The sequence below is a fragment of the Pan troglodytes genome, chromosome 18 (assembly GCF_028858775.2).
Source record: "Pan troglodytes isolate AG18354 chromosome 18, NHGRI_mPanTro3-v2.0_pri, whole genome shotgun sequence".
In the NCBI taxonomy this organism is placed as follows: domain Eukaryota; kingdom Metazoa; phylum Chordata; class Mammalia; order Primates; family Hominidae; genus Pan; species Pan troglodytes.
In genome coordinates this window covers 32,504,466-32,573,983 of record NC_072416.2, presented here as the reverse complement: position 1 = coordinate 32,573,983, position 69,518 = coordinate 32,504,466, and the positions used below count along the sequence as shown (strand labels likewise).

At 50.7% G+C, this 69,518-nt stretch overlaps 2 protein-coding genes and 1 non-coding gene across 6 annotated transcripts; 2 read left to right on the top strand and 1 right to left on the bottom strand.

The window, feature by feature from the left end:
- Positions 1-2,431: 2,431 nt before the first annotated feature.
- On the bottom strand, positions 2,432-2,525 carry TRNAV-UAC (transfer RNA valine (anticodon UAC)). The gene is made up of 2 exons: positions 2,488-2,525; positions 2,432-2,467 (listed from the first exon to the last, which is right to left on the bottom strand). It is a non-coding gene; the product is annotated as a tRNA-Val (tRNA).
- Positions 2,526-30,955: 28,430 nt separating this feature from the next.
- Positions 30,956-33,630, top strand: SPN (sialophorin). 2 transcript variants are annotated; one of them, XM_016928777.3, is made up of 2 exons: positions 30,956-31,127; positions 31,742-33,630. In XM_016928777.3, exon 2 carries the CDS (start codon positions 31,776-31,778, stop codon positions 33,030-33,032), a length of 1,257 nt encoding a protein of 418 aa, XP_016784266.1. In that variant the 5' UTR covers positions 30,956-31,127; positions 31,742-31,775; the 3' UTR covers positions 33,033-33,630. The 2 variants fall into 2 exon arrangements, with proteins under 2 accessions (XP_016784266.1, XP_009428867.1); XM_009430592.4 differs by lacking the exon at positions 30,956-31,127 and adding an exon at positions 31,284-31,363.
- On the top strand, positions 31,300-65,703 carry QPRT (quinolinate phosphoribosyltransferase). Of its 3 annotated transcripts, XM_063796968.1 has the most exons (6): positions 31,300-31,363; positions 38,867-38,915; positions 47,222-47,312; positions 62,751-63,286; positions 65,061-65,192; positions 65,264-65,703. In XM_063796968.1, the coding sequence occupies exons 2-6, from the start codon at positions 38,889-38,891 to the stop codon at positions 65,480-65,482; spliced, it is 1,005 nt and encodes a 334-aa protein (XP_063653038.1). In that variant the 5' UTR covers positions 31,300-31,363; positions 38,867-38,888; the 3' UTR covers positions 65,483-65,703. The 3 variants fall into 3 exon arrangements, with proteins under 3 accessions (XP_063653038.1, XP_016784269.1, XP_016784271.1); XM_016928780.4 differs by lacking the exon at positions 31,300-31,363 and having other exon boundaries at positions 38,502-38,915; XM_016928782.4 differs by lacking the exons at positions 31,300-31,363; positions 38,867-38,915; positions 62,751-63,286 and having other exon boundaries at positions 47,163-47,312.
- Positions 65,704-69,518: the final 3,815 nt, after the last annotated feature.

The window sequence follows — 69,518 nt, the reverse complement described above, 5'->3', positions numbered from 1 at the left end:
TATCCTCCTGTCTCTGCCTCCCTGAGAGCTGGGATTACAGGCGCCCGCCACCACACCCAGTTAATTTTTTTTGTATTTTTACTAGAGACGGGTTTTCACTATGTTACCCAGGATGGTCTCGATTTCCTGACCTCATGATCTGCCTGCCTCCATCTCCAAAAGTGTTGGTATTACAGGCGTGAGCCACCGTGCCTGGCTTATTTTATTTTATTTTTGAGACGAAGTCTCACTCTTGTCCCCCAGACTGGAGTGCAATGGCGCGATCTCAGCTCACTGCAACCTCCGCCTCCCGGGTTCAAGAGATTCTCTCCTGCCTTAGCCTCCTTAGTAGCTGGGATTACAAGCGCGTGCCACCATGCCTGACTAATTTTTGTATTTTTAGTAGAGATGGGTTTTCACCATGTTGGTCAGGATGGTCTTGAACTCCTGACCTCATGATCCGCCTACCTCAGCCTCCCAAAGTGCTGGGATTACAGATGTGAGCCACCGCGCCTGGCTATTTTTATTTTTATTTTTGAGACGGAGTCACACTCTGTTACCCAGGCTGGTGTGAAGTGGCACTATCTCAGTTCACTGCAGCCTCTGCCTCTCACTTCAAGCAGTTCTCCTGCCTTAGCCTCCCGAGTAGCTGGAATTACAGGCATGTGCCACCACGCCCAGCTAATTTTTTTTTTTTTTTTGAGACGGAGTCTTGCTCTGTCGCCCAGGCTGGAGTGCAGTGGCATGATCTCGGCTCACTGTAAGCTCCGCCTCCTGGGTTCATGCCATTCTCCTGCTTCAGCCTCCTGAGTAGCTGGGACTACAGGCGCCCGCCACCACACCCGGCTAATTTTTTGTATTTTTAGTAGAGACAGGGTTTCACCACGTTAGCCAGGGTGGTCTCGATCTCATGACCTAGTGATCCGCCCACCTCAGCCTCCCAAAGTGCTGGGATTACAGGTGTGAGTCACCGCATCTGGCCATGAATGTGTTAACAGCTGCTCAGTCTTTGTCTTGCTATATGCAACATCTGGGGATGGTCAAAGACTTTCCACTGCTTACTTTTTCCCCCTTGCGTTTGAACTGGATTCTAATGCCCCCCAAAGGTGGTTGTTGTCATTGCTTTGTGTTTGTTTTATAATTTGCCATGGTGTGTGGCCACTGGTGTCTCTGCCTTATTTTAAAAAATTCTTGTTTTTGTTTTCAAGTTTGAATTCCTAGGAATACCCCTGTGTCTGTGTAGCCTTAGGTCAGCCAGATAGAGGCTGGGCTCAGTCACTTTGAGCCAAGGAGAGTTTTGTCCTCTGCCTGTGGATCTGGGTGTGGGTGGGAGAACACAAAGTTCAGGCTGTTTTTCAGTCTGCCAGGCCTGGCCCTTTGGGATCTTTTCTGTGCTTGCAGCCTTAGGATCAGCCTAGAGCATATGGGTAGCTTGGGCTCTCTGCTTTCTGCTGCAAATGGAACTAATATGTGTGCCCCAATTGCAAATACATCAGGTTCCTACTCGCTTGCCACTAAGATTTTCACTTGCACTGACATTGCTGGGCATGGGTATCGTCCGCTTCTCCCAATCAAATGAGCTCCCTTCGGCAGTAAAGCTGCCAGACCTTAAGGTGTGCCCACCGTGGCAGAACCTCTGCAGCTACCCAGCTGGGAATGGGGAGAGGGGGAGCCGTCCTGGCAAGAATACCACAGACCCCCACTGTTCTCACTCAGAGGTGAGCAGTTTTCAAGCATATATATATGCCTCTCAGATTGCTATAGGTCTTTCTTTGTTTTTCTAAAACGTAATTACTTTTGTGTGTGTGTGTGTGTGTGTGTGTGTGTGTGTGTGTGGAGACAGGGTCTCACTATGTTGCCCAGGCTAGTCTCAAACTCCTGGCCTCAAGCGATCCTCCTGCCTTGGCCTCCCAAACTGCTGGGATTACAGGCGTGCACCCCACGCCTGGCCTAAAGGCTTTCTTTTCACCTTTGTTAGTCATGACCAGAATTGCCCCTAGTCTGGTTAATTTGGCCCCAAAAACTGAGCAGCCTGCTTCCGAGTCCTCTACAGGATGCCTCTATGCTTGGTGGTCTTTTTTTTTTTTTTTTTTTTTTTTGAGACAGAGTCTCACTCTGTTGCCCAGGCTGGAGTACAGTGGCATGATCTCAGCTCACTGCAACCTCTGCCTCCTGTGTTCAAGCGATTCTCCTGCCTCAGTCTCTCGAGTAGCTGGGACTACAGGTGTGTACCACCACACCTGGCTAGTTTTTTTTTTTTTTTTTTTTTGTATTTTTAGTAGAGACAGGGTTTTGCCACATTGGACAGGCTGGTCTCGAACTCCTGACCTTGTGATCACCTGCCTTGGCCTCCCAAAGTGTTGGGATTACAGGTGTGAGCCACCATGCCCGGCCAAGAGAAGGGAAAAATGCATTACCATGAAATGTCTGAAATCGCAATGGGAAGAAAACATGCTCCAGGTGAGGGTCGAACTCACAACCTTGGCATCACCCGGACATATACTGCTGTGTAAGTACCAAGCGCTAACCGATTGAGCCACTGGAGCACGTGGTGGTCTTTCCACTCTGGTTGGTGAACCCCATGCTAGCCTTGCCCAGTCTGATCCCTGGGATTGTCCTGCCTGCTCTTTTCCGGTGGTCATTCTGCGGACTCCCACACGGGCCGCTCAGTGCTTAGCTGGACTGTGGCCCCTCTGCAGATGGCTGGAGCTCTCCATGCATTCCTTAGTACTCTGCCTTGTGAACCCCACCTGCCTTGGCCTCTCTGAAATCCGGACTCTATCTCTTCCACTTGGGGAGACTGCTGGACCCTGTGAGTCCCTTTCCTGTGATACTGCCTGGAAATTCTCTCCAGACAGGAAACCGGGCAGTCCTAGGATTCATCTCCATGGTTTCTCATTTCTCAGTGCTCACTGCCCTGTGCTGCTGGTGTGCAGTGTCTGAAAGGCTAAGATTTTGGGTGGGTTTTTACTTGTTTAAGATAGGTAGGTATATCTGGCCGGTGTTACTTCTGTCTGGTTGGAAGACCCCACTTGGACTTTTGTTTTTGTTTTTGTTTTTGTTTTGAGATGGAGTCTCGCTCTGTCACCCAGGCTGGAGTGCAGTGGCACAATCTCGGCTCACTGCAACCTCTGCGTCCCAGGTTCAAGTGATTCTCCTGCCTCAGCCTTCCGAGTAGCTGGGATTACAGGCGTGTGCCACCATGCCCAGCTAATTTTTGTATTTTTGGTAGAGATGGAGTTTCACCACACTGGCCAGGCTGGTCTCAAACTCCTGACCTCGTAATCTGCCTGCCTTGGCCTCCCAAAGTGCTGGGATTACAAGCGTGAGCCACCATGCCCAGTCTTTTTTTTTTTTTTAATTAGAGACAGGGTCTCCCTGTTTTGCCCAGGCTGGTCTTGAACTCCTGGGCCCAAACAAGCCTCCTAAAGCATTGGGATTACAGGCATGAGCCCCCGCACCTGGTCTTAGACTTTTCTTTCTTTCTTTCTTTCTTTTTTGAGACGGAGTCTTGCTCTGTTGCTCAGGCTGGAGTGCAATGGCGTGATCTCAGCTTACTACATCCTCTGCCTCCCGGGTTCAAGCAATTCTCCAGCCTCAGCCTCCTGAATAGCTGGGACCACAGGTGCCCATCACCATGCTCAGATGCTCGGCTTTTTTTTTTTTTTTTTTTTTTTTTGAGGCAAAGTGTAGCTCTGTCGCCCAGGCTGGAGTGCAGTGACACAATCTTGGCTCACTGCAACCTCAGCCTCCCAGGTTCAAGTGATTCTCCTGCCTCAGCCTCCTGAGTAGCTGGGATTATAGGCACCCACCATCATGCCCGGTTAATTTTTGTATTTTTAGTAGAGACGGGGTTTTGCCATGTTGGCCAAGCTGGTCTTGAACTCCTGACCTCAAGTGATCCGCCTGCCTCGGCCTCCCAAAGTGCTGGGATTACAGGTGTGAGTCACCGTGCCTGGCCTAATTTTTGTATTTTTAGTAGAGACAGGGTTTCGCCGTGTTGACCAGGCGGGTCTCAAACTCCTGACCTCACGTGATCCACCCACCTCAGCCTCCCAAAGTGCTGGGATTACAGGTGTAAGCCATCGAGCCCAGCCTAGACTTTTCGAGTACACGATGCTGTGTCCCATCCCAGCCCAACCCTGCCTGGTGCCCCAGCATCCCTGGCAGCAGAGAAGGTTCAAGGAGAAGCTTCTGATTTTCCACAAATCTCACTAAAGTTCTTCAGGGAGGTCAGCAGGGGGCACCATTCTCTGTGCTCATGCACTCGTGTGCAATGCGGACTAGCAGCAGGTGTGAGGAAGGGCAGGGATGGAGCCTGGCTTTGAATACCACAGCCATGGGCTTTCTGTGACCCTGCTGCCACCAACTAGTCTGGTATCCACGAGGAGGCAGGACATATGATACCTACCTGGGTCCCCTGGAATGTCTATCTTCTGAGGCTTTGGTCTGATTGTTCCTGAAGTTGCCTTTGGTATAATAACAACATCTAACACTTAGTAAACATGAAAAATGTGCACTAGGCCAGGTTTCGTATATACTAGTCCTTGGGATGTGATTGTCATGCAGGTGTAGATCCTTTAGCAGCTGGAATGTGGGGCCTTCTGGGGTTTCCTGAAGGAGTGGCCAGGGTAACCAGGGTGGGAGGGTTTGGGGGAGTTCCTTGGGCCACTGGCTAATTACCAAGAGGCACAGAAGGATTTCAATATTTTAGCAACTGGGAGGCTGGGCACAGTGGCTCATGCCTGTAATCCCAGCACTTTGGGAGGCCAAGGCAGGAGGATCACTTGAGTCCAGAAGTTCGAGACCAGCCTAGGCAACGTAGTGAGACCCCCGTCTATTCAAAAAATTTCAGAAAGTGGCACATGCTGTAGTCCCAGCTGCTCTGGAGGCTGAAGCAGGAGAATCAGTTGAGCCCAGGAGTTCAAGGCTGAAGTGTAGTGGTGATTGCACTACTTTACTTCAGCCTTGGCAATGTGGTAAGACCTTGTCTCTAAAAATAAGTAAATAAATAAATACCTTCTTGGAACAGTTGTATTGAGGCTTTTTTTTTTTTTCCTTTTCAGCAAGTGCCTTTTTGAAAGTATTTATTTTGGCTGGGCGCGGTGGCTCATGCCTGTAATACTAGCACTTTGAGAGGCTGAGGCGGGCGGATCACGAGGTCAGGAGATCAAGACCAGCCTGGCTAACGTGGTGAAACCCCGTTTCTACTAAAAATACAAAAAATTAGCCAGGCGTGGTGGTGCACGCCTGTAATCTCAGCTACTCGGGAGGCTGAGGCAGGAGAATCACTTGAACTCGGGAGGCGGAGCTTGCAATGAGCCGAGATCACGCCACTGCACTCCAGCCCGGGCAACAGTGCGAGATTCCATCTCAATAAAACAAACAAACAAACAAACAAAAATTTCTCAGTTTTAGGCCAGGCACGGTGGCTCACACCTGTAATCCTAGCACTTTTGGAGGCCGAGGTGGGCAGATTGATTGAGCCCAGGAGTTAAAGACCAGCCTGGGCAACATAGCGAGACCTTGTCTCTAGAAATTTAAAAAAAAAAAAAATTAATCAGGTGAGGTGGTGTGTGCCTGTGGTCCCAGCTACTCAGGAGGCTGAGGTGGGAGGATTGCTTGAGCCCAGGAGGTTGAGGCTACAGTGAGCCGTGATTTCGCCACTGCATTCCAGCCTAGGCAACAGAGTGAGACCATCTTTTTGTTTTTCTTTTCTTTTCTTTTTTTTGAGATGGAGTCTCACTCTGTTGCCCAGGCTGGAATGCAGTGGCATGATCTCGGCTCGCTGCAACTTCCACCTCCTGGGTTCAAGCAATTCTCCTGCCTCAGCCTCTCGAGTAGCTGGGATTATAGGTGCCTGCCAACATGCCGGGTAATTTTTTGTATTTTTAGTAGAGATGGGGTTTCACCATGTTGACCAGGCTGGTCTTGAACTCCTGACCTCAAGTGATCCACCCACCTCTGCCTCCCAAAGTGCTGGGATTATAGGCGTGAACCACTGTGACCAGTCTTTTTCTGGACATTTTATATAAGTAGACATGATCCTTTGTGACTGGATTCTTTTTTTTTTTTTTTTCTTGAAATGGAGTCTCTGTCACCCAGGCTGGAGTGCAGTGGTGCGATCTCGGCTCACTGCAACCTCTGCCTCCCAGGTTCAAGCAATTCTCCTGCCTCAGCCTCCTGAGTAGCAGGGATTACAGGCGTGTACCACCACACCCATCTAATTTTTGTATTTTTAGTAGAGACAGGTTTTCACCATGTTGGCCAGGCTGGTCTCGAACTCCTGACCTCAAATGCTCCACCCGCCTTGGCCTCCCAAAGTGCTGGGATTACAGGCGTGAGCCACTGTGCCTGGCAAAGTCTACTCTTACCCAAAAAAAAAAAAAAAAAAGGCCAGGCGCAGTGGCTCACGCCTGTAATCCCAGCACTTTGGGAGGCCAAGGCGGGCAGATCACGAGGTCAGGAGATCGAGACCATCCTGGCTAACACGGTGAAACCCCGTCTCTACTAAAAAATACAAAAAATTAGCCAGGCATGGTGGTGGGCGCCTGTAATCCCAGCTACTCGGGAGGCTGAGGCAGGAGAATGCCTTGAACCCGGGAGGCAGAGCTTGCAGTGAGCCGAGATCATACCACCGCACTCCAGCCTGGGCGACAGAGCAAGACTCCGTCTTGAGAGAAAAAAAGAAAGAGGCCAGGCGCGGTGGCTCACGCTTGTAATCCCAGAACTTTGGGAGGCTGAGGCGGGTGGATCACAAGGTCAGGACATCAAGACCAGCCTGGCCAACATGGTAAAACCCCATCTCTACTAAAAATACAAAAAATTAGCCAGATGTGGTGGCACGTGCCTGTAATCCTAGCTACTCAGGAGGCTGAGGCAGGAGAATTGCTTGAACCTAGGAGGTGGAGGTTGCAGTGAGCCAAGATTGCATCACTACTCTCCAGCCTGGGCAACATAGTGAGACACTGTCTCAAAAATAAATAAATAAGGCCGGGCGCAGTGGCTCACACCTGTAATCCCAGCACTTTGGGAGGCCGAGGTGGGCGGATCACCTGAGGTCAGGAGTTCGAGATCAGCCTGGCCAACATGACGAAACCCCGTCTCTACTAAAAATAAAAAATTAGCTGGGTGTGGTGGCATGCACTTGTAGTCCCAGCTACTTGGGAGGCTGAGGCAGGAGAATTGCTTGAACATAGGAAGCGAAGGTTGCACTGAGCCAAGATCGTGCCACTGCACTCCACCCTGGGCAACAGAGTGAGACTCTGTCTCAAAAAATAATAATAATAAATAATAAAGAAATAAAATAAAGTCTACTCTTACTCTTAAAAAAAAAAAAAAGAAAAAAGGCCAGGCATGGAGGCTCACGCCTGTAATCCCAGCACTTTGGGAGGCCAGGGCGGGCATATCACGAGGTCAGGAGATCGAGACCATCCTGGCCAACATGGTGAAACCCTGTCTCACCGGGTGCGGTGGCTCACGCCTGTAATCCCAGCACTTTGGGAGGCCGAGGCGGGTGGATCATGAGGTCAGGAGTTCGAGACCAGCCTGGCCAAGATGGTGAAACCCCGTCTCTACTAAAAATACAAAAGTTAGCCGGGCGTGGTGGCACACACCTGTAGTCCCAGCTACTTGGGAGGCTGAGGCAGGAGAATCGCTTGAACCTGGGAGGCAGAGGTTGCGGTGAGCCGAGATTGTGCCATTGCACTCCAGCCTGGGTGACAAGAGTGAAACTCCGTCTGAAAAAAAAAAAAAAAAGAAAGAAACCCTGTCTCTACTAAAAATACAAAAATTAGCTGGGCATGGTGGCATGTGCCTGTAATCCCAGCTACTCAGGAGGCTGAGGCAGGAGAATCGCTTGAACCAGGGGAGTTGGAGGCTGCGGTGAGCCGAGATCGCGCCACTGCACTCCAGCCTGGCGAAAGAGCGAGACTCCATCTCAAAAAAAAAAAAAAAAAAAAAAAGAGGCCAAGCGCAGTGGCTCAGGCCTGTAATCCCAGCACTTTGGGAGGCCAAGGCGGGCGGATCACGAGGTCAGGAGATTGAGACCATCCTGGCCAACATGGTGAAACCCCGTCTCTACTAAAAATGCCAAAATTAGCTGGGCATGGTGGTACGTGCCTGTAATCCCAGCTACTCGGGAGGCTGAGGCAGGAAAATCGCTTGAACCAGGGAGTCAGAGGTTGCAGTGGGCCAAGATTGCTTCATTGCACTCCATCCTGGCAACAGAGTGAGACTCTGTCTCAAAAAAAGAGGAAATCTTCCTGCCTCAGCTCCTGAGTAGCTGGGATTACAGATGTAAGCTACCACATCTGGCTCCAATTTAAGTATCCACATGTGGCTAGTGGTTATCTATTGGAATACACAGTTCTGGAGGCTTTAATATAGGGACTCCTTATGGAGAAATGGGTATGGTTAAAGGAGGCTATAAGGAATGCTGAAGCCCTAAGAGACTAGCAACTATTGGAGCCCGTTACTGCTTCTAGGACTGATGGGGTAACAGGCAGAAACTGTGTTACCGAAACTCATTAAAACCTGGGGATGTAGAAGAAGGGGCCACCTGACAGGTGCTGCAGATGTGGGTGGGGAGATGAAGCCACTGCCAGAGATGTGAGGCACAGCAGGAAGGGAGCAGAATAGAAATGTCCTGACTGTCCTCCCCCTTGGAGCTCCAGCCAGTCCTCCCTTTAGCTAAACTCAAGTGAAATCCAGGCCGGGTGCGGTGGCTCACCCCTGTAATCCCAGCACTTTGGGAGGCCCAGGCGGGAGTTCGAGACCAGCCTGGCCAACATGGCAAAACCCTGTCTCTATTTAAAAATACAAAAAAATTAGTTGGGCGTGGTGGAGGGCACCTGTAATCCCAGCTATTTGAGAGGCTGAGACAGAAGAATTGCTTGAACCGGGGAGGCGGAGGTTGCAGTGAGCCAAGATCCTGCCACTGCACTCCAGCCTGGGCAACAGAGCGTGACTCCATCTCAAAACAAAACAAAACAAAAAACAGAGGGTGGGGGAGCCTCCAGGGCAGAGGGTAGGGCTGAGAATAGGTCTGGGAGTGAGGGTAGATGATGACCAGCCCAGAGCCACAAACCCCAAAACATCACCTCTGAACCCCAGGGCTCTGAGGAACCCTGTCTGAAACCACTTCCTAGGTGGGACACATCCAACTGAACGGAAACAGAACTGAACAGATACGAGGGTGGGGGGACCCCTGGAGGTCCCTTCTGAGGGATCTTTGCTTAGTTCTGTTCTGTTCCTTTCTTTTTTCTTTTCTTCTTTCCTTTTCCTTTCCTTTTCTTTCTTTCTCTTTCTCTCTCTCTTCCTTTCCTCTTTCTTTCCTTTTTTTTTTTTTTTTTTTAACCGAGTCTCGCTCTGTCACCCAGGCTGGAGAGTACAGTGGCATGATCTCGGCTCGCTGCAACCTCCGCCTACTGGGTTCAAATGATTGTCCTGTCTCAGCCTCCCAAGTAGCTGGGATTACGGGTGCCTGCCACCAAGTCCAGCTAATTTTTGTATTTTTAGTAGAGACAGGATTTTGCCAAGTTGGCAAGGCTGGTCTCGAACTCCTGACCTCAGGTGATCCGCTCACCTTGGCCTCCCAAAGTGCTGGGATTATAGGCGTGAGCCACCTCGCCTGGCCTTTACTGAGTTCTTAAAGGCTGAGACGGGAAAAGAAAAACAGTAAACTCTGTGCCAAGCTTTGTCGTGAGCTGGGTAATTTCACTATTTTCTTGTTTAACTTTATGACTGTCCTGGAGAGGGCAGCATCATTACCTTTAATTTAGAGCTGGGACAGGGACAGTCTGTGACACTTATCTTGATATTGAGGAATGGAGTCAGTCCTCCAATGGAGGGAGGCCGATTGAGGTGTGATACTGAGTGCCCCATCAGTTGTTCAAGGGCTGGGGCAGATCTAATATTGTGTCTGTACTGGCTGATACTTAGGTGGCCAGGGCCCCAGCTTTGGAAACCTGTGATGGCTGCTACCACCTCTGGCTTTGCTAGGCGCACACATCTGCCCAGACTCAATGTATTGCAAACCCATGCAACCTCCAGGCCCACACTGAGAATCAAGAATTGTGGACTCTTGATTCTCCAAATCTTCTCAAAAGCCCAGCTGCTGGCTGGGTACAGTGGCTCACATCTGTAATCCCAGCACTTTGGGAGGACGAGGCGGGCGGATCACTTGAGGTTAGGAGTTCAAGACCAGCATGGCCAATGTGGTGAAACCCCATGTCTACTAAATATACAAAAATTACCTGGGCATGGTGGCAGGCACCTGTAGTTCCAGCTACTTGGGAGGCTGAGGCAGGAGAATCGCTTGAACCCGGGAGACGGAGGTTGCAGTGAGCCGAGATCGTACCACTGCACTCCAGCCTTGGTGACAGGGCAAGACTCTCTCTCAAGGCTTGAGGGCTGAGTGAACACTCCTTAACTATTTCCAGTTATAGCCACGGGTCGACTTAGATCAACAGAAGTCTATATGGATTACTCTAATAGAGTGCAAAAAGATCTGAACTAGGACCTCATTGTGAATTCTGATCCTACCCCTTACCAGCTGTGTGACCCTGGGCAAGACACAGAATCTCTGAGCTGTCACTGCCCTCTCTGTAAGTGAAGTGGCACCCACTTCTTATGTCTGTGTTGGTCCTCTTCTCCTAATTGACACTCACTCATTTTTCGTTGTTTTTTTTTGAGACGGAGTGTCGCTCTGTCGCCCAGACTGGAGTGCAGTGGCACGATCTTGGCTCACTGCAAGCTCCGCCTCCCGGGTTCATGCAATTCTCCTGCCTCAGCCTCCTGAGTAGCTGGGACTACAGGCGCTCACCACCATGCCTGGCTAATTTTTCATATTTTTAGTAGAGATGGGGTTTCACCGTGTTAGCCAGGATGGTCTCGATCTCCCGACCTCATGATCTGCCCGCCTCAGCCTCCCAAAGTGCTGGGATTACAGGCATGAGCCATGGCACCTGGCCACTCTTTTTTTTTTTTTTTTTTTTTTTTTTTAATTTTGAGATAGAATCTTGTTCTGTCACCCAGGTTGAAGTGCAGTGGCATAATCCTATCTCACTCCAAACTCAAACTCCTGGGTTACAGCAATCCTCCCACTTCAGCCTCCCAAGTAGCTGGGACCACAGGCACGTGCCCCCCTGCCTGGCTAATTTTTAAAATTTTAGGTAGAGATAGGGTCTCACCGTGTTGCCTAGGCTGGTCTCAAACTCCTGGGCTCAAGTGATCCTCCCACCTTGGCCTCCAAAAGTGTTAGGGTTATAGGCATGAGCCATGGTGCCTGGTGACACTCACTCTTGAGTTGAGCTCACACAGACCCCTGGCTTTAAATATCATCCAAATGTTGATGTCCCCCAAGTTTTCATCTTCACTGCAGACCTCTTCTGTGAGCTTCAGAACTGCTCACTTGAAACTTCCCCTTGGGTGTCTGACAGGCAACACAAACTTAACATGTCCCAACATGAACTTTTTTTTTTGAGACAGAATCTTGCTCTGTTGCCCAGGCTGGAGTGCAGTGGCCTGATCTTGGCTCACTGCAAACTCCGCCTCCCAGGTTCAAGTGATTCTCCTGCCTCAGCCTCCCGAGTAGCTGAGATTACAGGCACGTGCCACCACACCCAGCAAATTTTTTGTATTTTTAGTACAGACAGGGTTTCACCATGTTGGCCAGGCTGGTTTCAAACTCCTGAGCTCAAGCGATCTGCCTGCCTCTGCCTCCCAAAGTGGTGGGATTACAAGTGTGAGCCACCGCGCCCGGGCCCAAAATGAACTCTTTATCTTCTCCCCCATACCTGCTCCTCCTGCAGCCTTCCCATATCAGAATACAACAATTCTATTCTTACAGTTGGTGTGGCCGAAAACCTTGGTGTTGTCCTCAATCCTCTCTCACACATCCCCAAATCCAATCTGTCAAGAAACCCTGGTGATCACTTGAGCCCAGGAGTTTGAGACCAACCTGGGCAGCATAGCAAGACCCTGTCTCTACAAAAAATACAAAAATCAGCGGCAGGGCGCAGTGGCTTACGCCTGTAATCCCAGCACTTTGGGAGGCTGAGGCAGGCAGATCACAAGGTCAAGAGATCAAGACAATCCTGGCCAACATGGTGAAACCCCGTCTCTACTAAAAATACAAAAATTAGCTGGGCATGGTGGCACGTGCCTGTAGTCTCAGCTACTTGGGAGGCTGAGGCAGGAGAATTGCTTGAACCAGGGAGGCAGAGGTTGCAGTGAGCCAAGATCGTGCCACTACCCTCCAGCCTGGTGACAGAGCAAGACTCTGTATCAAAAAAAAAAAAAAAAAAAAAGCTGGGCATGATGGCACACACCTGTGGTCCCAGCCACTCAGGAGGCTAAGGTGGGAGGGTCGCTTCAGCCCAGAAGTTGGAGGCCGCAGTGAGCCATAATTGCACCAGTGTACTCCAGTCTGGGCCACAGAGTAAAACTCTGTCTCTAGAAAACAGAACAAAACAAAGTTGAAGCTCTCTAAACTCTCCACACTGACTCAGAGTGAAAGTGCTAATAATGACCTAAAGCCGTGCCCTATGGCCCCCTTTCCTCTTGACTTCGCTTTTCATGCACTCTGCTCCAGCCATACTGGCCTCCTTGGGCTTCCCAGAACACGCGAAGCAGGACCCAGTTTAGGGCCTTTGAACTGGCTTTGTTTGTCCATGGGATTCCCCATGAACATCTCATGGCTGCTCCCTCTCTTCCCTCAAGTCTCCCCTCAGATGTCCCCTTCTCAGAGACATCAGCCTGTAGAAACGAGCACTTCCTTCCCCCACTTTCCTGAGTGATGTTTCTCCATGATGCCTGCTTCCTACATATGTAGAGTCTGTCTCATTCCGGAGAAGGCTACCTCCAAGAGGACAGGTGACTGGCCCTTGATTTCATTAATTGTCACAATCCTATGCCAGACACATGGTTGGTGTTCAACAAATATTTGCGGAATTAAAGAACAAATTAATAATGTTGTGAGATAAATACTCTATGCCCATTTTTCTTTACTTTTTAATATATTTTTTAAATCTAGAGAGACAGGGTCTCCCTATGGTCCCCAGGATGGCCTCAAAACTCCTCCTGCCTTGGCCTCCTTGGCTATTAAGCTGGGATTACTGGACTACTACTGTGCCACCATGCCTGGCTCTTCTTTTCCTTTTACTATGCCCATTTTAAAGGTGAGGAAAACTGAGACTCAGAAATGTTCCCAAGGGCACACAGTGAGTGGTGGCTGCCTTCAGGTTGGTCTGACTCCAGTGCCCAAGCCTTTCTCAGGAGTGGTGTGTTGCCCATCAGCCATTATATCCATGACATCAACTGGCATAAGATATGTTCTTATATGAAAATTAATTTTAGAAGTGAGTGTCACGAAATATTGACATTCTAAGGAACTAGTTCTTATAGTCAAAAAGGAGGAACTTATGTAAATTTTCCCTTTCAGGGCCAGCCCCAGGAAGTTCAGAGCCTAATGTGGTGTTCATTCTATTAATTTTTTCTTACCCTGGGATTTTTTTCTTTCTTTCATTTATGTTAACCTAATCACCAGCTGCTTCCTGTTCCTTAGGAAATAGCTAAGTCGTACATGACACTTTTGGGGTTCCAGTGTGCCTGGCATGGGTTTTCTTTCATTGGGCAGGCACTAGGTGGGCTTTTCAGCCTGAAGACGCATGTTTCTCATCAGAGTGAGAATGATCTCTGATCATCCTCCTTCTTCCATTTCTTGGGTTCTCTCTTCCTGGCACTCCTATTGGTTAGCTTTTGGGCCTCTTGGATTGCCTGGCTGTGTCTCTGTGGCAAAGACTACTCATTATCCAAAATCCAATGAGCCCTTCTTCCCCAAGAACATGGTGGAACTGCATGTCCCAGCCTCCGTTGCAGTAGGCATGGTCATGTGACTAAGTTTCCACCAATAGAATGTGAGGAGGTGATGTATGTGACTTCTGGTCTTTGGCCTTAGGAAGTAGGCCAGCTTCATACTCTCCATTCCTGCTGGCTGGAGATCCCCACAACAGATTCAAACGTGCAGGTGACAAACGGTGCCCTACCGATGGCAGAAAAGTGATGAGGAAGGGCCCTTGGTCCCTGAACAATGAGAGAAGCAGAGCTGCCTCCCTAACTACCACCATTTCACTTGAACATGTCTCTTCTTTTGTTTATTTATTTATTTGTTTTTTGCAGACACGTCTCTTCTTTTTTTTTTTTGAGATGGAGTCTCACTCTGTCCCAGGCTGGAGTGCTGTGGCGCAATCTCGGCTCACTGCAACCTCTGCCTTCTGGGTTCAAGTGATTCTCCTGCTTCAGCCTCCCAAGTAGCTGGGATTACAGGCATGCGCCACCATGCCTGGCTAATTTTTGTATTTTTAGTAGAGACGGGGTTGGCCAGGATGGTCTCGCACTACTGACCTCATGATCCACCCACCTTGGCCTCCCAAAGTGCTGTGATTACAGGTGTGAGCAACTGCGCCCGGCCGACACATCTCTTCTTTAAGCCGCCACTTATTGGATCTCTATGTTAGAGCGGCAGTCTCATATATTTTCTCTCATATTTTCTTCTCCACCCCTACACCTTCTGGGAGTTCTATTTTCTGGGATAATTAATTAATTAATCAATTTTTGAGACGGGGTCTCACTCTGTCCCAGGCTGGAGTGCAGTGGAGCGATCTTGGCTCACTGCAACCTCTGCCTCCTGGGTTCAAGCTATTCTCCTGCCTCAGCTTCCTGTCTCGAACTCCTGACCTCGTGATCCACCTGCCTTGGCCTCCCAAAGTGCTGGGATTACAGGCGTGAGCCACCGCGCCCAGCTTTATTTATTTTTTAAATTTTTTATTCTTGAGACAGAGTCTCACTGTGTCACCCAGGGTGGAGTGCAGTGGCACAATCTTGGCTCATGGCAACCTCCGCCTCCCGGGTTCAAGCGATTTTCCTGCCTCAGCCTCCCAAGTAGCTGGGATTACAGACGCCTGCCACCACACCTGGCTAATTTTTGTATTTTTAGTAGATGGGGTTTTGCTATGTTGGCCAGGCTGATCTCGAACTCCTGACCTCAGGTGATCCGCCTGCCTTGGTCTCCCAAAGTGCTGGGATTACAGGCATGATCCACCACACCTGGCAGTTTTCTGGGATAATTTATTAACTTTTTATTACAACACTTCCTGTTTGTGTTTGTACAGATGAGGCCTTGCTATATTACCCAGGCTGGTCTTGAACTTCTGGCCTCAAGCCATTCTTGGCCTCCCAAACTGCAGGAATTACAGGAGTGAGCTACTGTGCCCAGCTTCTTTATTCTAATGCTTTTAGTAATTCAGTATCATAGCTTTAATTTCTAAGAATTCAGTCTTTGCTCTATTTATTTATTTATTTGAGATGGAGTCTCACTCTGTCGCCCAGGCTGGAGTGCAGTGGTGTGATCTTGGCTCACTGCAACTTCCTCCTCCTGGGTTCAAGCCATCCTCCTGCCTCAGCTCCCAGAATAGCTGGGACTACAGGTGCCTGCCACCACACCCGGCTAAATTTTTTTTTGTATTTTTAGTAGAGACAGGGTTTCACCTTGTTGGTCAGGCTGGTCTCAAACTCCTGTCCTTAGGTGATCCACCTGCCTCAGCCTCCCAAAATGCTGAGATTACAGGCGTGAGCCACTGTGCCTGGCCTCTATTTCTTTTTTATAACACCCTGTTTTTATTGTAACGTAGTGTAGCAATTTTTTTTTCTTTGAGATGGAGTCTTGCTCTGTCGCCCAGCTGGAGTGCAGTAGTGGATCTCGGTTTAACTGCAACATCCGCCTCCCGGGCTCAAATGATTCTCCTGCCTCAGCCTCCCGAGTAGCTTGGATTATAGGCACCTGCCACTGTGCCCAGCTAATTTTTGTATTTTTAGTAGAGACGGCGATTCACCATGTTGGCCAGGCTGGTTCGAACCCCTGACCCCAGGTGATCAGCCCACCTCGGCCTCCAAAATGCTGGGATTACAGGTGTGAGCCACTGCACCTGGCCAGCAATATCTTTTTTTTTTTTTTTTTTTTTTTTTTTGAGAAAGAGTCTTGCTCTGTCGCCCAGGCTGGAGTGCAGTGGCGCGATCTCGGCTCACTGCAAGCTCCGCCTCCTGGGTTCATGCCATTCTCCTGCCTCAGCCTCCCGAGTAGCTGGGACTACAGGCGCCCGCCATCACGCCTGGCTAATTTTTTTGTATTTTTAGTAGAGACGGGGTTTCACCATGTTAGCCAGAATGGACTCGATCTCCTGACCTCATGATCCACCTGCCTCTGCCTCCCAAAGTGCTGGGATTACAGGCGTGAGCCACCGTGCCTGGCCCATCTTTTTTTTTTTTTTTTTTTTTTTTAATATGGGGTCTTGCTCTGTCACCCAGGCCAGAGTGCAGTGGCATGAGCACAGCTCACTGCAGCCTCAAATACCCAGGCTTAAGTGATCCTCCCACCTCAGCCTCCAGAGCAGCTGAAATTACAGGCACGTGCTACCACGCCCTGCCCAGCTAATTTTTTTTTTTTTTTTTTTTTTTTTTTTGGAAGCAGCACCTTCATTTATTAGGGACTTCGGTGGGGGTGGGGAAAGGCAGCCCCCGGGTCAGAGGCGCCGGAAGAAGAGCTTGGAGCCGTGGTCTAACGTGCACTCGCTGGGGCCCAGCTGGCTCCCGCCCAGCTCTTTTTTTTTTTTTTTTTTTTTTTTTTTTTGAGATGGAGTCTCACTCTGTCGCCCAGACTGGAGTGCAGTGGCGCAATCTTGGCTCACTGCAACCTCTGCCTCCCGGGTTTAAGCGATTCTCCTGCCTCAGCCTCGAGTAGCTGGGATTACAGGCACCCGCCACCACACCTGGATAATTTTTGTGTTTTTAGTAGAGATGAGGTTTCACCATGTTGGCCAGGCTGGTCTCGAACTCCTGACCTCAGGTGATCCACCTGCCTCGGCCTCCCAAAGTGCTGGGATTACAGGCATGAGCTACTGCGCCCAGCCCCGCCCATCTAATTTTTTAATTTTTTGTAGAGACAGGATCTCACTATGTTGCCAGGGCTGGTTTCAAACTCCTGGTCTCAAGCGATCCTCCCGCTTTGGCCTCCCAAAGTGCTGGGATTACAGGGGTGAGCCTCGTGCCTGGCCTGAAGCAGCATTTTCTCAAATGTCTTTAAGAATACCAGATTTTTTTTTCTTTTTCTTTTTTTCTTTTCTTTTCTTTCTTTCTTTTTTTTTTTTTTTTTTTTTTTGAGACGGAGTCTCGCTCTGTCGCCCAGGCTGGAGTGCAGTGGCGCGATCTGGGCTCACTGCAAGCTCCGCCTCTCGGGTTCATGCCATTCTCCTTCCTCAGCCTCCTGGTAGGTGGGACTACAGGCGCCCGCCACCCCGCCCGGCTAATTTTTTTTGTATTTTTAGTAGAGATGGGGTTTCACCATGTTAGCCAGAATGGACTCCATCTCTTAACCTCATGATCCACCTGCCTCTGCCTCCCAAAGTGCTGGGATTACAGGCGTGAGCGATCGCACCCAGCCTCTTTTTCTTTACGTAAATTCTGTTTCCTCCAGGATTACTTTTCTTTTCTTTTTCTTTTTTTTTTTTTAAATTTTTTTGAATGTACTTAGGATGCATTTGGCTACAAATAACTAAACATCCGACTTACAGGAAGCTCACAGAAGGGGGTGGCTGGGATTCAGGGCCCCTTGATCAGGCATTTGCGATGCCTTGGGATCCCATGCTCTTCCTCCCACTCCTCCTCTGCAATCCTGCAACGTTTCCATCCTGCGGCCAGTTCCTCTCAGAGTTACAGGATGTATCCTTAATCATGGCTTGTAGGAGGCAGAAGTCACTGCCCCCCGGGTTCTCTTTTAATTAAAAGGAAGAAGCCTTTCTTAGAAGCCTCCCTTCCTTTTATCTTAGTGGCTAGAACTGGGGCATGTACCCTTTCCTAATGCAATCGTGGGCAGAAGGGGAGTGGTTACTTTAGATTGGTCAGACTTTGCTGGAGCTGAAGAAGGAAGGGGTCAGTGCCCAGGATGTGTATGCGGGTGGGCACCTGAACAAATTGGGGTACTTTTAGGAAAGAAGGAGGCAGAATGGATGATGGGGTTGGTTTATCTTGGTGCTTTCCTTTCATGTTGCAGGGTTTCTTTGAATGTTGTTGATATTTCTTCCAGGCGTGACGGCTCATGCCTGTAATCACAGCAGTTTGGGAGGCCGAGGTGGGTGGAATCTCTTGCGCTCAGGAGTTCCAGACCAGCCTGGGCAATATAGGGAGACCTCTGTCTCTACAAAAATTAGCCAGGCATAGCGGCGTGCACCTCCCAGTTTTGCTGGGAGGATTACTTGAGCCCAGGAAGTTGAGTTGAGGCTGTAGTGAGCTGTGGTCTCACCACTGTATTCCAGCCTGGGTGACAGAGTAAAACTCTGTCTCAAAAAAAAAAAAAAAAAAGTTGATATTTCTTTCAAGTCCCATCATACTTCAGAGTGAGCCAATAAGAGGCTGACTGGGGCTTTTGGTACCAGAGGAGAGCTTTCCAACTTGAGGGTTGGACTTTCATATCAAGTGTGAGAATAAACTAAAGACCTATTTAGGTGCAAGATTACTTTGGGCACGGTGGCTCACGCCTGTAATCCCAGCACTTTGGGAGGCTGAGGGGCGACGATCACCTGAGGTCAGTAGTTCGAGACCAGCCTGGCCAACATGGCGAAACCCCGTCTCTACTAAAAATACAAAAATTAGCCAGGCATGGTGGCGCCTGCCTGTAATCCCACCTACTAGGGAGGCTGAGGCAGGAGGATCGCTTGAACCTGGGAGGCAGAGTTTGCAGTGAGCCGATATTGCCCCACTGCACCCCAGCCTAGGTGACAGAGTGAGACAAAAAAAAAAGCAAAGTTCACCTTTTTATTAGGGAGCTTTCTTTGGATGTGACTTGAAAATGTGCTCCTGCAAAATTAAGGGGGTAAGTCACAAAAGAGAAGGGTGCAGACTACAGGAAATAGGAGATCCCACCCAAGAGAGAAATAACCACTGGTCCCAAGATGTAGCAGTGTAGCAACAGGGAGTGGGAGGGGAGAAGGAAGGTCACACTGGAGCAAGGAATTAGTGAAGCAATTAGAAACTCTAGGTAAAAGTAAAAGAGATGTGTTGTAGTAAATTTACTATGATACATTATCGTAGTAAATATCGCCAAAATTTTATATATATATAAATATATATATTTATATAATATAACGGAACAATAGTTATATAATGCTTTTTTTTTTTTTTTTCTGAGGTGGCATCTTGCTCTGTTGCCCAGGCTGGAGTACAATGGCACGATCTCAGCTCACTGCAACCTCCGCCTCCTGGGTTCAAGCGATCCTCCTGCCTCAGCCCCCCTAGTAGCTGGGATTACAGGCACGCGCCACCATGCCCAGCTAATTTTTTTATTTTTAGTAGAGATGGGGTTTCACCATGTTGGCCAGGCTGGTCTTGAACTCCTGACCTCAGGTGATCCACCCGCCTCGGCCTCCCAAAGTGCTGTTATTACAGACGTGAGCCACCGTGCTAGGCATTTTTTTTGTTTGTTTAGAGATATGGTCTCCCTTTGTCACCCAGGCTGCGGTGCAGTGGTATCATCATAGCTCACTGCAGTCTTGAACTTCTGGGCTCAAGTGATTGTCCCGTCTCAGCCTCCTGAGTAGCTGTAAGTACAGGCATGTGCCACCATGCCTGGCTACTTTTTTTCTTTTTTTCTGTACAGATGGCACCTTGCTATGTTGCCCCGGCTGGTCTTGAACTCCTGACCTCAAGTGATCCTCCTGCCTTGGCCTCTCAAAGTGCTGGGATTACAGACATGAGGCACCACATCCAGCCCCATAATCTTAAAAACAAAGAAAATTAATAGTTTTCCATTTTAGACTCAAACTCTGGACCAGACAGCACTGATCTTGACTATCTGAAGTGATAGAAATAGCCTTTATCTGTGTTATTCGATTTGATAGCTACTAGCCACATGTGGTTTCTGAACACACTTGAAATGTAACTAGCTAGTTGCAACTGAGGGAACTAGGTTTTAAATCTCATTAAATTTTAATTAAGTTAAAGTAGTCTCCTATGGCCAGTGGCTTCTACATTAGGCAATGCAGCTCTAAGCAAGGTGAAAGAGAGAATGCCAATATTATCTACATTTAACAACATAAAAGTAAATGTACAGGTAACAGAAATGAGCAGAAGAGAGATAAAGGAAAGCCACTATCTTCATGTCACAAAGTGATAAGAATTTAGGCCAGAAGCTGTGGCTCATGCCTGTAATCGCAGTACTTTTGGAGGCCGAGGCAAGGAGGATCGCTTGAGCCCAGGAATTCAAGACCAGCCTGGGCAACATAATGAGATCCCTGTCTCTACAAAAAAATTTAAAAATTAGCTGGGCATGATGGTGCACACCTGTAGTCCCAGCTACTAAGGAGGCTGAGGTAGGATTGCTTGGGCCCAGGAGTTCGAGGGTGCTCATCTCTTTAAAAATAAGTAAATAGGTCAGGTGAGGTGGCTCATGCCTATAATCCCAGCACTTTGAGAGGCTAAGGTGGGCGGATTGCTTGAGCCCAGGAAATTGATCTCAGCCTGGGCAACAGCGAAACAATGTCTCTACAATAAATATAAAAAGTAACCAGGTGCATGCCGGGCGCGGTGGCTCACGCCTGTAATCCCAGCACTTTGGGAGGCCGAGGCAGGGTGGATCACAAGGTCAGGAGATCGAGACCATCCTGGCGAACACGGTGAAACCCTGTCTCTACTAAAAATACAAAAAATTAGCCGGGCATGGTGGCGGGTGCTTGTAGTCCCAGCTACTCGGGAGGCTGAGGCAGGAGAATGGCGTGAACCTGGGAGGCGGAGCTTGCAGTGAGCCAAGATCGCGCCACTGCACTCCAGCCTGGGTGACAGAGCGAGACTCCGTCTCAAAAAAAAAAAGTAACCAGGTGCGGTGGCACACACCTGTAGTTCCAGCTACTTGGAGGCTGAGGTGGGAGGATCACTGGAGCCCAAGGTTGCAGTAAGCTGAGATCAGGCCACTGCACTCTAGCCTGGGCGAAAGAGTGAGACCCTGTCTCAAAATAAAACAACAACAACAATAATAAAACTCATACATAACTACGTAAATAAAGTTACAAAAGCAACTTTAGTTCGTTACAAAGGACCTGAAGAGAGGGATTTAACTGACCTGCAAGGTGGAATGGGGCTGGAGCAGGGCCAGTGGGTCAGACACCTATGATTATGCCAGGCAAAATGGATACATGAAGAAATAAAGTTATAGCATCTCCATGTAGTAATAGAAAAAAAAAGGAATAACGAAATTAGCACACTTTTTGGGAATGTGGACCCACCAGTAGAATTGAGACTAGAAAAAGTTAAAAGCATTAGAAGTGTTCTCTTTCTGAGACCATGACTTGTTGGGGAAAGGGAAGACTTATTGTTCATGACAAACACTTCTGTGCTTATAACATCCATTAGCTTAGGAAACAGCACTTTTCTTTTTTTCTTTTTTTTTTTTTTTTTTTTGAGACAAGGTCTTGCTCTGTCGCCCAGGCTGGAATGCATGTTGCGATCTTGGCTCACTGCAACCTCTGCCTCCTGGGCTCAAGCGATCCTTCCACCTTGGCCTCCCAAGGCGCTGGGCGCTGGGATTACAGGCATGGGCCACCGTGCCCAGCCTGGTGCTTTTCAGTGAATAAATAAGTATGTAAACTTCTCTTTTCTGACTAGACGGAAATTCCCCAGAGGACAAGGGTGGCGTGACTTGTCAGTCCTTTTCATTGACAGCGCTGTGGATGGGAAGAAAGGGCCCCTGGTCCCAAGCAAGCCCCAGTCCTGTGGCCCTGGAGGATCAGAAGGGTAATTAAGTGTCAAAGGAAAACATAGCCAGACATGAGTTACTGTGGTGAAAACAGATTTTATTCAGTAACTACTCGCGGTAGGAGAAAGAGCTGAGCTCCATTCTGATTTGTGCAGAGGTGATTTAGGCATTTAATTAGTTAATTAGTTTTTGTGGGACAGGGTCTCGATCTGTTGCCCAGGCTTGTGATTGTGCCTGTTGCTCAGATTGTGCAGTGGCACAATCATGGCTCACTGCAGCCTCGAACTCCCGGGCTCAAGTGATCCTCCTACCTCAGCCTCCTGAGTTAGCTGGGATCCACAGGCGTATGCCACTGCACCTGGCTTTTTTTTTTTTTTTTTTTGAAACAGAGTCTCGCTCTGTTGCCCAGGCTGGAATGCAGTGGCGTGATCTTGGCTCACTGCAACCACCACCTCCTGGGTTCAAGCAATTCTCCTGCCTCGGTCTCCTAAGTAGCTGGGATTACAGGCGCGTGCCAGAATACCCAGCTAGTTTTAGTTTGTTTTTTATTTATTTTTTTTAGTAGAAACGACGTTTCACCATGTTGGCCAGGCTGGTCTCGAACTCCTGACCTCAGGTGATCCACCCACCTCGGCCTCCCAAAATGCTGGGATTACAGGCGTGAGCCACCGCACCAGTGTCTCTCTCTTATAACACCAGCTAGTCCTTATCAGGCTTTGACTGTGGGCCCCTCACCTGTCTAACTTATCCTTCCCAGGAACTTTGAAGAATACTATTATTATTCCTATTTTGCAAATGAAGAAACTGAGGCAGATTAAATGCCTGACCCAAGGCCATCCAGACGGCAGGCGATGCAGGCAGGAGTCAAGCTCAGGTACCCCTCCCCTTCTGTGGCTTCCCTGCCTCCAGGCTTCTGCCAGCCCCTGTCTACCTTGGTGTAGGAGCAGCCCCTCAAAGACCTGCAGGGAGCCGGGCACGGTGGCGCACGCCTATAATCTCAGCACTTTGGGAGGCTGAGGTGGGCGTATCATGAAACCCTGTCTCTACTAAAAATACAGAAATTAGCCGGGTGTAGTGGTGGGCACCTATGATCCCAGCTACTCAGAAGGCTGAGGCAGGAGGAACGCTTGAGAACCCCAGAGGCGGAGGTTGCAGTGAGCCAAGATCGAGCCACTGCACTCCAGCCTGGACGACAGAGCGAGACTCCATCTCAAAAAAAAAAAAAAAAACCTGTAGTGGGAAGGAGGAACTGGGGCCTGGGGAGGGCAGAGCTATTATCTCAGGAGAAGCAGGCAAACCTCTGGTGACCTCTGATGACCTCAGGGCGGGATGGGCAGGCCTTCACAACAGCTCCAGGCACACCCAGCCTCCCGTCCCTGGCCTCATCACTCCCCTCTCTGCCCTCCACCCTTTAGCCTCCTTGCCTTTGTCCACAGTTCTGCAGCCTGATACCCTCTTCCTTGTCTCAACCAGAGAAGTCTTCAGTCAATAAACGTCATCCAATGCCTACTGTGTACCAAGCACTTCCTGGGTGCTGGGGCACTGTGCAAGCACACACGCACAGCTGTGAGGCCATGGGGCTGGCATTCCAGTGTGGGGAGAGCGACAGAAGCAAAATAAGAAAGTCCATTACATGGCGCATTTGAAGGCGCGAAGTGCTATGGGGAGAAAGCAAGGAGGGGGGTTACAGTCCAGAGGGAGGGGGTGCGATTTTTTTTTTTTTTTCCAGACGGAGTCTTGCTCTGTCACCCAGGCTGGAGTGCAGTGGCGTGATCTTGCAAACTCCGCCTCCTGGGTTCACGCCATTCTTCTGCCTCAGCCTCCCGAGTAGCTGGGACTGCAGGCACCTGCCACCATGTCCGGCTAATTTTTTGTATTTTTAGTATAGACAGGGTTTCACCGTGTTAGCCAGGATGGTCTTGATCTCCTGACCTTGTGATCCACCCGCCTCAGCCTCCCAAAGTGCTGGGATTACAGGCATGAGCCACCGCGCCCACCCGGGGGTGAGATTTTAAATACAATGGCCAGCTGGGCTCGGTGGCTCACACCTGTAATTCCAGCACTTTGGGAGACCGAGGTGGGAGGCTCACTTGAGTCTAGGAGTTTGAAACAAGCCTGGGCAACAAAGCAAGATCCCATCTGTATGAAAAATTTAAAAATTAGGCCGGGCATGGTGGCTCATACCTGTAATCCCAGCACTTTGGGAGGCCGAGGAGGGCAGATCACTTGAGCTCAGGAGTCCGAGACCAGCCTGGCCAACATGGTGAAACACTGTCTCTACTAAAAATACAAAAAAATTGCTGGGCGTGGTGGCTCACGCTTGTAATCCCAGCACTTTGGGAGGCCGAGGCAGGTGGGTCACCTGAGGTCAGGAGTTCAAGACCAGTCTGGCCAACATGGTGAAACCCTGTCTCTACTAAAAATAGAAAATTAGATGGGCTTGGTGGTGGGCACCTGTATTCCCAGCTACTCAGGAGGCTGAGGCAGGAGAATAGCTTAAATCCAGGAGGCGGAGGTTGCCGTGAGCCAAGATCGCACCATTGCGCTCCAGCCTGGGCAACAAGAGTGTGAAACTCCATCTCAAAAATACAAATAAAAATAAAAATACAAAAAATTAGCCGGGCATGGTGGCGCGCACCTGTAATCCCAGCTACTCGGGAGACTGAGGCGGGAGAATTGCTGGAACTCGGGAGGCGGAGTTGCAGTGAACCAAGATTGTGCCACTGCACTCCAGCCTGGGAGACAGAGCGAGACTCCATCTCAAAAAATAAAAAATTAAAATTAAAAGTTAGACTGGTGTGGTGGCATGTGCCTGTAGTCCCAGCTACTTGGGAGGCCAAGGCGGGAGGATCTCTTGAGCCCAGGAGGTCGAGACTGCAGTGAGCCATGATTGTGCCAATGCAGTCAAGCCTGGGTGACAGAGTGAGACCCTGTGTCTAAAACAAACAAATAAGTAAGTAAATAGGTTGGCCAGGCAAAGCCATCCTGAGAAGGTGACATTTGAGCAAAGACTGAGAAAGCAGCCAAGCAACATCTGGGTGGGGAGCCCTGGGGCAGCCACCACAGATGGCGCAAAGGCCCTGGGCTTGCTTTCTCCAGGGACACATCAGAGGTCCGGGTGGCAAGGGCGTGGATGGCAGGGCCATGGGTGGAGGGGCAGAAGCAACGTGGATAAGAGAGGTAGGCAGGGGTCAGATCGGATGTGGCCGACTTGGCTTCTACCCTGAGTGGGGTGGGAGTGGTCTCAGGGCTCCAAGCAGAGGAGGGGTGGGGTCAGATGTTTCATCTGGGTCCCTCTGGCTGCTGTGTGGAAAACAGCCCGGAGGAGAATGAGATCTCACACAGGGAGACCAGAGCTGAGATGACTGCACCAGTCCAGGCCAGAGAAGATAGAGGCTCAGGCCAGTGGGCAGCAGTGACGGGGCGAAGAGGGATCAGATTCTGGATCTTTCTCTCTCTCTCTCTCTTTTTTTTTTTTTTTTTTTTTACAGACAAGGTATCACTGTGTTACCCAGGGTGGAGTACAGTGGCGAAATCATAGCTCACAGCAGCCTTGAACTCCTGAACTCAAGCGATCCCTTCTCCTGGGTCTCCCAAAGTCCTGGGATTACAGGAGTGAGCCACTGTGCCCAGGGCAGGTTATACATTTTTTTTTGGGAACACCACAGAAGAAGCCAAGCACAGTGGCTCATGCCTGTAATCCCAGGACTTCTGGAGGCCAAGATGAGAGGATTGCTTGAGCCCAGGAGTTCAAGACCAGTCTGGGCAACACAGCAAGAACCCATCTCTAAAAAAAAAAGGAATACCGCTGGGCACGGTGGCTCATGCCTGTAATTCCAGCACTTTGGGAGGCTGAGGTGGGTGGATCACCTGAGATTAGGAGTACGAGACCAGCCTGGCTAACATGGCGAAACCCCATCCCTAATAAAAATACAAAAATTAGCTGGGCATGGTGGCAGGGACCTGTAATCCCAGCTATTCAGGAGGCTGAGGCAGGAGAATTGCTTGAACCCAGGAGGTGGAGGTTGCAGTGAGCCAAGATCACGTCACTGCACTCCAGCCAAGGTGACCATGCCCAGCCAACTATGTAAATATCCTATACACACACACTCTTCTGATTTCACCAATGGTTTTAACACTCACTCTTACCTGAATCCATTATTATTATATTGGTTATGTTTATCATTTTTTAAATTCTACATTCCTTTTACAATTGTTAGCTTTCCTACAGTAAAATAACTTTCCAGTGGCCGGGCACAGTGGCTCATGCCTGTAATCCCAGCACTTTGGGAGGCCGAGGCAGGTGAATCACGAGGTCAGGAGTTCGAGATCAGCCTGGCCAACATGGTGAAACCACATCTCTACTAATAATGCAAAAATTAGCCAAACGTGGTGGTGCGCACCTGTAATCCTAGCTACTTGGGAGACTGAGGCAGGAGAGTTGCTTGAAACTAAGAGGCGGAGGTTGCAGTGAGCCGAGATTGCATCACTGCACTCCAACCTGAGCGACAGAGCAAGACTACATCTCAGAAAAAATAAAACAAAAACAAAAAAAACTTCCATACTGTCCTACCTCCCTTCCCTGCTCCCTCCCTCCTTCTCTTTGTCTCTAATATTTTCAGAATCAGTATGAACTCATTTTCTTTTCTTTTTTTTTTTTTTTCCAAGACAAATTCTCACTCTTTTGCCGAGGCTGGAGTGCAGTGGCATGATCTCAGCTCATTGCAACCTCTGCCTCCCAGGTTCAAGCGATTCTCCTGCCTCAGCCTCCCGAGTAGCTGGGACTACCGGCGCCCATCACCACACCCGGCTAATTTTTTGGTAATTTTTAGTAGAAACGGAGTTTCACCATGTTGGTCAGGCTGGTCTCGAACTCCTGACCTCAGGTGATCCTCCCGTCTCAGCCTCCCAAAGTGCTGGGATTACAGGCATGAGCCACTGCGCCCAGCCTCTTTTTTTCTTTTAATTAAAACAATTAAATAGAGATGGGGTTCTCTGTCTGTTGCCCAGGTTGGTCTTCAACTCCTGGGCTCAAGCAATCCTCCTGTCTCGGGTTCCCGAAGTGCTGGGATTACAGGAGTGAGCCACCACGCCCAGCCTAAGTATTGCTCTTCTGTGATGATTTGCAGGCAACAATCACCTCTTGTTCATATTTTCATTATCTTTCCCTCCACCCCGAGCCTATAGTCTGTCTTGGTCAGACCCCATTTCTTGAGTGCATCAGGCTGGAGTTTGGACGCATCCACATCCTCGCAGCTCTCCTGAGTTGGGGCCCAACATCTGGCTTGGGGAACAGACAGCTTTGCCAAATTTCAACAATTTGGTTGAAATGATAACTTTGTCAAAAATGAATTTTGCCTTAGTGTTTTTTTAAAGGTTGAGAATCTTGTACATTCTTACAACATTTCTATTTTCTACAATTAAAAAACTGTAGGCTGGGTGCAGTGACTCACTCCTGTAATCCCAGCACTTTGGGAGGCCAAGGTGGGTGGATTGCTTGAGTCCAAGGGTTCGAGACCAGCTAGGCAACATAGCAAAATATTAGCTAGGTGTGGTAGCTACTCGGGAGGTTGAGGCAGGAGAATTGCTTGAACCCAGGAGGCAGAGGTTGCAGTGAGCCAAGATCATGCCACTGCACTCCAGCCTGGGCAAGAGAGCTAGATTGTCTCAAAAAAAAAAAAAAAAAAAAGTAAGTTCCAATTACTTTGCAGCCAATTATTCTTGCTCTTCTATTTGCAATAGCAGAAGATTGAAATAGCCTCCTAGATGTCTGACAGTGGAATGGGTTCTTTTCTTTTTCTTTTTTGGTAGAGATGAGGGTCTCACTATGTGGCCAGGCAAGCCTTGAACTCCTGGCCTCAAGTGATCCTCCCGCCTCTGGAGGCAGGAGGTAGGGTACAGTCCCAGACTCAAAGCACTGGGATTACAGGAGTGAACCACTGCGTGAGCCTGGTTTCTTTTCTTTCCCCTCCCTTCCTTCCTTCCTTCCTTCCTTCCTTCCTTCCTTCCTTCCGTCCTTCCTTCCTTCCTTCCTTCCTTCTCTCCTCTTTCACTCTACCTCTTTCTTTTCTTCTTTTTTCTGGCTTGTTAAAACAGAAATACATAATAATTATAGTAAAATAAACTAGGGTATTTACTGCAGCAGTTGGTAATAATGAAATGTTGGAAAACAATCTAATGTTCATCCGTAGGGAATATTTAAAATAGTGTATTTCGGCCGAGCGCGGTGGTTCACGCCTGTAATCCCAGCACTTTGGGAGGCCGAGGCAGGTGGATCATGAGGTCAGGAGATCGAGACCACGGTGAAACCCTGTCTCTACTAAAAATACAAAAAAGTTAGCCGGGCTTCGTGGCGGGCGCCTGTAGTCCCAGCTACTCGGGAGGCTGAGGCAGGAGAATGGCTTGAACCCGGGAGGCGGAGCTTGCAGTGAGCAGAAATCGCGCCACTGCACTCCAGCCTGGGCGACACTGTGAGACTCCGTCTCAAAAAAATAAATTAATTAAAAATAAATAAATAAATAAAATATAGTGTATTTCTGGCCGGGCGCGGTGGCTCACGCATGTAATCCCGGCACTTTGGGATGCTGAGGCTGGCAGATCACAAGATCAGGAGATCAAGACCATCCTGGCTAACGCGGTGAAACCCTGTCTCTATTAAAAATACAGAAATTAGCTGGGCATAGTGGCATGTGCCTGTAGTCCCAGCCACTTGTGAGGCTGAGACAGGAGAATTGCTTGAACCTGGGAGGTGGAGGTTGCAGTGAGCTGAGATCGAGACACTACGCTCCAGCCTGGGTGACAGAGCAAGACTCCATCTCAAAAAAAAAAAAAAAAATTATAGTGTATGCCATGGAATATTATGCAACTGTTATATATGTGTGTGTGTTCCCAAAGCATTGTTCAGTAACAAAGGAAAAGTGCAAAACACTAAAATGGATGAATACATGCTTGTGTAAACACAGACACTGTCAGGAATGTTTGTCTGGAGGTGATGGGTATGGAGCCTTTTTGTCTGATATATTGGGTGTATCAAGAATGCCAGGTCCTGAGCAGTTTTTTTTTTTTTTTTTTTTTTGAGTTGGAGTCTCACTCTGTTGCCCAGGCTGGAGTGCAGTGGCACAATCTCTGCTCACTGCAACCTCTACCTCCTGGGTTGAAGCAATTCTCGTGCCTCAGCCTCCCGAGTAGCTGGGATTATAGGCGCCCGCCACCATGCCCAGCTAATTTTTTGTGTTTTTAGTAGAGACGGGGTTTCACCATGTTGGCCAAGCTGGTCTCGAACTCCTGACCTCAGGTGATCTGCCTGCCTCGGCCTTCCAAAGTGCTGGGCTTACAGGCATGGGCCACCGTGCCCAGCCGTTTATATGTATTAACTCTTAATCATCAAAACAAACTATGTGGTATTACCATAATTATCGCCATTTTATACAAAGCAACAGAGGGATAAGGAGATTAAGGCACTTGCCCAAGTGCAAGAGGTAGGACAGGAACCCAGAGTCCCGTGCTGGTAGCTGCTTTTCTGTGCACTTAACATTATCTCATTTAATTCTTGCAGTCACTTGATGAAGAAGGTGGCGGTCCTAAGGCATTGGAGAAGTTACGTGACTTGTTCAAGGTCATGCAGCTGGAAGATGGTGGTGGTAGGACAGGAAGTCTGTAGGGCCTGATTCTGCAGCCCTCTAGTCTATACTCCTTTGCTCCTGTGTCCCTCATCCCCCCTGCAGAATGGGCACCCCGTTACCTTTCTGAGCCACTGTGCGCAGAAAAGAGAGCATGTTGGCCAGGCTGGTCTCGAACTCCTGACCTCAAGTGATCAGCCTGCCTTAGCCTCCCAAAGTCCTGGGATTACAGGCATGAACCACCACGCTCAGCCTCTGAATACTTTGTACTCAAGCCATTTTTCAGTGCTGTGTTTGCAGTGAGCACCCCCGAGGGATGAAGACACGTCTCCCTGTGGGAACCTGGGCTTACCAGGGCCCCTAGAGGAGGGGAATCTCTCAAGCTCAGAGCTCTATGGCTGCGGTGCAGGCCCACTGTGTGCATGGTGTCAGTCTGGGCCCTTCCATGTTGCCCCCGTGGGACTTGGGGTAAGGGGAACTGATGCAAACATCACGCTGCTGTTGCTTGGTGTGAGCAATTAATTCCTGCGGCTCTCACCCAGGAGTCTCATGTCTTTGGGTCAGACAAACTCATCAGCTTGTAGAAACGGCACAGTCCCACGGGCCTGTTAGAATCTTCTATTGTGCACATGTTGCTCTTAAAATATACAAATCAGTTTTGATTTTAAAAAATTATTTATTTTTTTAGTGATAGGAGTTTTGCTACGTTGCCCAGGCTGGTTTCAAACTCTTGGGCTCAGGAGGTCCTCCCACTTTGGCCTGGACTGCCAGCATAATGTATCACCACACCCGGGACTGATTTTCGTTTTTCAAGAACAAAAACCAAAAACATACACAAACCGAGAGTCAAAGCTTGCTAATTAGAGGAAAGTCAGGAAATGGGAACCATTCAAAGAAGAAAATACCCCCACCTCCTACTCTCACCTATCCAAAGACAATTAGGTGAATCCCTTAGTAGATATCTTTCCAGACGGTTTTCCATATAGATTCCCACATCTGGCCAGGCGCGGTGGCTCACACCTGTAATCCTAGCGCTTGGGGAAGCTGAGGCGGATGGACCACCTGAGGTCAGGAGTTCGAGACCAGCCTGACCAACATGGAGAAACCTCGTCTCTACTAAAAATACAAAATTAGCCGGGCACAGTGGTGCAAGCCTGTAATCCTAGCTACTCAGGAGGCCGAGGCAGGAGAATTGCTTGAACCTAGGAGGCAGACATTGTGCTGAGCCGAGCCAAGATCATGCCATTGCACTAAACTCCGCCTTAAAAAAAAAAAAAAAAAAGATTCCCACATCTTTACTAGTTTGCAGAAATAAGATCCTAGCATATGCAGTTTGTAGGAACCACCTTGGTTTAGCCACGCCTCTGTGACTGGGGGCCACTGTGGTGACCCCCAGCTCCCCGGACAGAGTCAAGAGCTCACCAGCCTGCAAAGGTTTTCACGGCCCCCAGCCAGACTCAGGGGCTTCCTCTTGCCCTGCTACTTCCTGGGAGCTCTGAGGGCAGGAAATGGCGCCACTCAGCTCCTGGCCTAACAGCTTGGGGACCACAAATGCAAAGGAAACCACCCTCCCCTCCCACCTCCTCCTCTGCACCCTTGAGTTCTCAGGCTCACATTCCCACCACCCACCTCTGAGCCCAGCCCTCCCTAGCATCACCCCTTCCATCCCATTCCTCAGCCAAGAGCCAGGAATCCTGATTCCAGATCCCACGCTTCCCTGCCTCCCTCAGGTGAGCCCCAGACCCCCAGGCACCCCGCTGACCCCTGAAGGAGCAGGTGATGGTGCTGTCTTCGCCCAGCAGCTGTGGGAGCAGGCGGGTGGGGCAGGATGGAGGGGTGGGTGGGGTGGGTGGAGCCAGGGCCCACTTCCTTTCCCCTTGGGGCCCTGTCCTTCCCAGTCTTGCCCCAGCCTCGGGAGGTGGTGGAGTGACCTGGCCCCAGTGCTGCGTCCTTATCAGCCGAGCCGGTAAGAGGGTGAGACTTGGTGGGGTAGGGGCCTCAGTGGGCCTAGGAATGTGCCTGTGGCTTGAAAAGACTCTGACAGGTTATGATGGGAAGAGATTGGGAGCCATTGGGCTGCACAGGGTCAGGGAAGGCCAGGAGGGGGTGGTCACTGCTGGAATCTAAGCTGCTGAGGCTGGAGGGAGCCTCGGGATGGGGCTGATGGGGGAGCTGCCAGCATCTGTTCCTCTGTCATTTCTGATAACAGTAAAAGCCAGCATGGAAAAAACCGTTAAACCGCAGGTTGGGCCTGGCCGTTGGCAGGGAAGTGGGCAGAGGGGAGGCCCGGCCAGGTCCTCCGGCAACTCCCGCGTGTTCTGCTTCTCCGGCTGCCCACCTGCAGGTCCCAGCTCTTGCTCCTGCCTGTTTGCCTGGAAATGGCCACGCTTCTCCTTCTCCTTGGGGTGCTGGTGGTAAGCCCAGACGCTCTGGGGAGCACGACAGCAGTGCAGACACCCACCTCCGGAGAGCCTTTGGTCTCTACTAGCGAGCCCCTGAGCTCAAAGATGTACCCCACTTCAATAACAAGTGACCCTAAGGCCGACAGCACTGGGGACCAGACCTCAGCCCTACCTCCCTCAACTTCCATCAATGAGGGATCCCCTCTTTGGACTTCCATTGGTGCCAGCACTGGTTCCCCTTTACCTGAGCCAACAACCTACCAGGAAGTTTCCATCAAGATGTCATCAGTGCCCCAGGAAACCCCTCATGCAACCAGTCATCCTGCTGTTCCCATAACAGCAAACTCTCTAGGATCCCACACCGTGACAGGTGGAACCATAACAACGAACTCTCCAGAAACCTCCAGTAGGACCAGTGGAGCCCCTGTTACCACGGCAGCTAGCTCTCTGGAGACCTCCAGAGGCACCTCTGGACCCCCTCTTACCATGGCAACTGTCTCTCTGGAGACTTCCAAAGGCACCTCTGGACCCCCTTTTACCATGGCAACTGTCTCTCTGGAGACTTCCAAAGGCACCTCTGGACCCCCTTTTACCATGGCAACTAACTCTCTGGAGACCTCCACTGGGACCACTGGACCCCCTGTTACCATGACAACTGGCTCTCTGGAGCCCTCCAGCGGGGCCAGTGGACCCCAGGTCTCTAGCGTAAAACTATCCACAGTGATGACTCCAACGACCTCCACCAACGCAAGCACTGTGCCCTTCCGGAACCCAGATGAGAACTCACGAGGCATGCTGCCAGTGGCCGTGCTTGTGGCCCTGCTGGCGGTCATAGTCCTCGTGGCTCTGCTCCTGCTGTGGCGCCGGCGGCAGAAGCGGCGGACTGGGGCCCTGGTGCTGAGCAGAGGCGGCAAGCGTAACGGGGTGGTGGACGCCTGGGCTGGGCCAGCCCAGGTCCCTGAGGAGGGGGCCGTGACAGTGACCGTGGGAGGGTCCGGGGGCGACAAGGGCTCTGGGTTCCCCGATGGGGAGGGGTCTAGCCGGCGGCCCACGCTCACCACTTTCTTTGGCAGACGGAAGTCTCGCCAGGGCTCCCTGGCGATGGAGGAGCTGAAGTCTGGGTCAGGCCCCAGCCTCAAAGGGGAGGAGGAGCCACTGGTGGCCAGTGAGGATGGGGCTGTGGACGCCCCAGCTCCTGATGAGCCCGAAGGGGGAGACGGGGCTGCCCCTTAAGTGTCGGTGAATAGTGAGGCTGGAGGCCGGAATCTCAGCCAGCCTCCAGCACCTTCCCTCTCACCATCCCACTGCCCCCTCGCTCCCATGTTTCCACCCGGCACCCTGATCCTCACCCGAATCTCCTTTTTTTTTTTTTCTTTTGAGACAGAGTTTTGCTTTGTCGCCCAGGCTGGAGTGTAATGCACGATCTCAGTTCATTGCAACCTCTGCCTCCTAAGTTCAGGCGATTCTCCTGCCTCAGCTTCCCGAGTAACTGAGATTACAGGCACCCACCACCATGCCCAGCTGCTTTTTTGTATTTTTGGTAGAGATGGGGTTTCACCATGTTGGCTAGGCTGGTCTCAAACTCCTGACCTCAGGTGATCCACCTGCCTCAGCCTCCCAAATTGCTGAGATTACAGACATGAGCCTCCGCGCCTTGCCTCCTCACCCACCTCTTCACTCTGAATCCTCATCAGGCTTCTCAGCCCTGGATTTCCTGCTGGCATCCTCACCCAGCACCCACAACTAGCACCTGGGCAGGGCAGGGCTGGCACCTCTCAACGTCTGTGGACTGAATGAATAAACCCTCCTCATCCACCCCTATTTATCTCCATCACCATTTCCCCCTCTTTCTTGTTCCTGGAAACGGCTGCTGAGTCTCCATCGGCCAAACTTATCTGACCTGTGATTTCTTTGACAATTCTCCTTTTCCCCCAGAACCCACCCTGGGTTGACCAGAGTCTGGGAAGAAGGACAAGAGAACCCGGCAAACTCCCTCCTAGGATTAACTTTGTAAAGCACCCTTGCCCTGTAGCTGCAAGGGCTGTGAAACCTGGGCAGCCCGCAACCACCTTTAGCTCTGGGCCCCCCAGGCCGGCCTGGAGCATGGCTGGGTGGGGCCACCGGCCCATGCTCTCAGGCGGGCCTGTGATCTTTCCCAGGGCACATGGACTCTAGGCTGGCCCTGGCCCACACCACCACACTCTCCCCAGCCATGGACAGAGGCAGCCAGAGGCCTCACGGTTTCTCCTCCGAGTTTCTGGCTGGGTGTAGTTCTCAGAAACCCCAGTGCCTGCGTGCGTCCACTCGTGGGTGTGGTTTGTGTGCAAGAGCTGAGGATTTGGCGATGCTTGGGAGGGGTAGTTGTGGGTACAGACGGTGTGGGGGTGGGAAGTGGTAGTGGTGGGTACAGACAGTGTGGGGGTGGGAAGTGGTGCAGAGACTGAAGAGGGTCAACCTGGGCATGGGGGACACAGGGACTGCTGAGAACGTGCGTGTCATCTTTGCTCTGATGGGGTGGACATAGCAGAAAATCTAACTCTGTCTGTAGCCCCATACAGAATGCCAGGGTGAGCACAGTGGCTGGTGCCTTTAATCCCAGCACTTTGGAAAGTTGAGGCAGGAGGATCGCTTGAGCCCAGGAGTTCGAGTCTGAAGTGAGCTGTGATTGCACCACTGCACTTCAGCCTGGGCAACAGAGCGAGACCCTGTCTCAAAAAAGAAAAGAAAAAGAAAGCCAGGCTTTATAGAAAGATCGTATGTGTGACCCAAATATGAGTTCTTCAGCTGAGCCATGGTAATCCCTTCCTTGAAGTCTCCATTTCTGCAGTACACATGCATGTGCGCTCTCTCTCTCTCTCTCTCTCTCTCTCTCTCTCTCTCTCTGTCTCTCTCTCGCGCACGCGCGCGCTCTCCTGCGAACAGAGGCAGGGGGAGAGGGGTTTGCCCTGGTCGCGGGGACTGGTCTTGCTGGCGCTTCCCCACTGCACGTTTCCAGGTTTAGTTTGTCTGTGTCTCCTCTTCCATCCCAGGGGCTGAGCCCCTTCCATCCTCCAAGAGGAACCAGTGAGAGTGAGTGAAGGAGGGGGCCTGGAGCCAGGGACTTCCCCTGTGGGGCCTGGGTGGAGAGGGGAGAACTCAATGGTGCTGCCTTTGAGACCAGCCCAGGCTACAGCCCAGGAGCACACATGGGCCAGGGCAGTTGGTATTTCCCGAGGACAAAGAGGAAATTTTCAAAGAGGAAGTTGTTGAGTTAGAGCTTGCGGTGGCTGAGAGCAGACAGGTTGACCTGCAAAAAAAGACAGGGGAGGCATGTGAGTGTGACAGCCCTGCTCTGTGGCCTGGGCAGGAGATGGGGTAAAGGGTCAGGTGGGGGATGGGCTCGTGCAGTGGGAGAGGAGACGGAGGGAGGGAGCGGGAAGGGGCTTGCTTAGTGGGTGGGAAGAGCTGAGCTGGGATGGAACCAGCTTCTACCAGCCAGGCTGGGCACCCACTGGGCTGCATCTGGTGGCCTTTTCTGATTGCTATTTGGACTCACTGCAGCTGCAGAATGACAGAGGCCATGTCCAAAATCCCTTAGAGACACTGTTGTCTTAGAGTTGTTAAAATAAGTGCCCCCATATCAGGTTTAGAAAATACTGTCACCGAACGTCGCTGTCCTCAGCTCCACCTCCCTTTCCTTTGACAGATATGGTTGTTTTCTAAGCCAGGACTGGTTTTAGTCAGGTCCTGGGCAAATCCTGAAAAAAAGAGGTAGTACGGGTAAGGAAGGCACCCAACAGGGCTTTCACAATCCAGAAAATATCAAAATATAAGTGTTAAAAGAGAGGCACAGGCCGGGTGCGGTGGCTCACGCCTGTAATCTCAGCACTTTGGGAGGCCAAGGCGGGCAGATCATGAGGTCAGGAGTTTGAGACCAGCCTGGCCAATATGATGAAACCCCGTTTCTACTAAAAATACAAAAGTTAGCCAGGCATGGTGGTGTGCTCCTGTAATCCCAGCTACTTAGGAGGCTGAGGCCAGAGAATTGCTTGAACCCTGGAGTCAGAGGTTGCAGTGAGCCGGGATCGTGCCACTGTACTCCAGGCTGGGTGACAAAGTGAGACTGTCTCAAAAAATAAAAATAAAAAAAATAAATAAAAGAGAGGCACAAACAGTGTTATGAATGCACCAAGGAAAATGGTGCATTCATAACTCTCAGGTGAAGCCTACCAAGCCATGCGTGTGTGCACATGAGTATGTGTGTACGTGTGCATGTGCGTGCGTGCATGTGCCTGTGTGTGTATGTGTGCGCGTGTGTGTGCGCATGTGTGTGTGTGCGCGCATGTGTGTGTGTGCGCATGTGTGTGTGCATGCATGTTCTCCCATGCATGTGTACTGTGGCAAGGGAAACTTTGAGGAAGAGATTCCAGTGGTTGAGCAGAAGGGCTCGCATTGCCCTGGGGAAAGGTTGGAAGGCTTCACCTGAGAGTGTGTCGTGGCCTTTGTCATATCCACTGCTTGATTCCTTTCTTTAAAAATTATTTTTATTGTTTTCTACATATGAGAACCACCACACCTGGCTAATTTTTGTATTTTTTGTAGAGATGGGGTTTCACCATGTTGTCCCAGCTGGTCTCAAACTCCCGGGCACAAGAGATCCACCTGCCTCAGCCTCCCAAAATGCTGGGACTATAGGCATGAGCCACTGCACCCAGCCACTGCTTCATTCCTGGTGGCTGCTGTGCCTGGCATGTTGCAGATCCTCCATGAATATGCATTTGAATGAATGAATGAATGAATGAATGGAGATGACGCCTCAGAGATTCTTTCTTTTGAGATGAGGTCTCATTCTGTCACCCAGACTAGAGGGCAGTGGTGCAATCACAGCTCACCACAGCCTCAACCTCCTGGGCCTCCCAAGTAGCTGCGATCACAGGTGTGCACCAACATGCCCAGCTAATTTTTTTTTTAATTTTTAATTTGTACAGACAGGGTCTTGCTGTGTTGCCCAGGCTGGTCTCGAACTCCTGGGCTCAAGTGGTCCTCCCACCTAAGCTTCCCCAAATACTGGGATTATAGGTGTGAGCCACTGTGCCCAGGCTTGCCTCAGATATTTGAAGGCTGGGAAGGATTTTGCAAAGCTGGGAAAAGGAAAAGGCATTCCCAGCAGAGGGGATAGCAGGTGGAAATGCATAATTAAAAAAAAAAAAAACGTGGAGCAGATCCAGCGCAGTGGCTCATGCCTGTAATCCCAGCACTTTGGGAGGCAGAGCAGGGAGGATTGCTTGAGGCTAGGAGTTCAAGACCAGCCTGGGTAACATAGAAAGACCCTGTCTCTACAAAAACACAAAAAATTAGCCAGGCATGGTGGTGCGTGCCTGTAGTACCAGCTACTTGAGAAGCTGAGGCAGGAGAACTGCTTGAAGCCAGGAGTTTGAGACCAGCCTGGGCAACATAGTGAGACCCCGTGTCTACAAAAAGTAAACATTTATATATATATATTTTAAAGTGGAGCAGTTCAATATAGAGTCTTTTTTGAACAAACGTGAAATAGATGTCTTTTTTTTTTTTTTGAGATGGAGTTTTCACTCTTGTTACCCAGGCTGGAGTGCAATGGCGTGATCTCGGCTCACCAGAACCTCCGCCTCCTGGGTTCAAACGATTCTCCTGCCTCAGCCTCCCAGGTAGCTGGGATTACAGGCATGCACCACCAAACCCGGATAATTTTGTATTTTTAGTAGAGATGGGGTTTCACCATGTTGGTCAAGCTGGTCTTGAACTCCCGACCTCTGCTGATCCGTATGCCTCGGCCTCCCAAAGTGCTGGGATTACATGCGTGAGCCACCGTGCCCGACAATAGATGTCTTTTAATTTTCTGGAGGAAAAAGCAAAGCAAAAGAAGCAGTGGATATTTTAAGACTAAAAAGGAAAACAAAAAAAGGAGATAGAGCAGGCCGGACGTGGTGGCTCAACGTCTGTAATCCCAGCACTTTGGGAGGCCGAGGCAGGTGGATCACCTGAGGTCAGGAGTTCAAGACCAGCCTGACCAACATGGTGAAACCCTGTCTCAAAATACAAAAAATTAGCTGGGCGTGGTGGCGGGCACCTGTAATCCCAGCTACTTGGGAGGCTGAGGCAGGAGAATCCCTTGAACCCAGGAGGTGGAGGTTGCAGTGAGCCAAGATCACGCCATTGCACTCCAGCCTGGGCGACAAGTAAAAAACTCCATCTCAAAAAAAAAAAGGAGATAGAGCAAGGAACAGTAAGAAAATAGTTGGGTGCAGTGGCTATGCGGTGGCACTATAGGAGGCTGAGGCGGGCAGATCACCTGAGGTCAGGAGTTGGAGACCAGCCTGGGCAACATAGACCCCTATCTCTACAAAAAATTTGAAATATGAAAAATTAGCCAGGTGTAGTGGTGTGCGCCTGTGGTACCAGCTACTCAAGAGGCTAAGGCAGGGAAGATTGCTTGAGCCCAGGAGTTTGAGGCTATAGTGAGCTGTGATCATGCCACTGCACTCCAGCCTGGGCAATAGTGTGAGACTCTGTCTCAAAAGAAAGAAGATGGCCAGGCGTGGTGGCTCACACCTGTAATCCCAGCACTTTGGGAGGCCGAGGCAGTCACATCATGAGGCCAGTTTGAAACCAGCCTGGCCAACATGGTGAAACCCTGTCTCTACTAAAAATACAAAAATTAGCCAGGCGTGGTGGCATGCCCCCGTAATCCCAGCTACTTGGGGGTCTGAGGCAGAAGAATTGCTTGAAACCAGGAGGCAGAGGTTGCAGTGAGCCGAGATCGTGTCATTGCACTCTAGTCTGGGCGACAGAGCAAGACTCCGTCTTGGAAAAAAATTTAAAAAAAGAAAATATAAAATATGGTATAAGATTAAATATATTAGTTATGAAAATAATTGTAAATGGCTTATTGAACTTATAGTCACTAAAAATCATGTTTTTGAAAATTATGTAATGACTTTGGAAAATACCAGCAATATAATGTTAAGTGGGGAAAAAAGCAAGTTACTCCTCTGTAATACATATGATTTTAGTTTTGTAATAAAAATTCCCAACCATATATGCACTTATAGGGAAACAAAGGACCCATCGCAAATGTTTTCCATGCTGATCTCCAAAGTGGTGAGTTTATGTGTGATTTTTATTTTGTTTATGCTCTTCTGTATTTTCCAAATTTCATACAATAAATATCTGTTACTTTTACAATATGAAAAAATAGTGGTCAAAAAGGTGTTCAAGGGGGTGGCCTGGGGGTGTTTGGTTTGAGGAGAGTGGTAGGGGATGAGGCTGCAAGTGGAGGTTGGAGCTGTGCTATGAAAAGTTCAAGAGTTTGAATTGAGTTCTGAGGTTTGCTTTTGTTTTTGTTTTTGTTTTTTGAGACGGAGTCTCACCCTGTCACCCAGGCTGGAGTGCAGTGGCATGGGTTCATGCCATTCTCCTGCCTCAGCCTCCTGAGTAGCTGGAACCACACGCGCCCGCCACCACGCCTGGCTAATTTTTTTGTATTTTTAGTAGAGACAGGGTTTCACCATGTTAGCCAGGATGGTCTCGATCTCCTGACCTCGTGATCCATCTGCCTCGGCCTCCCAAAGTGCTGGGATTACAGGCGTGAGCCACAGTGCTCTGCGTGAGCCATAGTGCTCTGCTGAGAGTTTGAATTGCATTCTGGAAGTAGTGGTGAAATCAACACACCTAAGTCTGCTCTTCTCCTCTCTCCTAGTCCCCAGAGTGGTGAGTAGCATCGTTCTGGTGGCCCAGGCAAAACGCCTTAGGACCACCGTGCAGCCCCACTCTTTCCCCATTCCTGCTCTCCAGGTGCCAAGTCCCTGGCTCTTCTTCCACCGACCCTTGCATCCCTTCCTTCTCTTCAGTCCTCATCGCACCTCACCGGGATCCTATTGACACTTCCCCTTTGATTTCCTTCCGCTCTCTGCTAGTGATGGTCCCAGGGACCCTTCTAAAAGGTCACTATGGGCTGGGCACAGTGGCTCACGCCTGTAATCCCAACACTTTGAGAGGCTGAGTTGGGCCAATCATCTGAGGTCAGGAGTTCGAGACCAGCCTGGCCAACATGGTGAAACCCCATCTCTACTGAAAGTACAAAAATTAGCCGGGCGTGGTGGTGTGCACCTGTAGTCCCAGCTACTCGGGAGGCTGAGGCAGGGGAATTGTTGGTACCCGGGAGATGGAGGTTGCAGTGAGCCAAGATCGCGCCGTTGCACTCCAGCCTGGGTGACAGAATGAGACTCCGTCTCAAAAAAAAAAAAAAAGAAAAAAGAAAAATAGCTGGGCATCGTGGCACACACCTGTAGTTCCAGCTACTCAGGAGGATGAGGTAGGAAGATCACTTGAGCCCAAGAGGTCCAGACTGCAGCAAGTCATGATTACACCACTGCACTCCAGCCTGCGTGGCACCCTGTCTCAAAATATAATAATAATAAAATTTAAAAATAAAATAAAACGCTGCTCTGTCTAGGTGATATTCCTCTATCCCCAAGGCTGTCAGGGTGGAACCCTCCTTCCTTAGCGTGGCATATAAGCCCCTCGGGACCTGGCCCTATCTCTCCTCTGACCACCCCTGCCCGGTCAACCCTTGGTACAGACAGTCTGTGCTATCCAGCCCCATCAAATTCCTGTTGCTCCCTAAATATGCCACACACTTTATTTGGAGGAGAGGGGTGAAGAAGGGCAGTTTAACATGTTCAAAATATTTATTTTTTCCAGACAGTAAAATAACATTTTTTCCTGTTTTGCAAAAGTTAATTATCAGCACATTGAAGATTTTCCTTTTTTTTCTTTCTTTTTTTTTTTTTTTTGAGTCAAAGTCTTGCTCTGTTCCCCAGGCTAGAGTGCAGTAGCGCGATCTCGGCTCCACCTCCCGGGTTCAAGTGATTATCCTGTTTCAGCCTCCCGAGTAGCTGGGACTACAAGCACATGCCACCATGCCCAGCTAATTTTTGTATTTTTGGTAGAGGCGGGGTTTCACAACGTTGGCCAGGCTGGTCTTGAACTCCTGACCTCAGGTGATTCACCCGCCTCACCCTCCCAAAGTGTTGGGATTACAGGCATGAGCCACTGCGCCCGGCCAGCAGTCTTAAATAACAGAATTCACACACACACACACACACACACACACACACACTGTATTATATTTCATCTTATACTTTAAAATGTTTCCTTTTTTTTTCCTCAAAAGTACACATTAAGATCATGTTTACAAATAAAGCCTTGTCATCCAAAGTGAAAAATCCAGATGGCAAGATTTGGATGGGGAAGGTCTTGAGAAATCTGCGAATGGAGTTCACTTTTGCAGACAGGAAATGGGCCCTAATATATGGTTCTAAGGACATTCCATTTCTGAAAATGTACATTTCCACCCGCTTTTCCTCCCCTTCCTTCCTCCCTCCGTCCCTCCCTCTCTCTCTCTCTCTCTCTTTCTTTCTTTCTGACAAGGTCTTCCTCTGTCGCTGACGCTGGAGTGCAATGGTGCGATCTCGGCCCATTGCAACCTCCGCCTCCTGGGCTCAAGTGATCCTCCCCCCTCAGCCTCCCAAGTAGCTGGGACTACAGGCACACGCCACGGCACCCAGCTAATTTTTGTATTTTTTGTACAGATGGGTTCTCACCATGTTGCCTAGGCTGATCTTGAACTGCTGGGCTCAAGTGATCCTCCCGCCTCAGCCTCTCAAAAGTGCTGGGATTACAGGCGTGAGCCACCGCACCTGGCCTGCATCCCCATTTCTGACCCTTGACCATGTTCAAGTGGGAAGGGGAAGCCGGGAAAGGGAGGACGGGCTACCTGAGGGCTGCGGGTAGAGGTGACTCCTGTGAGCTCTGAGCCCTCAGCCCTTGGGCAGAGGGAACAGAACAGAAACAGACCCCATCTCTGAGCCACCAAGCTCAGACTCGTGTGGCAGGAGACAGATCACACAACACTATCAACAAAACAACACAGGTCGCAGTGGCTCACACCTGTAATCCCAGCACTTTGGGAAGCTGAGGTGAGAGGATTGCTTAACCGCAGGAGTTCGAGACCAGTCTGGCCAACATAGCGAGACCCCATCTCTCAAAAAAAGAAAAAAATTAGCTGGGCCTGGTGATGCACACCTGTAGTCCCAGCTACTTGGGAGGCTGAGGTGGGAGGACAGCTTGAACCAGGGAGGTCGAGGCTGCAGTGAGCTATGATTGTGCCACTGCCACTGCACTCTAGTCTGAGCAATAGAGTGAGACCCTGTCTTCCAAAAAAAAAAAAAAAAAGAGAGAGAGAGAAGAATATAATCAAAAGTTTCTAAATTCCCAAAGTAGTAACAAAAGCAGACCCAAACAAAAGTAGAGAGAAAATCTTCGAAACTTAAAAGGCTATTTAGGCTAAGGAGCCCACCCAGTGGTGACCACCTAGTTCTGGGAGGTTTGGGGCAGGGCCATTAGACAATGGAAACTCAGGTTATTTTGGAGACAATCAACTTGCTCCCAAAAATGAGCTGCAAGCAGGTGCCTGTGTGCTCAGCCCAGTCTGGAGCTCAGAGCCTGCCTGCCCCACTGCACCATCACCAGCCCAGCTGAACCAGGGTCCCAGGCAAGCTGTACAGGCTCTGCGTTGGCCTTGGAGAGAACCGCCGACTCCCCCGAGTTGCCTGAGCTCGGCCTGAAGCCAGCCCTCCCCACGCTGGCTCACAATAAATGCCTTGACTTCCCGCCAAGTCTTCCTCAACCATTAAGATTCAGCTCAACTGTCACGGGCTCTGTGCAGCTGCCCTCGCTGCCCCACCCCACGCAGATTTTGTGTTCCTTCTCCACTCCTGCAGCACCCCTTGCGACAGCATGAATAACCCGGCTGTAGTGATGTGAGGGTGTCACTCATCACCAGTGTGTGAGCCCCTCCAAGGCCACGTGTCCTCTTTGTGTTTCCAGAGCCCAGGGCCCAGCATGCGGTAGCTACCTAGTATATGTTTACTGAATGGAGGGATGAATAAATTCATGCACAAAGAATAGTTTTATTTATTTATTTATTTTTGAGACAGAGTCTTGCTTCTGACACCCAGGCTGTAGTGCAGTGGTGCGATCTTGGCTCATTGCAACCTCTGCCTCCCAGGTTCAAGCAATTCTCCTGTCTCAGCCTCCCAAGTAGCTGGGATTACAGGCATGCGCGCCACCACGCCCGGCTAATTTTCTATTTTTAGTAGAGACGAGGTTTCAACATGTTGGCCAGGCTGCTCTCGAACTCGCGACCTCAGGTGATCTGCCTGCCTTGGTCTTCCAAAGTGCTGGGATTACAGGTATGAACCACCGCGCCTGGCCTTATTTGTTTATTTTCATAAACAAATTTCTGTTGCCCAGGCTGGTCTCAAACTCCTGGCCTCAAGTGATCCTCCTGCCTCAGCCTCCCAAACTGTTGGGATTACAGGCACAAGCCACAGTGCCTGGCCCAGTTCTGTCCTTTGAGTTGACCTGGTCATCCAGGAGGATGTTCTGAGGAAGTGTGAAATGATAATATTATTCTAGCCCACGCTGGATACAGTGGCAGTCTGGAAGGTGAAAGAGGTTGGGTTTGAAATAGATTTATTGGCCAAGTGCAGTGGCTCACACCTGTAATCCCAGCACTTTGGGAGGCCGAGGCAGGAGAATTGCTTCAGCCTTTAAACATGGCGAAACCCTGTCCCTATTAAAAATAAAAAAGTTCGATGGGCGTGGTGGCATTCACCTGTAGTCCCAGCTACTCAGGAGGGTGAGGCAGGAGAATCACTTCAGCCCTATAGGTTGAGGCTGCTTTGTGCTGTGATCATGCCAATGCATGCTAGCCTGGGTGACACAGTGAGACCCTGTTTCAAAAACAAAAACAAAAACAGAATAGAGGCCTGGAGCTTGAGAGGGAACTCAGGATAGAAGATATAGATTTAAGAGTCGGCTGGATGCAGTGGCTCAAGGCTGTAATCCCAGCACTTTGGGAGGCTAGGGTGGGTGTATCACTTGAGGTCAGGAGTTCGAGACCAGCCTGAACAACATGGTGAAACCCCATCTCTACCAAAAATAACAAAAACTAGCTGGGTATCGTGGCATGCGCCTGTAATCCCAGCTACTTGGGAGGCTAAGGCAGGAGAATCACTTGAACCCGGGAGGTGGAGGTTGCAGTTAGCCGAGATTGTACCACTGGATTCCAGCCTGGGTGACAGAGTGAGACTCCCTCTCAAAAAATAAAAATAAAAATAAATAAATAAATAAATAGTGATACAGATAGATAGATACATAAATTATATCATTCACTGGGTAGATTGAGAAGAGAGCTGTAGAAAGAATCTGAGTGTAATAGTCAGGGCAGGCTAACTGCTGTAAGAAGCAGTGCCCCCACATCTCAGTGGTATAACTCAAAAGAAGTTTTTTCCTTCTTATGAAAGTCAATTCCTGACATTTGGAGCATGACCTTTCACAACGTTATTCCGGGACCCAGTCTCCTTCCATCTAGTGGCTCTGTCATCCTCCTAGGGCCTTGGAGTGGTCTGCTTTTGACCAGCTAATGGGAGAGGAGAGGCAGAATAGGATCCTGTGAAGACTTCTAGGGTCAGGTCTGGAAATATCTTTTGCTCACACTCCATTGGCCAGAACAAGACTGCCTCAGTGCAGAGGAAGCTGGGAAATGTAGTTTAGTAGGGTACCCAGAAGGAAAAGGGAAACAGTCTCTGCCACACTGAAGCAACACCAAAATCTGAGGGTTGGATGTAGGAAGAAGCACCTGCAAAAGATAGAAAAGAGCCTTTAAGAGGATCACCTGAAGCCAGGAGTTTGAGACCAGCCTGGGCAGCATAGCAAGATCCTATCTGTACAAAAAATAAAAACAAAAAATTAGCCTAGGGTGGAGGCATGCACATACAGTCCCAGCAACTCAGGAGGCTTGGGGCCAGGAGTTTGAGGCTGCAGTGAGCTATGATTGGGCCACTGCACTCCACTTAAGCCTGAGTGACAGAGCAAAACCCTGTATCCAAAAAAAAAAAATTAACCAGGAGAAAAATGACATTTGGAGATCCTGTCTCTAAAGAAAAAAAAAGCTCACTGCATAGCTCACTGCAGCCTCAGAAACAGGCCCAGGACTGAATCAAGGCCAGCAAGGTGCTGGGGTGATAAGCGAGCCCAACTCCAGCCTGGCCAACACGGTGAAACCCCGTCTCTACTAAAAATACACAAATTAGCTGGGCATGGTGGCAGACGCCTGTAGTTCCAGCTACTCAGGAGGCTGAGGTAGGAGGATCACTTGAGCCTGGGGCGTGGAGGTTGTAGTGGGCCAAGATTGTGCCACTGCACTCCAGCCTGGGTGACAGAGCAAGACCCTGTCTCAAAAAAAAAAAAAAAAAAGTGAGCTGGAGGGTGAGGCCTCCCTAAATTTTGTGCCTTGGGTGTCTCGATCCGTCACCCCAGCCCCAGTCCCAGCAGTCAGGTGCGGCAGAGAAAGCAAAGGGAGAAGGCTGGGAAGATGCAAGTGAATTCAGCGACTAGCAGTCCCTGTGAGCAACTGTAGCAAGAAGGGTTTCCACTGAAGAAAGGAAGGCCCTGGGCCGGGCGCGGTGGCTCATGCCTGTAATCCCAGCTCTTTGGGAGGCAGAGGCGGGTGGATCACCTGAGGTCGGGAGCTCAAGACTAGCCTGACCAACATGGAGAAACCCCGTCTCTACTGAAAAAAAATACAAAATTAGCCAGGTGTGGTGGCGCATGCCTGTAATCCCAGCTATTCGGGAGGCTGAGGCAGGAGAATCGCTTGACCCCGGGAAGCGGAGGTTGCAGTGAGTCGAGATCACGCCATTGCGCTCCAGCCTCGGCAACAAGAGCGAAACTCCATCAAAAAAAAAAAAAAGGAAGAAAGAAAGGCCCTGGCAGTTCTTGGACAGGAACTTGCCTGAAGTCCCAGTCCCAGTGACTGGTGGTTTCCCCACTTTCTGGTTCAGAACCTGGGCTCTAAGCTGTCTGTGCCCTTAAAGTTCCTTGGAAAGAGGGAAGGGAAGGGAAGTGGATATTAGGTGAGTTCCTACTCTGTTTCATTTGCAGAGTTTTCTCATTGATTCTCAGTTGGACCCATGAGGTAGATGTTACGCCATTACATTTTTTTTTTTCTTTAGAGACAGGGTCTCTCTCTGTCACTCAGGCTGGACTGCAGTGGCACGATCACGGCTCACTGCAGCTTTGAACTCCTGGGCTCAAGTGATCCTCCCATCTCAGCCTACAGGTGTGCACCACTGTACTTAGCTAATTTCTTTTTCTTTTTTCTTTTTTTGGGAGAGATGGGATCTCTGTATGTCTCTATGATGCCCACACTGGTCTCAAACTCCTGGCCTCAAGCGATTCTCCTGCCTTGGCCTCCCAAAGCACAGGGATTACAGGCATGAGTCGCTGTGCCCAGCCTGTTATGCCGGGTTTTTTTGTTTTGTTTTGTTTTTTGAGACAGAGTCTCGCTCTGTCGCCCAGGAGTACAGTGGCATGATCTTGGCTCACTGCAAGCTCCACCTCCCGGGTTCACGCCATTCTCCTGCCTCAGCCTCCCGAGTAGCTGGGACTACAGGCGCCCACCACCACACCCGGCTAATTTTTTGTTTTTTTAGTAGAGACGGGGTTTCACCATGTTAGCCGGGATGGTCTCGATCTCCTGACCTCGTGATCTGCCTGCCTCAGCCTCCCAAAGTGCTGGGATTACAGTCGTGAACCACTGCATCCGGCCTGTTATGCCGTTTTTTAAATTAATTAATAAATTTATTTATTTATCTTAAGACAGAGTCTCACTCTGTCACCCAGGCTGGAGTGCAGTGGCATGATCTCGACTCACTGAAACCTCCACCTCCGGGGTTCAAGTGAGTCTCATGCCTCAGCCTCCTGAGCAGCTGGGATTACAGGCGGCCGCCACCATGCCCGGCTAATTTTTGTATTTTTAGTAGAGATGGGGTTTCGCCATGTTGGCCAGGCTGGTCTCAAACTCCTGACCTCAGGTGATCAACCCGCCTCTGCCTCCCAAAGTGCTGGGATTACAGGCGTGAGCTCCTGTGCCCGGCCCTGTTATGCCATTTTAAAGCTAAGGAAACTGAGGCACAGAAAAAGGTAAAAAGGTACTTGAGATCAAAAAGGATGGAGTTAGGATTTGAACCCAGGTCCAGGGCCCATGATTTTCCCAGCACACCATCCAAAATGCCTGCCTGCCCTCACCAGGGAGCACATGCTTACATTCACAGCCTTGGACCCTGGGTTAGGGCCAGGAGGGCTGGGTGTTGGGTGAGAACAGGGCCTCGGGCTCCTTCACTGGCTGGGGCAGGGCTTCTGAGTTCCCCATCAGAGCCCCTCCTCTGACTTTCAGGGCCTGCTGAGGAATCTGCAGGCCTGGCAGAGGACAGGAGGGAGGCTTGGGGAGCCTGGGAAGGGCTGGCTGACAGCTTGATGGGCCCTCCCTCCCTCCACAGTCCCACCCCCAGCCTGGGGCCTCTGGGAGCCTTGGTCCTGAGCAGCCAACACACCAGCCCAGACAGCTGCAAGTCACCATGGACGCTGAAGGTAAAGGGACACTCTCTCTGCCATGTCCCTGCACCCATCCCCCCACTGCCTACCCCTGCCCCCACCCTGGCTTGTCTCAGCCCCTTGTTGCCTCCTCTGGAGTCATCTCTCCTCTGGTCCCGCCATCGACTCCCTTACCTACCCCATGTCCCTGCAGCCTTGCTCAACCCCCAGAGGCCCCTTCTCACTCTTCTTTCTCCTGTGTTGAATCCCCAAGGAGCTCTGGGGAAGGAAGGGGCTTAAGCCCTAGAAAAGGGCAGGGTGGCCTGGAGGAGGTGGCGTCTCCTGGGGGCAGTGGGGGCCGGAAGTGGGAGGCTGGTTGGGGGAGCAGCATGGACTTCTGCTCTCGCTGGTAGCTCGGGAGAAGCAGAGACAAAGTCCTGTCCCTTCTGCAGCTGGGTGGGGGAGGGGGCTTGAGTCCCGTGATTCCCTGCCTGGAGGGAGCTGTATGCAAACTGTTGGGGTGATCAGTCCCAACCCCCAACCATGAAGTCCGGTGGCAACAAAGGAATGAGAAAAGACAAGTTAAGATTTAAAGCAGGCCCAGGGGGCCAGTTGCTAAAGTGAAGGCTGCAGAGCCCTGGTTGCCTGATAATTTATTGAGTACAATCTTTTGATCTAAGAAGCAGATGGTACGGGGTGAAACGGTGAAGGTGGGGGTGTGTGCGTCATTTGAAAGATGTATAGCCGTGGTGGTTTATGTGAATTTCCTTTAAGCTCAAAGCATATGTCTAACTACTAAGATAATCTTTTTTTTTTTTTTTTTGAGACGGAGTCTCGCTTTCTCCCAGGCTGGAGTGCAGTGGCGTGATCTCAGCTCACTGCAAGCTCCGCCTCCCGGGTTCATGCCATTCTCCTGCCTCAGCCTCCCGAGTAGCTGGGACTACAGGCGCCCGCCGCCACGCCTGGCTAATTTTTTGTATTTTTAGTAGAGACGGGGTTTCACCATGTTAGCCAGGATGGTCTCATTTCCCAACCTCGTGATCCGCCCGTCTCTGCCTCCCAAAGTGCTGGGATTACAGGTGTTAGCCACCGTGCCCGGCCAACTAAGATAATCTTTAACTTATTGGGCTGCAGCTGGTGGGAGTGGGTTTTACAAGGAGCCAGGATGTCTGGTCACATTCCAATGCTTCAAGGAAGTGTTTCAGCCCAGAGCATTCTGTGTAAAGCCGCAGAGCAGGTCATGTTCACTGGCCTGGGGACACAATGGCAATAAGGAGGTGATTCTCCTCAAAGGCCCCCTATGGTGTTCCATAGGTGTCCTACACAGGGGTGGCTGACTAAACTGGCGCTCCGTAAACCCTTCCACCAGCACAAACCCAGGGGTCCATGCTCTATGCTCAGAAGGCTCCACCAGGGATGGGGCTGTGTGACCATGGGTGGGTCCTGGCTTCTCAGAGTCCCGTTTTCTTCCATCTGTAAAATGACAATAATAGTTCCCTGCTCTGGCCCGCCACGGTGGCTCACGCCTGTAATCCCAGCACTTTGGGAGGCTGAGGTGGGTGGAGCACTTGAGGTCAGGTGTTTGAGACCAGCCTGGCCAACATGGTGAAACCCCGTCTCTACTAAAAGTACAAAGATTAGCCGAGTGTGGTGGTGCGCACCTGTAATCCCAGCTACATGGGAGGCTGAGGCAGAAGAATTGCTTGAACCCCAGTGGTGGAGGTTGCAGTGAGCTGAGACCAGGCCTCGGCACTCCAGCCTGGGCGACAGAGCGAGACTCCATCTCAAAAAAAAAGGAAAAAAAATAGTTCCCTGCTCAGAAGGTTGTGGGGAGGACAGAGGATGGGAGGCACAGGTGCTTAGACCCTCCTCCATGTTTGAGGTGCCTGCTGGCCCCATACACCCGGTCCCTCTGGCTCCACTGTGGAACCAGCTCTCGGGGGTCCCATGCAGGATGCCACGCCAAACACCTTTCAATCTCCATTGTGTCTTTCTCTTTTGAAACAACGCCGACCTGGATGTGAATCCTGACTGCCACTCAGCAGCAGTGGAAACCCTGGCAAGTTTTGTAACCTGTAGAAGCCCGCTTCCACATCTGGACAATGGAGTTGGTGGCACTGGTCTCATGGGGTTGTAATGAGGATTAAATACCTTAGCAGATGTCAAGGGGTCTCGACCTGATTCCTTCAGAGCCAGAATTCTTTACTGAGGGATCATGGATGGGCTCTGGGGGAGTTCATGAACCCCAGAATTTGCAGGTGAAATTGTGTGTCTTTGTGAGAACACGGTTACGCATTTTTCTGGGAAGGAGATCCATAATTTTCATCAGATCCAGATTCTTTTTTTTTTTTTTTTTTTTTTTTGAGACAGAGTCTCGCCCTGTTGTCCAGGCTGGAGTGCAGTGGCATGATCTTGGCTCGCTGCAACCTCCGCCTCCCGGGTTCAAGCGATTCTCCTGCCTCAGCCTCACGAGTAGCTGGGACTACAGGCATAAACCACCATGCCCGGCTAATTTTTGTATTTTTAGTAGAGATGGGGTGTCACCATGTTGGCCAGGCTAGCAGATCCAGATTCTTTTTTTTTTTTTTTTCGAGATGGAGTCTGACTCTGTCACCAGGCTGGAGTGCAGTAGCAGGATCTCGGCTCACTGCAACCTTCACCTCCCAGGTTCAAGTGATTATCTTGCCTCAGCCTCATGAGTAGCTGGGACTACACGTGCTTCAGGCACTTGCTGCCATGTCCAGCTAATTTTGTAGTTTTAGTAGAGACAGGGTTTCACCATGTTGGCCAGGATGGTCTCGATCTCTTGACCTTGTGATCTGCCTCCTCGGCCTCCCAAAGTGCTGGGATTACAGGTGTGAGCCACCGCACCCGGCCTCTTTTGTTTTTTAGACGGGGTCTTGTTCTGTCACCCAGGCTGGTTGGTGTGCAGTAACATAATCATAGCTCACTGTTTGTAGCCTCCAACTTCTGGGCTCAAGTGGTCCTCCTGCCTCAGCCTGTGGAGTAGCTGGGACTGCAGGCGTGTGCCACCACACCTGGCTAATTAAAATAAAAATTTTTTTTTTTAGAGATGGGGTCTTGCTGTGTTGCCCAGGCTGGTCTCAAACTCCCAGCCTCAAGTGATCCTCCAACCTCAGCCTCCCAAAGTGTTGGGATTACAGGCATGAGCCACCGTGCCTGGCTCAAATCTTTTCATATGTGAACATCTCAGCATGTTTTCTTTCTTTCTTTTTTGAGATGGAGTTTCGCTCTTGTTGCCCAAACTGGAGTATAATGGTGTGATCTTGGCTCACTGCAACCTCTGCCTCCCAGGTTCAAGTGATTCTCCTGCCTCACTCTCCCAAGTAGCTGGGGATACAGGTGCCCACCACCATGCCCAGCTAATTTTTTTGCATTTTTTTTTTTAGTAGAGATGGGTTTTGCCGTGCTGGCCAGGCTGGTCTTGAACTCCTCACCTCAGGTGATCCACCCACCTTGGCCTCCCAAAGTGCTGGGATTACAGGCGCAAGTCACTGCGCCCAGCCTCATCATGTTTTTTTCTTAAAAGATAAAGACTTTTCTTTTCACTACAATCACAATACTATTGTCAAAACTAAACTTTAAAAATTTCCTTGGTGTTATCAAACATTCAATGTCCAGATTCCAGTGGTTTCATAAATAGCCTAATTTGCTTTTGGTTTGTTTGAATTAGGATCTAAGTAAAATCTACACTTTGTGATTGGTTAGTATGTTTTAAGAGTCTTTGAAACTTTATTTTTTCGATTAAAAAATGTTTAATTTAGAGATAGGGGTCTCACTATATTGCGCAGGCTGGTCTCAAATGCCCCAAAGTGCTGGGATTACAGGTATGAGCCACCACACCTGACTGATTCTTTTTTTTTTTTTTTTGAGATGGAATCTCACTCTGTTGCCCAGGCTGGAGTGCAGTGGCGCAACCTCGGCTCACTGCAACCTCCGCCTCCCAGATTCAAGCGATTCTCTCACCCCAGTCTCCCGAGTAGCTGGGATTACAGGCGTGCACCACCACACATGGATAAATTTTGTATTTTTTTAGTAGAGACAGAGCTTCACCATGTTGTCCAGGCTGGTCTCGAACTCCTGACCTAAGGTGATCTTAGGCCCACCTTGGCCTCCCAAAGTGCTGGGATTACAGGTGTGACCACCACGCCCGGCCAATATGTGGTCTTATGAGAGCATTGGTTCTTTTTTTTTTTTTCCCTGAGGCAGGGTCTCACCCTGTTGCCTAGGCCAGAGTGCAGTAGCTCCATCAGAGCTCACTGCAGCCTCCAACTCCTGGACTCAAGGGATCCTCCCACTTCAGCCTTCTGAATAGCTAGGACTACAGGCATGTGTCACCATGCCCAGCTAATTTTTAAAATTGTTTTTGTAGAGATGGGTTCTCACTATGCTGCCCAGGCTGGTCTCAAACTCCTGGCCTCAAGCGATCCTTCTGCCTCGGCCTCCCAAAGTGTTGGGATTACAGGCATGAGCCACCGCCCCTGGCCGAGCATTGATTCTTGATCCTCATGTGCATCTGAGTCACAGAGCAGGGTGGGGGCTGGCTCTTCCCCAACCTGGATCCCTGGAAACTACCCCCAGAGATTCTGGTTCACTGGGTTGGAATGGGCCTGAGCATCTGAAAGTTTGAAAAGCTCCCTGTGATTCTGGTGTGCAGCCCAGGCAGAGGCCCCACTGTGTCCACTTCTCTTGAAAGGAGTGGTTCACACCAACACCCCCACTTCCCTGCCTCCCGTGCGCTCCTCGAGCATGACAATGTGGCTTCTGCCCCCGACACACAGCACAAAAACCGCTCTGGCACAGGCCTCACAGTTGCTAAGTGCAGAGCCCCATCCTCAGTCTTCCTTCTATTTACTTCTGCTCACCTCCCAAAACCCTCTTCTCCTTCCCAGGTACCCACTCCTGATGATGCTTCTCTTTTTGTTGGACATGCCCTGTGGGTTCTTTATCTTATTATTTTATTTTAGAGACCGTGGCTTGCTCTGTCACCCAGGCTGGAGTGCAGTGGTGCAATCACAGGTCACTGCAGCCTCCAACTCCTGGACTCAAGCCGCAGCCTCCCGAGTAGCTGGCGAGTAGCTGGGACTACAGGCATGCACCCCCATGCCCAGCTAACTTTTTCTTTTTTTCTTTTGTTTTTTGAGACGGAGTTTTGCTCTTGTTGCCCAGGCTGGAGAGCAATGGCACTATCTCGGCTCACTGCAACCTCTGCCTCCCAGGTTCAAGCGATTCTCCTGCCTCAGCCTCCTGAGTAGCTGGGATCACAGGCGCCCAGCACCACGCCTGGCTAATTTTTGTATTTTTAGTAGAGACGGGGTTTTGCTATGTTGGCCCCGGAGTTCAATTTTTGTATTTTTAGTAGAGACGGGGTTTCACCGTTTTCACCAGGATGGTCTTGATCTCCTGACCTCGTGATCCTCCCGCCTCGGCCTCCCAAAGCGCTGGGATTACAGGCGTGAGCCACCGCGCCTGGCCACGGCAGCATCTCTTCTGAACTCCAGAGCCATTCCCTACCACCCTCTGGGCACCGCCATCCACATCTCCTGCTGCCGCCTCAGCCTTAACCTTTGCAAAACCAAATCCGTTCTTTCTCTCGAGCTCTGCAGAAGCTAAGCTGTTTCACCAAGCCACGATTCAGGAAACACTTTGGGATTCAGCTTCTGTTCTTGTGAAATGGGAAGAATCCCTGTGGTGAGCTCCAGATGAGAGCACAAAGGGGAACAGGGGTGCCCGCGGCTGGCACGCCATGGCTGGCACGCCATGGCACTCAGTGGGGTCACCGCCCCCTCCTGCTGTCCCACCTCCACCCTGCCTGCTCTTCTCCTGGAATGACTCCTTCTGCCAGCTCTCAGCTACCCAGGCCGGAGGCCCAAGGCTCCCACATCTCTTTAGCTGCTAATTCTGGTAGATCCCCTTTTGGAAATAGCCCTCAAATCTACCCCAGAGCTACTGTCAAAGTTCAGGGCTCCATCTCTTTTGGTTTTTTTGAAAATATTTTTTCAAATTAATTATTTGTTGGCCGGGCGCAGTGGCTCACACCTGTAATCCCAGCACTTTGGAAGGCCGAGGCAGGTGGATCACCTGAGGTCAAGAGTTCAAGAACCAGCCTGACCAACATGGTGAAACCCCATCTCTACAAAAATACAAAAATTAGCCAGGGATGATGGTGCATGCCTGTAATCCCAGCTACTCGGGAGGCTGAGGCGGGAGAATCACTTGAACCCGGGAGGCAGAGGTTGCAGTGAGTTGAGATCACACCATTGCACTCCAGCCCAGGCGAGAGTGAGACTCCGTCTCAAACAAAAAAAAATTATTTGTGGAGGCAGGGTCCCACTATGTTGCCCAGGCCTCAAGTGGCCCTCCTGCCTTGGCCTCCCATAGCACTGGGATTACAGGTGACAGCCACCGCGCCCAGCCTACTTTTTGTCTGGCCAAGACTACCTCAGCCTTCTTTTGCCTCCCAATCTGTCTCCAGTTGGTGGCTGAAGTGACCCTTCTGGAGCAAAACCATAATCATATCACTCCCTCTTTTAAAATTCTGTGATGGGTCAGGCATGGTGGATCACACTTGTAATCCCAGCACTTTGGGAGGCCGAGGTGGGAGGACTGCTTGAGCCCAGGAGTTCAAGACCAGCCTGGGCAACATAGCGAGACCCCCCATCTCTACTTAAAAATAATGAAATAAAATGAAAAGAAAATTTTTTTTGAGACGGAGTTTCGCTCTTGTTGCCTAGGCTGGAATACAATGGTGGGATCTCAGCTCACGGCAACCTCCACCTCCCAGGTTCAACCAATTCTCCTGCCTCAGCCTCCTGAGTAGTTGGGATTACAGGCATGTGCCACCATGCCCGGCTAATTTTGTATTTTTAGTAGAGACGGGGTTTCACCATGTTGGTCAGGCTGGACTCGAACTCCTGACCTCAGGTGATTGGCCCACCTCGGCCTCCCAAAGTGCTGGAATTACAGGTGTGAGCCACTGTGTCCGGCCAATAAAATGAAATTTTTTGATGGCTTCTGCGATCTGGCCAAATTCCTCAGCTAAATAGTTTAGTTCTTTCTCCCTGTGGCCTCCCCTCCCACCATGTCACCTGTGAATCCCACACTGCCCCCACCCCGACACTGTCTGCAGGTGAACAGATCAGTTTTCTCAGCCCCAAATGTCAGCCCCACCCCACACCTCTGCCTGGCAAACATCACTCACCGGTCCTCAGAGACACCTAGTCATTTATTCCATGAGTCCACCACACTTGAGAAACGCTTCTTTTCTTCGCGAGCACGCCTACCCTGTGCTAGACAGTGTTCCTAAGGGCTTTCAAACATAAAGTCTTTTGTTTTTTGTTTTTGAGACGCAGTCTTGCTCTGTCGCCCAGGCTGGAGTGCGGTGGCACAATCTTGGCTCACTGCAACCTCCGCCTCCCAAGTTCAAGCAATTCTCTGCCTCAGCCTCCCGAGTAGCTGGGATTACAGGCGCTCGGCTTTTTATTTTTTTAATTTTTTTAATTTCTTTTATTTTTAGTAGAGACGGGGTTTCACCATCTTGGCCAGGCTAGTCTTGAACTCCTGACTTCAAGTGGTCCACTTGCCTCGGCCTCCCAAAGTTCTGGGATTATAGGCTTGAGCCACCGTGCCCAGCCTCCAACTCCTGGCCTTGTCTTCCTCCCACCCTGGCTTCCCAGAGTGCTGGGATTAATAGACATGAGCCGCCACACCTGGCAACTTCTTTCCATTTTTCACTGATTCTCTGACACATCCTCATTGAGCACCTGCACTGTGTGGGGTGTTAATAATTGCTAGGCATGGAGGCAACAGCGTGGGCAGCTCTTTCTCTTACTTGTCAGGCTTTAGCCTATGCTGTTGCAGGACTGTGCCTTGGCCTGGAAGCCCCTTCCCTTATCCTCATCCCCAATCTCCCCCTTCAGCTCTTGTTCCTCTTGCAGGTCTTCCCTTAAACATCACTTCCTCAGCAGGGGCCTCACAGACACGCCCGGAGGTTAGATCCTGGTCCCTCTGTGCTTCCCGTTCTTCCCCCATCATCACAGTCTACGGCTGTTTCCTCTCGATGGGCAAAGACTGTGTCTGGCCATTGAGTTTTCTGCTATATCCAAGTGCTTCGCATACTGAACCATATAAATTTGCTGCTTTTATTGGTCAAAACGGCCAAATATTGGCAATTTTATATTGGTTAGCTTCATAGTATGTGAGCTAGGATACTTATCCCATCAGAGAGGTTGTGTAGCACAGTGAATCAGAGCCCAGGCTCTGGGGCCGCACACCTGAGGTCCAGCCCTGGCTCTGCCACTTGTCACTAAGTGATTGTGGACCGGAGACAACCCTCAGGGGCCTTAGGTTCCTAATCTGTGACAGGGATGACAATAATGACCTCCTCGTGCTGTTATAAAATACAGAAATGTACTAAAATACAAAAATTGGCCAGGCATGGTGGCACATGCCTGTAATCCCAGCTACTCAGGAGGCTGAGGCAGGAGAACTCAGGAGGCGGAGGCTGCAGTGAGTCTACTTTTATTGCCAAAGCTCGGGGCTCCATCCCTTTTCCATTGCATGCCACTGCACTCCAGCCTGGGCAACAAAGTGAGACTCTGTCTCAAAAAAAAGAAAAAGAAAAAAATGTTTAAAAGGCCAGGAGTTTGAGACCCTGTCTCTATTAAAAAAAAAAAAAAATTACCTTGGCATGGTGGAGCAGCTACTCAGGAGGCTGAGGTGAGAGGACCACATGAGCCCGGGAGTTCAAGGCTGCAGTGAGCCATGATTGCACCACTGCATTCCACTCTGTCTCAAAAAGAAAGAAAGAAAAAAGTCAAGAGAACTGGAGCTGAAACCATGAAAGGTCAGTTTTCAGCAGGAGAGTGATCAAAGAAAACCAGAACTAGACAGTCGTTAAAATAGCAAAAACATATTGCATTCCAGACTATTGCTGTATGGGAAGAGTGACCTTAGATCAGAACTGGGCTGAACTCTACACCATGGGGGTTATAGCCAATGAGCAGAGTTGGGGGCAGTGGATGGGACATTACCATGAGAAAGCACTGGGGGTTGGGGGTATTCTGACAAGACCAACCTAAAGGGATTCTTGCTGAGGGCAGGCCAAGGTGGTCAGACAGCGCCTGGGGGAGAGTGGAGGATGAGGACCCCCACCAGGGATCGGGGGCAATCAGATGTGGAGGATGAGGGACTGGCTAAGCTGACTTAGCAGGATTCTTGCTAAAATTGGACGATGCAGAGGTGAACACGGAAGTCCAAGGCCTAACTGGAAAAGAGCTGAGGGAACCTGAGTGAGGTTTGGCTATAGACAGAACCTCTGAGTGAGCCCATCAAAGTTACTTTATTTATTTGTTTGTTTATTAATTTATTTAAGACAGAGTCTCACTCTGTCGCCCAGGCTGGAGTACAGTGGTGCTATCTCGGCTCACTGCAAACTCTGCCTCCTAGGTTCAAGCAATTCTCGTGCCTCAGCCTCCCAAGAAGCTGGGATTACAGGCGCATGCCACCACACCCAGCTAAGTTTTGTGTTTTTAGTAGGGACAGGGTTTTGCCATGTTGGACAGGCTGGTCTTGAACTCCTGACCTCAGGCTAATTTTTTGTTTGTTTTTATTCTTTTTTTTTTTTTTTTTTTGAGACTGAGTTTCGCTCTTGTTGCCCAGGCTGGAGTGCAATGGCGCGATATTGACTCACTGCAACCTCTGCCTCCTGGGTTCAAGCGATTCTCCTGCCTCAGCCTCCCGAGTAGCTGGGACTACAGGCACACACCACCATGCCCGGCTAATTTTTGTATTTTTAGGAGAGACAGGGTTTCATAATATTGGTCAGGCTGGTCTCAAACTCCTGATCTCAGGTGATTCGCCTGCCTCAGCCTCCCAAAGTGCTGGGATTACAGGCGTGAGCCACCGCGCCCAGCCTTTTGTTTGTTGTTAAATTTAACTTTTTTTTTGAGACCGAATTGCGCTCTGTCACCCAGGATGGATTGCAATGGCGCAATCTCAGCTCACTGCAACCTCTGCCTCCTGGGTTCAAGAGATTCTCCTGCCTCAGCCTCCCAAGTAGCTGGGATTACAGGCGCCTGCCACCACAGCTGGTTAATTTTTGTGTTTTTAGTAGAGATGAGGTTTTGCCATGTTGGACAGGCTGGTCTTGAACTCCTGACCTCAGGTGATCAACCCACCTTGGCCTCCCAAAGTGCTGGGATTACGGGCATGAGCCACCATGCCCGGCCTTAACTTTTATCTTAAGTTCAGGGGTACATGTGCAGGTTTATTATATAGGTAAACTTGTGTCATGGGGGTTGTACACATTATTTAGTCACCCAGGTATTAAGTTTAGTACCCATTAGTTATTTTTCCTGATCCTCTTGAGGGAAGAGAGAGACCCTCTCATATTGTTTCATACTCAGAAAAGGAAAGAGAAGCGAAACTAAAGGCAGGTAGCCTGGTGCCTAGGAACCAGACTGGAAACCAAGGAACCAGACCCGAAATCAGGCCTGGGCGTGCCTGACCTAAGCCTGGTAGTTAAAATTCGACCCCTGACCTAGCAACTGTTGTTATCTATAGATTCCAGACATTGTATGGAAGGACATTGTGAAACCTCCCGTTAGGTTCTGTTTCACTCTGACCACCGGTGCTCGCAGCCCCTGTCACGTACCCCCTGGCTTGCTCAATCAATCACGACCCTCTCACGCGGACCCCCTTAGAGTTGTGAGCCCTTAAAAAGGACAGAAGTTGAGCACCTGAAGAGCTCGGATTTTAAGACGCTAGCCTGCCAATGCTCCCAGCTGATTAAAGCCACTCCCTTCACTATCTCGGTGTCTGAGAGGTTTTGTCCGCAGCTCGTCTTGCTACACTTGCCCTCCTCCAAACTTCTGCCCTCCAATAGGCTCCAGTATGTGTTATTCCCCTCTATGTGTCCATGTGTTCTCATCATTTAGCTCCCACTTATAAGTGAGAACATGCGGTATTTGGTTTTCTGTTCCTGCGTTTGTTTGCTAAGGATAGTGGCCTCCAGCTCCATCCATGTCCCTGCAAAGAACGTAATCTCATTCTTTTTTATGGCTGCATAGTATTCCACGGTGTATGTGTACCACACTTTCTTTGTCCAGTCTAGCATTGATGGGCATTTAGGTTGAATCATGTCTTTCCTATGGTGAATAGTGCTGTGATGTGTCTTTATAACAGAATGGTTTACATTCCTTTGGGTATATACCCAGTAATGGGATTGCTGGGTGGAATGGTATTTCTGGTTTTTGGTCTTTGAGAAATTGCTGCACTGTCCTCCACGATGGTTTAACTAATTTACACTCCCTCCAACAGTGTATAAGTGTTCCTTTTTCTTTGCAACCTCGCCAGATCTCGGTGGTCAACTCCTCCCACTCCCCAGGCAATGCTGATTTGCTCTGTGCCTATAGTTTTGCCTTTCCCAGGATGCTGCGGGAATGGGATCATATGGCCTTTTGGATCTGGCTCCTTTTAGTTAGACTGATACATTTGAGACAGGTCCCTATTGTGTGTATCAGTAGTTGGTTTCTTCTTTTTTTGAGATGGATTCTCAGTCTGTGGTCCAGGCTGGAGTGCAGTGGCATGACCTCAGCTCACTGCAAACTCCGCCTCCCTGGTTCAAGTGATTATCCTGCCTCAGCCTCCCAAGTAGCTGGGATTACAGGCACATGCCACTACGCCCGGCTAGTTTTTGTATTTTTTCGTAGAGATGGGATTTCACCATGTTGGCCAGGCTGGTCTTGAACTCCTGACCTCGTGATCTGCCCACCTTGGCCTCCCAAAGTGCTGGAATTACGGCGTGAGCCATGGTGCCCAGCCTGCATCACAGGTTGTTTACCCAATACTCACCAGTTGCAGAATTCAAATCCATTTTTTAAAAACTCAGCCTGAAAAAAAAAGAAAAACATCAGGCTGACCAGGCGCAGTGGCTCACGCCTGTAATCCCAGCACTTTGGGAGGCCCAGGCGGGCAGATCACCCAAGGTCAGGAGTTTGAGACCAGCCTGGCCAAAATGGCAAAACCCTGTCTCTACTAAAAATACAAAAATTAGCTGGGCGTGGTGGCGGGCGCCTGTAATCCCAGCTACTTGGGAGGCTGAGGCAGAAGAATCCCTGGAACCCGCGGGACGGAGGTTGCAGTGAGGCGACATCAGGCCACTTCACTCCAGCCTGGGCAAAAGAGTGAAGCTCTGTATCAAAAAAAAAAAAAAAAAAATCAGGGTGGGCACAGTGGCTCACTCCTGTAATCCCAGGACTTTGAGAGGCTGAGGTGCGAGGATTGCTTAAGCCTGGGAGTTCAAGACCAGGCTGGGGAATATAGTGAGACCCCCATCTCTACAACAAAAAATATACAAAAATTAGCCGGGCATGGTTGGTGTGCGCCTGTAGTCCCAGTTCCTTGGGAAGCTAAGGCGAGAGGATTGCTTAAGCCTGGGCAGTTGAGGCTGCAGTGAGCCATGATCGCGCCACTGCACTGCACCTAGTTTGAATGGAGTGGGAGTGGGGGATTAGGCTCTCCTCCCTGCCGTTTGCTCCCAGGCCTTTTCCGTAGCTGGATGTGACCAACAGAGACAGTGCCCAGCCTCAGTATAGCTAGCTCTTAGTGGAGGAACAGGAGCCATCTGGGGCAGATGTGGGAGAGAATGTGGCAAAGGAGAGCCGGGTGCAGTCAAGGAGGCTTGTGGCTCGGAGGGGAGGTGGGGTGAGTGAGTGGAGACTCAGCAGCTTGGCTTTGGGGAAGTAGACAAGAGAGGGCCCTCTTTGGAGAGCGGAGCAAGCCAGGATGTCTGGCCTTCACTTCCACTTGGAACAGAAGTGTGCTGTGTGCGCGTGCCTGTGCGTGTGCGTGCACGTGTGTGCGCGCTAAATCAAACACCCTCGCTGGCTCTGTGTTCCCCTCAAGGGGAAGCCAACTCCAGGGATGGCGGGGGTCCATTAGGCTGCAGGTCTTCTACCTGCCGATAGATGGCGATGTTGCACCGCGCCTGGGTTTGCCTCTGCCCGCAGCCATGCAGGGCCCATCACGGGCTATGCCTACCGCGCGAGGGGCCTTCACCATGCCCACTATCCTTATTTATTTATTTATTTTTTAAGTGTGGGTACTGGCCGGGCGCGGTGGCTCACGCCTGTAATCCCAGCACTTTGGGAGGCCGAGGCGGGCGGATACGAAGTCAGGAGATCGAGACCATCCCGGCTAACACGGTGAAACCCCGTCTCTACTAAAAACACAAAAAAATTAGCCAGGCGTGGTGGTGGGCGCCTGTAGTCCCAGCTACTCGGGAGGCTGGGGCAGGAGAATGGCGTGAACCCGGGAGGCGGAGCTTGCCGTGAGCCGAGATCGCGCCACTGCAACAGAGCGAGACTGTCTCAAAAAAAATAAAAAAAAAATGTGTGGGTATATAGTAGGTGTATATATTTACGGGGTGCACATTGATAAAGGCATGCAATGCATAATAATCACATCATGGGCCAGGTGCGGTGGCTGAAGCCGAGATCGCGCCTCTGCAGTCGCCAGGCCACTGCAGGCTCCACAGTGGCGACAGAGCGAGACTCCGTCTCAAAAAAATAAATAAATAAATAAATCATGTTAGGCTGGGCGCAGTGGCTCACGCCTGTAATCCCAGCACTTTGGGAGGCGGAGGCGGGCGAATCACGAGGTCAGGAGTTCCAGACCAGCCTGGCCAACATGGTGAAACCCCGTCTATACTAAAAATACAAAATTTAGCCGGGTATGGTGGCAGGCGCCTGTAACCCCAGCCACTCGGGAGGCTGAGGCAGGCGAATCGCTTGAATCCGGAAGGCGGAGGTTGAAGCGAGCCGAGATCACTCCATTGCACTCCAGCCTGGGCAACAAGAGTGAGATTCTGTCTCAAAAAAAAAAAAAAAATTACATCATAGAGAATGGGGTGTCCATCCCCTCAAGCATTTATCCTGTTACAATCCAATTGCATTCTTTTAGTTATTTCGAAATGTACAGTTATTATTGACTGTAGTCACCCTGTTGTGCTAGCAAATAGTAGGTCTTATTCATTCTTTCTATTTTTTTTGTACCCATTAACCTTCCCCACCTCCCCATCATCCTTTTTTTTGTTTTGAGACGGAGTCTTGCTCTGTCACCCAGGCTGGAGTGCAGTGGCACGATCTCAGCTCACTTCAACCTCTGCCTCCTGGGTTCAAGCGATTCTCCTGCTTCAGCCTCCCGAGTGGCTAGGATTACAGGCCTGCGCCACTATACTTGGCTCATTTTTTGGGGGGTTTCGCCATGTTGGCCAGGCTGGTCTTGAACTCCTGACCTCAGGTGATCCACCTGCCTCAGCCTCCCAAAGTGCTGGGATTACAAGCATGAGCCACTGTACCCAGCCCCATCATCCTCATTTTATTTATTTTTTATTTTTATTACTATTTTTTTAGGTGGAGTCTTACTCTGTCACCCAGGCTGGAGTGCAGTGGCGTGACCTCGGCTCACTGCAACCTCTGCTTCCCAGGTTCAAGCAATTCTCTTGCCTCAGCCTCCCGAGTAGCTGGGATTGCAGGCGCCTGCCACCACGCCCGGCTAATTTTTGTATTTTTAGTAGAGACAGCAGGGTTTTACCATTTTGGCTAGGCTGGTCTCAAACTCCTGACCTCAGGTGATCCTCCCGCCTTGGCCTCCCAAAGTGCTGGGATTACAGGCGTGAGCCACTGCGCCTGGCCAGACTGATTTTTTTTTTTTAAGTGAATTTGAAAGCTGCAACTGGTGAGTATTGGATAAACAAACTGTGATGGGATTGCAGGTGTCCACCCCCAAGCCTGGCTAATTTTTGTATTTTTAGTAGAGACCATGTTGGCCAGGCTGGCCTCGAACTCCTGACCTCAAGTGATCTGCCTGCCCCAGCCTCCCAAAGTGTTTGGGATTACAGTCGTGAGCCACCGCACCCGGTCAGAAGTTTAATTTTTTTTTTTTGAGACGGAGTCTTACTCTGTCACCCCGGCTGGAGTGCAGTGGCCTGATCTCGGCTCACTGCAAGCTCCACCTCCCAGGTTCACGCCATTCTCCTGCCTCAGCCTCTGGAGTAGCTGGGACTACAGGCGCCCGCCACCAAGCCTGGCTAATTTTTTCGTATTTTTAGTAGAGACGGGGTTTCACTATATTAGCCAGAATGGTCTCGATCTCCTGACCTCGTGATCCGCCCACCTCGGCCTCCCAAAGTACTGGGATTACAGGCGTGAGCCACCGCGCCCGGCCCAGAAGTTTAAATTTAACTAGGTGCCCAGTGATCTCATCCAGCCCACAGCACTCCCCCACCCTCGCCCCCACAACCTCCCTTCCCCCCACGCCCCCCTTCCTCACCGCAGTCCCTCCCCTGGGACCCCTAGATCTTGAGGCTGATGGGCCAGTTCCCAGTTTCACTGGTTGTTAAATATTTTGACAGTGACCCCTGACAGCAGGAGAGGCAGCCAAACTCAACAGCTGTTCTCTCTTTCCCCCCAGGCCTGGCACTGCTGCTGCCGCCCGTCACCCTGGCAGCCCTGGTGGACAGCTGGCTCCGAGAGGACTGCCCAGGGCTCAACTACGCAGCCTTGGTCAGCGGGGCAGGCCCCTCGCAGGCGGCGCTGTGGGCCAAATCCCCTGGGGTACTGGCAGGGCAGCCTTTCTTCGATGCCATATTTACCCAACTCAACTGCCAAGTCTCCTGGTTCCTCCCCGAGGGATCGAAGCTGGTGCCGGTGGCCAGAGTGGCCGAGGTCCGGGGCCCTGCCCACCGCCTGCTGCTGGGGGAACGGGTGGCCCTCAACACGCTGGCTCGCTGCAGTGGCATTGCCAGTGCTGCCGCCGCTGCAGTGGAGGCCGCCAGGGGGGCCGGCTGGACTGGGCACGTGGCAGGCACGAGGAAGACCACGCCAGGCTTCCGGCTGGTGGAGAAGTATGGGCTCCTGGTGGGCGGGGCCGCCTCGCACCGCTACGACCTGGGAGGGCTGGTGATGGTGAAGGATAACCACGTGGTGGCCGCCGGTGGCGTGGAGAAGGTGCTGGTCCTTCCTGTCCCTGGTCCAACCCCACCCTCAGCACACCCCTCCCCTCCCCTCTCCAGAGCCTCCAGCCATGACCCGGTGAACAGCCATGGCCTGGAGTCAGCAACACAAGACTCTTCCCACCTCAGCTCCTCCATCTGAGCTGGGCTCAGTTGAGCTCATCCAGCTAAGCTAAAGGGGAGCTGGGCCTGCTTTTCTTTTTCTGGAGATGGGGCCTCAGTCTCTCCAGTAGCTAGATATACAGGCATGCTCCACCCCACTGGCTAATGTTTGCTTTTTTTTTTGAGATGGAGTCTCACTCTTTCACCCAGGCTGGAGTGAAGTGATGCAATCTCGGCTCACTGGAACCTCTGCCTCCTGGGTTCAAGCAATTCTCCTACCTCCGCCTCCCGAGTAGCTGGGATTACAGGCGCCAGCCACCATGCCAGGCTAATTTTTGTATTTTTTAGTAGAGACAGGGTTTCACCATGTTGGCCAGACTGGTCTCAAACTCCTGACCTCAGTTGATCCACCCACCTTGGCCTCCCAAAGTGCTGGGATTACAGGAGTGAGCCACTGCGCCCAGCTGCCTTTTTTTTTTTTTTTTGAGATGGGGTCTCACTATGTTGCCCAGGCTGGTTTCAAACTTCTGGACTCAAGTGATCCTCCCACCTTGGCCACCCAAAGTGCTGGGATTATAGGCATAAGCCAGCACGCCTGGTTTTGGAATTGGTTCTTTATCTTTGTTCTGCTGCTGCGTGGCGTGATGTTCAAGAGCAAAGGACAACACAGGGGAAGCCAGTGTCACTGGCACCACAGCCTTGAGCCCATCTCTCTAGTCCTCTGCACCTTATTTCCCATCTGTGAAATGTCCTTAAAGACCCCTTCTAATTTTAATATTCTGAGTCAAATTGAGCTCAGGTCCAAATGCCAAATATTGCTGATATTCATCTACTTTTTGACCCACAAAAGTGGTCATTTTAACCTACAATAAAACATCCTGGCTCAGTGGCTCATACCTGTAATCCCAGCACTTTGGGAGGCCCAGGTGGGGGGATTACTTAAGTCCAGGAGTTTGAGACCAGCCTGGGCCATATAGCAAGATTCTGTCTCTACAAAAAATTAAAAAATTAGCCATGCTTGTGGGCAAGCCCCTGTAATCCCAGCCACTTGGGAGGCTGAGGTGGGAGGATCACTTGATCCCAGGAGGTGGAGGCTGCAGTGAACTATGACTGCACTGAACTCCAGCCTGGGCGACAGAGCGAGACCCTGACTCAAAAACAAAACAGTAGCCAGGTGCGGTGGCTCACACCTGTAATCCCAGCACTTTGGGAGGCTGAGGTGGGCGGATCACGACGTCATGAGTTAGAGACCACCCTGGCCACCATGGTGAAACCTCGTCTCTACTAAAAATACAAAAATTAGCTGGGCGTGGTGGCACGCACCTGTAGTCCCAGCTACTCGGGAGACTGAGGTGGGAGAATCACTTGATCCCAGGAGGTAGAGGCTGCAGTGAGCTATCATTGCACCACTGCACTCCAGCCTGGGCAACAGGTTGAGACCCTGTCTCAAAAACAAAACAAAACAAAACAAAACAACCCCAATGTGTGGTTTCCTTATTAACCCCAAGCTCATGGTCCACCTGAAGCTTTTCAAATGTCAGTCCCGGCTCCCCGCGCCCCAGCTGCAGTGCTGGGCCCTATCGTCACCCTCGCCCTCCCGGCTCCCTGCGCCCCAGTGCCAAGTGCTGGGCCCAGTCCTCACCCTTGTCCTCCCGGCTGCCCGGCAGGCGGTGCGGGCGGCCCGACAGGCGGCTGACTTCGCTCTGAAGGTGGAAGTGGAATGCAGCAGCCTGCAGGAGGCCGTGCAGGCAGCTGAGGCGGGTGCCGACCTTGTCCTGCTGGACAACTTCAAGCCAGAGGTAAGGTGGGCTCTGCCTCTGGGGAGGGGTCTGTGGTGGGCTCTTACCTCCCCTTGGCTTGTGTCCCGCAGGAGCTGCACCCCACGGCCACCGTGCTGAAGGCCCAGTTCCCGAGTGTGGCTGTGGAAGCCAGTGGGGGCATCACCCTGGACAACCTCCCCCAGTTCTGCGGGCCGCACATAGACGTCATCTCCATGGGGATGCTGACCCAGGCGGCCCCAGCCCTTGATTTCTCCCTCAAGCTGTTTGCCAAAGAGGCAGCTCCAGTACCCAAAATCCACTGGTCCTAAACCGGAAGAGGATGACACCAGCCATGGGTTAACGTGGCTCCTCAGGACCCTCCAGGTCACACATCTTTAGGGTCAGTGGCCAATGGGGCACACTTGGCAGTAGCTTGAGCCCAACTCTGGCTCTGCCACCTGCTGCTCCTGTGACCTGTCAGGGCTGACTTCACCTCTGCTCATCTCAGTTTCCTAATCCGTAAAATGGGTCTAATAAAGGATCAACCACATGGGGTTCTGCGGTGATAATGAGCACATAGTGAGCGGTCAGCAAATGTCAGAAGTTACCTGGGACAGCTGGGCACGATGGCTCACGCCTATAATCCCAGCACTTTGGGAGGCTGAGGCGGAAAGATCACTTGAGGTCAGGAGTTCGAGACCAGCCTGGCCAACATGGTGAAACCCCATCTCTACCAAAAATAGAAGAATTAGCTGGGTGTGGTGGCACGCGCTTGTAATCCCAGCTACTTAGGAGGCTGAGACAGGAGAATCGCTTGAACCCAGGAAGTGGAGGTTGCAGTGAGCTGATGGTGCCACTGCACTCCAGCCTGGGTGATAGAGCGAGACTCTGTCTCCAAAGAAGAAACAAAGGAAAGAAAGAGAGAAAGAGGGAGGGAGGGAGGGAGGGAGGGAAAGGAAGGATGGAAAGAAAGGAAGAAAGGCAGGCAAAAGCCCCAGACAGGCCAAAACCTTCATCCTTCATGCACCCAACCTGTACCAAACACCAGCATGGCCTGGCTCGGAGTGCACAGCAGATGGAGGTTCGCTGGGCAGAGACACTGGGCTGGCCTGGACACTGCCTTTGGTGATACCCTAAACAAAAGGGGCCAGTCCCACAGTAAGAAGGAGACCACTACTACTCCTGCTGCCCTCCTCCCCCCACCTTGCCTAGTTTACAAGACAGGAGGAAAGAGAGAAAGCAAAAAGTTAGAAAACAAAACAGAAGTAAGATAAATAGCCAGAAGACCTTGGCGTCACCACCCGGCTCTGGTAGTTAAAAAAAAAGTAACAATAATAATAATATCAACCCCTGACCTAAACTACTTGTGTTATCTGTAAATTCCAGACATTGTATGAAAAAGCATTGCAAAACTTTCTGCTCTGTTAGCTGATGCATGTGGCCCCCAGTCACGTTCCCCATGCTTGCTTGAGATATCACGACCCTTTCACGTGGACCCCTTATAGTTGCAAGCCTTTAAAAAGGCCAAGAATTTCTTTTTCAGGGATCTCAGCTATTTTTTTTTTTTTTTTTTTTTTTTTTTTTGAGACGGAGTCTCGCTCTGTCGCCCAGGCTGGAGTGCAGTGGCGCGATCTTGGCTCACTGCAAGCTCCGCCTCCCGGGTTCACGCCATTCTCCTGCCTCAGCCTCCTGAGTAGCTGGGACTACAGGCGCCCGCTACCACGCCCGGCTAATTTTTTGTATTTTTAGTAGAGACGGGGTTTCACCGTGTTAGCCAGGATGGTCTCGATCTCCTGACCTCGTGATCCGCCCGCCTCGGCCTCCCAAAGTGCTGGGATTACAGGCGTGAGCCACCGCGCCCGGCCGATCTCAGCTATTAAGATGCAAATCTGCCGATGCTCCTGGCCGAATAAACCTCTTCCTTCTTTAATCCGGTGCCTGAGGAGTTTTGTCTGTGGCTCGTCCTGCTACAACAGGACACAGCCCAGAGGTGCCACCTGCAGCTGCCCTGTCCCCTCTAATCCCAGCTCCACCCTGCCTGCTCCCGTCCTTCCTCCAGGGGGAACATGGACATGCTCAGATGAACCCCAGCTTCTTATGCCTGAACTGGGGAAACTGAAGCCCCATGGGACCAGGGGTGCCACTGGGCATCAAGGGAGGAAAGTTGAGCCCCGGGGTGATCTGGGAACTGGAGGGAAAACACGTGGGATCTGGGCAGGCATTGGGGCCTGACAGAGCAGAAGTGAGGAGAGGGTACCAGGAGCTGCAAACTCGGTGCCTCCAGGACCTATTCGGATAAAATAAATGGGTGGAACTGGAATAAGACAAAGTGGGGGTGAGCTGTGGCCAACTGGAAAATGCTCGTTGCAGCCACAGCGTTCCATTAAAAAAGCAAAAGGAACCTGCCTGGCTGAGTCTTAAGCTCCCCCTAAACCCAGAAATGGGTTAGCCCTCCAGTATCCTCCAGCTCTGAGAGCTGGGGAGGGCACTCCATTACTGGGGGAACAGGAAATGGATCCTGGGCACTCTAGGGCAACACACGCCCTCCTTGCAGGGAAATGGATTTCCAGGCAGGGGAGATGCATGGGCAGAGGTGGCTCGGATTGTTTGCTGTAAGATTTGAAGCTGTGATCAGGAGGTGGCTAGGAGATGGGCTGGGTCCAGACCACAAAATGGTAGATCGGAGGATTTGGACTCTGTCCCATGAGTGAGCTGGAAATCAAGCTGGAAAATCAGATAAGCTTATTCGCAGCTTCAATCCAGTCCGTTGCAGAAGGATGCATTTGAGGGGGCTAGAGCAGCTGCAGGGAGGCCAGGAGGAGCTGTGGAAGAGGACTTGAGTGTGGGTCGTGGCCATGGGGTTTGGAGAGAAGTGATACAGTGTCTTCAGAGCTTCAGAAGGCAGAGGGAGTTCGATGGCTCAAGGCAGTTGGAAGAGTTGGGTGTGACTGAGGGGGTGGGGAAATGGGGCATGCGTGGCAGGCAAGGACTCTTATGCATCACCTCCCAGTCCCTTGTCCATCTGGCTACACTTCCTCTTTGCCTGGCCAGCCTAGGACCAAGCTGGGATCATTTCCCCAGGATGCCCCACAGACAATGGCAAATGTGCCCATCATAGCAGTTTGTTTAATGAAAATGATATGCTGTTGTGAGTACGGGATGTGCCAGCAATGCTGGCTACTGCATGAGACGGGAGCTAGCAGGGAGCACCTTCATCCAGGGTGTGCAGGTCCCCTTCCCTCAGTTAATGCTCGTGGGGGTGGGCGTTAGCCTCTCCACTTACCGAAGAGGAGACTGAGGCTTTATGAAGTTAAGAGAGCTGCCTAGGGTCACTCATCAATAAAGTGGTGGAGGCCAGTCATGGTGGCTCACACCTGTAATCTCAGCACTTTGGGAGGCTGAGGCAGGAGGATCACTTGAGCCCAGGAGTTCAAGACCAGCCTGGGCAACATAGTGAGATTCAATTTCTATTTTAAAAAAATTATCCAGCTGTGGTGGTGCACACCTGTAGTCCCAGCTACTCAGGAGACTGGGGTGAGAGGATCGCTTAAGCCTGGGCAGTTGAGGCTGCAGTGAGCTGTGACTGCACCACTGCACTCCAGCCTGGGTGACAGAGGCCCTGTCTCAAAAAACAAATAAATAAATAAATATATAAAGTGGTGGAGCAGTTTGAATTGTGTCATTCACTCATTCAATATTTAACTGAGCATCTACTATGTGCCAGGCACTATTCTAGACAGTGAACATACAATGAGTAAACAGATAAAAATCTCTGTCCTCAGGGAGTCTGTATGTTGGGGTTGGGGTGGGGGCAGGGAAGAATAGACAATGAAAAAATACTTAAGGAAAATAGGTAGACACCAATTGTCAACTCCCCTGATGGCCACCAGAGGGCACTGCAACCACGCGGCCCTCCGTTCGTCTCTAATTCCAGCTCCCTTTCCGGATTCCGAAGACAATAGCCAAGGAGGCTATCAATACGCAGCATAGCATCTGCTCAAGAATCAACGCGAGGAGGCATTGGCAGCAGTTTTTTCTCCACCCACTTTTCCAGCCTCATCCCCTCATCAGACCCCCATCCAACTGCCCAGGGTACCCCTGTGACTTTTCAAAGCCCCGTGTACTCCAGATTCACCAGCTACTCACATTCACTCCCAGCCACCCATCCCCTCCCAAATACTGTCTGGGTTACCCACCAACCCCATCCATCCGCTCACCTGATGCCTGTCCTCCTCCTCACCCACCCACCCGCGCCCCTCGCCCCTTCCACCTGCTGTCCTGCCCACCTGAAACTGGCCAAATTGTCCCATAGATTTTTTTTTTTTTTTTTTGGATAAACACAGAAATTGACATTCCTGGTCTTAA

Bases quoted from the DNA above. Each gene is read 5' to 3' on its own strand.
- QPRT (XM_016928780.4), top strand. From the start codon at position 38,748: ATGACTTTGGAAAATACCAGCAATATAATGTTAAGTGGGGAAAAAAGC. The intron at 38,916-47,221 runs GTGAGTTTATGT...CTCCCTCCACAG, and splicing joins CCATGCTGATCTCCAAAGTG to TCCCACCCCCAGCCTGGGGC. The intron at 65,193-65,263 runs GTAAGGTGGGCT...TGTGTCCCGCAG, and splicing joins TGGACAACTTCAAGCCAGAG to GAGCTGCACCCCACGGCCAC.
- SPN (XM_016928777.3), top strand. From the start codon at position 31,776: ATGGCCACGCTTCTCCTTCTCCTTGGGGTGCTGGTGGTAAGCCCAGAC.